Source organism: Capricornis sumatraensis, chromosome 4 (genome assembly GCF_032405125.1).
Source record: "Capricornis sumatraensis isolate serow.1 chromosome 4, serow.2, whole genome shotgun sequence".
NCBI lineage: Eukaryota > Metazoa > Chordata > Mammalia > Artiodactyla > Bovidae > Capricornis > Capricornis sumatraensis.
In genome coordinates, this window is record NC_091072.1 from 72,418,870 (window position 1) to 72,488,647 (window position 69,778).

The 69,778-nt window shown below is 49.4% G+C and overlaps 4 protein-coding genes across 4 annotated transcripts; 1 reads left to right on the top strand and 3 right to left on the bottom strand.

The window, feature by feature from the left end:
- Positions 1–4,946: 4,946 nt before the first annotated feature.
- LOC138078593 (keratin, type II cuticular Hb1-like) lies at positions 4,947–9,095 on the bottom strand. The gene is made up of 4 exons (XM_068971419.1): positions 8,898–9,095; positions 6,708–6,928; positions 5,671–5,698; positions 4,947–5,162 (listed from the first exon to the last, which is right to left on the bottom strand). The coding sequence occupies exons 1-4, from the start codon at positions 9,093–9,095 to the stop codon at positions 4,947–4,949; spliced, it is 663 nt and encodes a 220-aa protein (XP_068827520.1).
- Positions 9,096–19,218: 10,123 nt separating this feature from the next.
- LOC138078935 (keratin, type II cuticular Hb1-like) lies at positions 19,219–43,751 on the bottom strand. The gene is made up of 10 exons (XM_068971707.1): positions 43,665–43,751; positions 24,080–24,511; positions 23,107–23,315; positions 22,442–22,502; positions 21,967–22,062; positions 21,571–21,735; positions 21,177–21,302; positions 20,704–20,924; positions 19,860–19,891; positions 19,219–19,331 (listed from the first exon to the last, which is right to left on the bottom strand). The coding sequence occupies exons 2-10, from the start codon at positions 24,497–24,499 to the stop codon at positions 19,219–19,221; spliced, it is 1,443 nt and encodes a 480-aa protein (XP_068827808.1). The 5' UTR covers positions 24,500–24,511; positions 43,665–43,751.
- On the top strand, positions 30,632–39,829 carry LOC138078594 (keratin, type II cuticular Hb3-like). The gene is made up of 9 exons (XM_068971420.1): positions 30,632–31,015; positions 34,938–35,146; positions 35,749–35,809; positions 36,600–36,695; positions 37,197–37,361; positions 37,570–37,695; positions 38,697–38,917; positions 39,088–39,119; positions 39,654–39,829. The coding sequence occupies exons 1-9, from the start codon at positions 30,632–30,634 to the stop codon at positions 39,827–39,829; spliced, it is 1,470 nt and encodes a 489-aa protein (XP_068827521.1).
- Positions 41,564–55,051, bottom strand: KRT7 (keratin 7). Its single transcript, XM_068971706.1, has 9 exons — positions 54,691–55,051; positions 53,134–53,345; positions 50,735–50,795; positions 49,506–49,601; positions 47,979–48,143; positions 46,750–46,875; positions 43,665–43,885; positions 42,229–42,263; positions 41,564–41,859 (listed from the first exon to the last, which is right to left on the bottom strand). Exons 1-9 carry the CDS (start codon positions 55,015–55,017, stop codon positions 41,702–41,704), a joined length of 1,401 nt encoding a protein of 466 aa, XP_068827807.1. The 5' UTR covers positions 55,018–55,051; the 3' UTR covers positions 41,564–41,701.
- Positions 55,052–69,778: the final 14,727 nt, after the last annotated feature.

The following is a 69,778-nucleotide window of genomic DNA, read 5'->3' on the forward strand; positions in this document are numbered from 1 at the left end:
ACCGAACTGAATACCTGAATATACACGTATACAGCACAGTGAATCTCAAAACTTTTGGATCCAGGCCCAGGAAGCTAACAGAAATGGGAGTCCCCATTCCATCACTAAGGGCAATAGAAATAATTGAGACCAGAAGTGAGAGGTCTGGAAAGACACAGGCTCTTTTAAAGCACAGGATTAATCCTAGGTCTTCTGACCACCAATGTGTCCCCTCCACCCTTCAATGGAATTCTGAGGACAGAGCCCTTGGAGAGTTCCAGAATCCACAACTGTTCTAACCAGCCCTCTGTGCTGTGACAACATACAGCTCAGAAGTAGACCTTATCTGGAGTCCAGATCCAAGGCCCCAGTATCAGCTTCATCTCCCACGCCCAGTTCAGGAGCCACCGGTCCTGAGAGACAGCTCCTTCAACTGACTCCTCCCTCTGCATCTCACTAGACTCATCAGCCCAGCTGGACCTTGATGACCTGTCATATTTCACTCTCTCACCCTCTCTCTGGCTCTGACCTCTTACCTACCCCAGCTCCACAATCCTCACCTCCCTATAGGTTCCCAGTCCTAGACAGGCTCAGGCAGAGGCACGAGAGTGAATGAATCACATACATATTGCCCATGATGCAGGATGGTAAAGAAAATGAAACATCTTGCTGTGTGACATTCAGCAAGGCACTTCTTCTTTCTGGGCTTCAGTGTATTCACTAGTGGAAAAAAAAAAATGCTTGGACCAGATAGATGCTAAGGTCCCTTAGCCATTTAAAGTTCTATTTTTTTTAATTGAAATATAGTTGATTTACAATGTTGTGTTAGTTTCAGGTATACAGCAAAGTGATTCAGTATATATATAGATAGATATTATTTTTCAGATTCTTTTACATTTGGGGTTATTACAGGTTATCTAATATAGTTCCCTGTGCTATACAGTAAGACCTGTTGTTTATTTTATATATAGTAGTTTGAATCTCTTAAACCCGAGCTCCTAACTTATCCCTCCCCCTGATCTTTCCCCTTTGGCTAACTGCAAGTTTGTTTCTAACTCTGTGAGTCTAATTCTACTTTGTAAATAAGTTCATTCAGTTCAATTCAGTCACTCAGTCGTGTCCGACTCTTTGCGACCCCATGAATCACAGCACGCCAGGCCTCCCTGTCCATCGCCATCTCCCGGAGTTCACTCAAACTCTTGTCCATCGAGTCCGTGATGCCATCCAGCCATCTCATCCTCGGTCGTCCCCTTCTCCTCCAGCCCTCAATCCCTCCCAGCATCAGGGTCTTTTCCAATGAGTCAACTCTTCGCATGAGGTGGCCAAAGTACTGGAGTTTCAGCTTTAGCATCATTCCTTCCAAAGAAATCCCAGGGCTGATCTCCTTTAGAATGGACTGGTTGGATCTCCTTGCAGTCCAAGGGACTCTCAAGAGTCTTCTCCAACACCACAGTTCAAAAGCATCAATTCTTCGGTGCTCAGGTTCTTCACAGTCCAACTCTCACATCCATACATGACCACAGGAAAAACCAGAGCCTTGACTAGACAGCCCTTAGGATCACTTTCTTAGACTTCACATATAAGTGGTATCATATTTGTCTTTCTCTGTCTTCCTTTGCTTAGTGTGATGATCTCTGGGTCCATCCGTGTTGCTGCAAATGGCGTCACTTCATTCTTTATGGCTGAGGAATATTCTAGCATATATATACCACATCCTCTTCCATCCATCCGTCTGTCGATGGACATTTAGGTTGCTTCCTTGTCCTGGCTCCTGTAATCAGTGAAAGCTCTATTACTCTTTAGTAGACATGGGATGGCACGAGGAGCTGGAGGGAAGTAGGGAGCCACGGTGCCACGCACTGTGCTTCATCCCTCACAGCTCACTGTCTGTAGCTTTCTGTCTGTGAGTGGAACAGAATGATCGCATCCAGGTGCACGTACATGTCTGGGCATCTGTGTGGAAACACGTATGTGTGTGAATATGTGTATACCTCTGTATGACTGCAGTGTGAGTGCACAAGTGGACTGGTTTGGGTGAGACGGGGTCACGTGTGAAGAACTGGACTCCGCACTGTGGTGCGAGTGGTGATAGGCAGGTGCTGCTGGGGGTCATGCTGGGGAGCTACCCTCTGACTGGGGAACCCTAGCTCTAACTTGGGCTCCTCTGCCTACCCCTCTTGCCCTGCAATTACTGCAGCTCCAGCCAGGACAGAGGGAGACCAGCTGGCCTTCTTGAAGTTGGACAGCCTTCTTCAAAGATACTCACAACTTTTCCCAAGAACTCCAGTAAGTGAAATATTGATTATATTCATAGAATTCCTACTATGTTTTCAGCTCCTTATATATAGTAATATATTTAATTCTGAAACCTCCCTGTGTTAGGTACTATTCTTTTACAAATCAACAGTAGAGAGATTAATTAGGGAGGAAAAATGCAAGGGATAAATGAACCTTCATTAGGTGTAGAGAGAGCAGGAAGGAGGCCCAGAAACAGTAAAAGCAAGACTGGGAATAGAATCTGGGCCCTTTCTTCTTATTCCAAGCTTGACTGGTTGATATACTGTAGCTAGAATCACAGGAAGGGCTGCATTTAGATGCATCAGGAGACTCCCAAGGAGGTCCCTAGGGTTAATAGTGGAAGAGCAGGGCCCCAATTCATCCAAGGACAGAGTGGACCACACAGGACCACAGGGCTTCAGCCATTCATATCTACTACATGGCAGACTCCGGAGATGGATGGATGAGGTAGGTCACGGTCCTCAAGGGATGCTATGAAGTTGCATCCAACACTCCAAATGCTGCTATCAAGTGTGAGGCAGGTGTGGGCGCATATGGGGCTGACCCTCAGGATCTCTTTCAATGAGAAGCAACTGGTGACACCTCTCCTCCCTTCAGAAGTCATTCGACTCACAAAGCTTTGTAAATAGTCGAGGACTGACTCTCCATAAATGCCCCAGGCTGGAATGTGGCCCTTGGCCAGGAAAGCCACTCAGAAAATTGATCCCCAGACCACAAGCATTGGCCTGGGCCCAACAAGCGACTAAAATCTGACCCCATGGCCCTTGGCGTCTCTAGCCTGACATCAGGCTTGGGATTTGGAAAGAAAACCTGTGGTCTCCAACCAGTCCTCAGCGATACTGGTTGCAGCATGCTCACCATCAATCCTGCCTGCAGCTCCTGGGGTGCATGGGGCGGGGGGTGGGGGCAGGGAGGGGCATAGCTCTTCCTTCTGCACTTCCTATAATCTTCCTTCATTGACATGATCAGCATGGCAGAAGGGGGAGAAACCTGACTTTGAATATCAGAAAATCTCATCACTTCCTAGCAAAATGCAGGGAACATAAAATCCACCTGAAAAAGTGTGCGGAGGAGCGGCTCTGCTTTCAGGCAGCTGCTTTGCATTGGGTGTGTTGGTCAGAATGTTTATACCATTGGTGTCGGTCAGAAAGGATTAAGGGGGCTGATCGTGAGTCCAGTGGGGCCCTGTTCCCTGTTCCTCAGGTGGATGGCAGGCTGCCAGCCAAGTTCTGGTCCCATTCCTCTTGCATGAGACTGCTCTGTTTATCCAGGAGGTAGCCCTTTTGGGTACCTGTTCTCTGGGCAGGAACTCAGAAAACACAGCAGACCTTCTGGTACTAGCAAACCTTAAAAGGTAAACCTGGGCCTCTGACCAATGACTCACGTTAGCCCCACCCAGGGACATAGAAAGCAGGGACCACTGTCCGCCAGATAGGTCAGTGATGTAATCCTTTGTGCAATAGAAAAGAATGTGAGCTCCTTGAATGGAGGGTTCTCTCAGGCCTGTATGGCAAGGAAAGAACCCAGAAACCCAGCCTTTCTCAGGCCACCCCCACTGCCACAAACTGGCTACCTTCTGCACCCTCTCCCAAAGGTGCCTTGTGAAAATGCAGACCAACTGCACCAGAGACCTGGAAGTAGCCAAACTGGAATTTCTGATTCCAAAGCTCATGTTTTCCTCCTCTGTGGTATGTTGTTCCCAGCCCACGGTCAGATGATTTGTTCATTTAAAGCCTGGACCACCCAACTGTGTCCATGTCCTCCAGCCCTAATCTGCCAGGGTCATTTTCCCCTGTGCCTGTCCTCAAGTGCTCTCACCACGGCGGTAGAGTGGGGCTCACCTTCAACCCCATCACTGTATTTCTTTCTGCTCCATTTCCTGGTTTAAGGCCTGCCCCCACCCACCACCACCAGACCACTGCCCAGGACTAGAGTGCCTTGCCCACCAAGCACTATGCCTGACCCTCAGTGGCCATTTGGCACTTATAGACTGAGCAGATCAATGAATGCAGTTCTCAGCAACTCTGGCAAGATTAGCTGCCTGCGGACCCCAGGATGGGAATCAGTCCACCATCATGCATGAATCAACCCCTTCTTTCCCTTTCACTGGGTTTTCCTGGTAGCTCCAGGGGCCCTCACACACACATGCACACACACACACTCACACACACGCACACACACACCACACAGAACATCCCCAACCCTCAAGATCCTGGTCCTCTGATATCACCATCAACTGAAGTCATATGGACCCACACACCCAAAGTGGGGTTGCTTCCTGGTAATGTCTCCCCTTTTCTTTTCCCTCCCCCAAATCCAGCCAGCTTTGTCTTTGCTCTGGGGATAGAGAGCCTGAAGAATCTAGGCACAAACAGCAGGAAGGCTCCAACTGCCACATAACTTTTTATTGCAGAGGAGGAGTCCCAGGAAAAGAAGGGGATGGGGCAGTTCAGAGGAGAGGGGTGCTGGATCCAGGGAAGACAAATACCATGCTTCCCAGTGGCACAGCGTCCAGCCTATGCCCACACTGGGGACGGCTCTACCGTGGTGCAGTAAACCACGTTCAAAGACTATACCCTAGGGTGGGGGACCAGAGGGAGAGATAAGACGAGGGTCGGAACCGTGGGAGCGGGCATCTGAGACACAGGTCCAAGTCACTGAGGAGGAAGCTAGGGTTCCTTGACTTCTCCGGAGTAGCGCAGGAAGGATTCAGCATCCGCGTGAGCCGCTGCAGCGTAAACCCTCGACACAGCCGGGGGAGCCGCAGAGCGCACAGCCGCCGCCAGGGGCGCTCGTCTCCACGCCGCTGGGACCCGCTCTGAGCGGCAGCAGTGCCTCAGGGCCCGAGGCTGAGCCCGGCAGGCCGGTGGGAGCGCTTCCGAGGGCTGAGCGGAGAGCGGCTGTTGGAGGAAAAAACTCCAAGTCTCCCCTGCCCTTTCCGCCCCAGAAGACAGACATACAGATATAGAGATGCGCAGACACCTCCCCCTACCAGGAGACAGACGTGGCAGACTCCTCAAAGTGACAGATACACAGACCCCATCCCCTAAGAAACAAACTCCGGAATGTCTCCCCCCTGGAGTTAGCCCCAGATTCTCCCCGATGTGAGAATGAAACAGTCTCTTCCACTGGGATAATCCACAGACCTTCCTCCCACACCCCAGGACACATCAACAGATCCCCCGCCAAGGAACAGACCACAGAACCCCTTTTCCCAATACACACAAACCCCAAAAAACCACCCCCAAGAGGAAAAACAGCCCTCACAAATGGGAGACACACAGAGGAAGAGGCTCCCTACTTCCTTCCCAGAGAGGATACATACCCAGGGTGGGGAGGGGATAACATGTGGCCCCTCTCACCCCCAAGTTACTCTCTTATTTACTTACTGACATTTCCTGCCCCAAATCCCAGACCAAGCCTGCAGGGAGAAGGAGGGAGCAGGTGAGTGAATCCATCTACCAGGCAGAATACTCACCATTCTTCAAAACAAAGCACTTCTGGCCCTCTCCAGACAGGCAGAAATCCTTCCATTCTGATAGCTACTTGGGTTTCTCAGATCCCCTCAGCGCTTTCGGGTAAAGACTCCTGGACCTTTACACTCAACCCTTCCTGTCTTGCTGCTGCTGCTAAGTCTTAAATTCAAATAATTCTTTTACTGAAGAATTCTTAGAGAAGGGAGAAGGCGGAAGATCTACACTGTCTTCAGCCTAAACTTATCTTGAAATTAGACCCCATGATGGGGGCATTTTGAAGGCAGATCCCAGAGGAGATAGGTCAGTTGTCTGGAGAATATTGTTCAAGCCTCACCCAGTCAGTTTCTACCTGTGGGTCCTTAAGGTGGTCTTTTACTCTCTGAGACTCAGTTTCCTCATCTGTAAAATGGGGATAATAGAACCCCCTTCCCAAGAGTTTAAAGGAGACAATACATGCAGCTTGTCTGCTGCATGATGGGTTCCCTTTCCTTCCCCTCAGCCTAGTGGGCCCAGCTGGAGCTGGAAGCCCTTGGGTCTCTACCTGCCTAATGTTAAAAGCCAGGCCCTATCTGTTGCCATAAACCCTTCCTCCCCCAGCCTGGAGGAGAGAGGAGCAGAGTTGAAGGCACCCACACCAGGGATCTTACTCCCCCTGGCTGGGCCTTGGTCCTTGCAGTTGTCTCAATAAACAAACTGGATCCTGCTTTCTGATCCTGGGAGTGAAAGAGTCACTCATCACTGGTGTTAAGGTTACTTGTTAGCTGGAACCCTTGGTCCAAAGGTCTGTGAGATGGAGGGAAAAAAACTGACTCCAGGAGAACAGATCCCTGGATACCCAGCTCACCTCTCCTCACCTTATCCCCCACCCCAGCTGGCGAGGACCCAGGCAGTATCCTCCCTTAACCTTCTCTACTCCTCGCCTTGACCACATCTGAAGCACCGCCTAGCCCTCACCTGCTCTCCTCGCCCTCCAGCAGCTTCCTGTAGACTGCGATCTCAAACTCCAGGCCCAGCTTGACGATCATGAGCTCCTGGTACTCACGCAGCTGCAGCACCATGTCCTGCTTGGCCTTCTGCAGGGCAGCTTCCAGCCAGACCAGCTTGCCCTTGGCACTTCCTGAGGCACTTTCCTCCTGCAGAGCGGCTGGGTCCTTGCCTCTCTCTGGTTCACAGACCTGGGGGCAAAGGGAAGACCACAGACAGGAGGACATCCTCAGCCCCTCCCCACTCAAGGATCCAGACCTTTCTCCATAGCCGGAGGGCCAAAGAGAAGTTAGAGATCGTTAAGAGGAATGAGTGCGCCTGCTCTGAAATCTGTGTTTGTGTGTCTGCCCCACTCCCAGGGTGGAGGTTGGGGACCAGCCATCTTAAGTGACTGAGAGCCTTTTGCATCTAGTATATGTGTGTGTATGCTAAGTCGCTTCAGTCACGTCCAACTCTTTGCAACCCTATGGACTGTAGCCCACCAGGCTCCTCTGTCCATGGGATTCTCCAGGCAAGAATACTGGAGTGGGTTGCCCTGCCCTCCTCCAGGGGGTCTTCCCAACCCAGGAGTTGAACCTGTGTCTTCTGCAGCTCCCACCTTGGCAGACTGGTTCTTTACCGCTAGCCCACCTGGAAAGCCCACATCTAGTATAGTGACACTTCCAAAATGAGCTAGGGTCTGGGACGCATCAAATGCACTTTAGCATGTCATCCTGGGGTTATTGTTTCATCAGGGAAATGAACAGGAAGAGTATCCTTTCCTGATAAGAGACTGGAATTTGTAGTCTCTAGGGAAAAAAATATTGATAATAAAGGCCTGCCTTGGTGAGGCATACTTGCTGCTTAGGGACCCAGTCAGGGAATCAGAGCAACTGAGGCTGCTGGGAGACTGCCAACAATGGGACCACCCAGCCACCACTCTGTCACCCCTGGAACCTGAACAGTTTGTCCCTCCTCAAAGTCAGGGGTTCCTGCAGAAGGGAGAACCCCCACGAATATCCTGCAGAGCCTGAGACACTTGTCTCTGCAGAAAATGAGAACTGACTGGAAGCAGAACCTCTTCCCTTTGCAGGGTGGAGCATGGGCCAGGGTAGGAGCTTGACCAAGAGGGCGGCTGAGAAGAAAGAGGAGCAGGTGAGAGGGAGAGAGGTGGGGAGAAAGAGGGCATTCATGTGGGAACCTTCTCTTTCTGGAGCCTAAAGCCTAATAAACACAAGTGCCTACAGAGCCTGGCTGGAGACATCAAAAAGTATAGGCCAGGGACTTTCCTGGTGGTTCAGGGGTTAAGATTGCACTCCCAATGCCCAGGGCCTGGTTCCATCCCTGATCAGGGAACTAGGAATGCTGTAACTAAGACTGGGCATAGCGGGGGTGGGGGGGAGAGAGGGGAGAGGGAATAAAGGCCAAATGTAAAGTGTATATGGATAGTACCCAGTTCCACAAAGAAATATACACACTCTTATTTTCCTGAAATCACAAGGATGTCTTTCCTGTTTTCAGTCTTTCATTTCTTCACCTTAGATAGAGAGCTAGAGCCAGAGCCTAGTTGCATCTCTTTGACAAGGATGACAAGAGTACCAGCCAAGGTGAGGATAAATGGCAAAGATCCCTCTTCCCCAGTGTCAAAGGATGCAGTCTGGAGTGTGGAGTCTGCAGCATGCGGCAGGAGCATGACCCCCATGTGAAGATGAAAGAGAAGACAGAGGCCTCTCTTCTCTCACCGGATGTTACTGTGTGAGACCAGTTTAACATTGCCAGATCTACATGTTTTTAGAGGGAATCCACGATACTGAATTTCTAGGTAAGAGAATCTTGCCATTTCTGAAGATGGGCTCAAATTTCACACTGTAGGACAATCACAAAACATACAGACTTAAAAATATATATATACATAAAAAATGATATGCAAACAAGCATCCATATGCATACGTTTTTACCTGCATGTTAATTATTTATCCACATTAAAAAAAAAACTCAAAGTCCTGGGCAAATGAAGGCATGGTATATACACACATAACCACACTCCTGTTTGCTCAGACAGTCACAAAGAGAAACTCTATCCAAAGGATTGGGGAGGGGAGTCTAGTGTAGGATGCCTCACCAGCATCACCACTCAGCTACCCCCACGCCGCCCCTCACCTGGCTCTCACTGCCGTCCACCTCCACTGTCAGCCGCTGGATGGCCTGGTTCAGCCTGTTTAGCTCCTCCTTGCTGTGCCGCAGGTTCTGCGTGTGTTTCTGCACTGTTGCCTTTATCTCCTCGCACTGCGAGGTGGGGGCAGCCAAGCGGGGTGCGGGGGGGTTGATCAAGAAGATGAGGAACCAGCAGGTGCACTCACTGGAGACCAGCAAGACCATTCCAGCACCCACCCACCCACTTGCTATCATGGGTGGCTCATTTGGCTCCTCTGAGCCTCTGCTGCTCCATCTATAAGGTGGGAATGGTCATCCTTTCTATCCCCAGCGGTGGTTGAGAGAAGGAAGTGCACTTGGCTGGCACCATGGCACGTGGGCCACCAGGTCTGTGGATGCCAAAGGTAGTGTGAACTCAGCCACAAAGGGTAACAGTGCCGCAGCCTGTTGAGTCTTTGGACTGACCACACAGAGCTGACCCCAAGAATCAGGGTAGCTAAACCTAGGAAATCTATTCTCGTCCTTCACTACATAGGCTCATCTAAATGAATACAAAAGGCAGTTTCAAAAAATTCAACATTCCCAAATTTTAAAAATACTTTTTCAAATCTAAGAATATGAAGAAACTTTCCTAATTTGATGAAGGTTATTAATCAGTGACAAAAGATCCAGTTTCCAGCTACCTCCCCAAACCCAAGGCCACTCTGGGACAACATTATGGGATGACAAGGGGCAAAATCAGTGGGCCTTTACCCTTCCTGCATCCAGTCTGTACATGCCAACATCTAACCAATTGGGTACAGTGACCGATGCTTTCACAGTGCCTTACACTCTTCAGTATTTTCCCTCCACCATCTCTCTGGGGCTCAGGACCACCTGTGAAGTAGGCCAGGGGGATGTTCCTGTCTCTGTTATCTTCCCTCAGGCAAGCTGATGCTCAGCCACCGTGCAAGAAGTAGGGACCCTGAGGGATATGAGCAACCCTGCCAGTCAATGACTGAGCCTGGCTGCATCTTAAGTCCACACACTTTCCCCAAGGAACAGATAAAGTCACACAGGCCCTCCAAAACAGAGAATAGGAACTGTCCACTCCAGCCCAGTGCAAATTTCCTTCCAAGGTATTGATAGATAGGGTGTGGGGAATGGATGAAAAGAGACGGTAAAACTTCATCTCCCACCAATCTCTGCCCTATTCTTACTGCCCACACCTGCTCTCATCCCCAAAAGCTGAAGACACAGCATGCAAGCTTGTGCCTGGCTGGGTCCAACAGATCTGGGTGGAGTTCGAGACTCCTCCTCCTGTGTGAACTGATGAGCCGTATAGACAAGTCTCACCATGATGAGCAGAGCTGTTGTCTCCTCCAAGCCTCCTGTGGGCCCTGAAGCTCAGCTCTAGCCCAGAGAGCTCCTAGAATGCTCAGCTCTGAGGGACAAAGCCTCTTCTTCCTGGGGGCTCTGTGACCTCATCTTGTTGCATTTGCAGAGTTCTGATTGGGGGAGTGGTGGAAGGGGCCGTCCTGTGAGCCCAGAGGGGAACATGATAGTCTCTGAGCTGGAAAGGACCTGCAAAGAACAGGAGGAGGAGGAAGCGGGGTAGGGGAAGGAAAAGGACTTCAGTGGGGGGAAATGTGTGGAGCTGGGGAGTCTGGGCTTTGGGAGTGGGCAACAGTGAGCCACAGAAGGTGCTTGAAGAGGCCAGCAGCCTGGTGTACGTACAATGCAGTGTGGGAAGGCCTGTCTGGTAGCAATGCAGAAGACAGATAGCAGGGAGAGAGACTTCGCCTGGGAGTCCATTTCCACTAGTAGGTAGGAAATCTGGGGAAAGACAGGACTCCAAACTGAAGGAGTAACAGGGACCAGAGACCACAAGTTGATCAGCCTTTTCTTTTGTTTGATAAATTTCTCATACATGCAAGACTATATATAACATGGATTTAATGATTTAAATGGTGATATAATAAAACAAGCCCTTGTGTGCCCACCAGTACCTCCAAAGCCCATTGTGGGACGGACCCTTCCTGCTTACAGCATCCTCTCCCTCTGACCCCATCCAGTCTCCAAGGTGACCACTATCGGGTTTCTGCGTTGAGCACCCCCTTGCGTTTTCTTTATTGTTGTATCATATGTGTATGAATCCCTAAGCAGCTGTTTTAGTTTCGCCTTCCTTTAAGACTTCTATAAATGGAATTACACGCAGGCTTCTATGACTTGCTTCTCCCTCCTCAACATTCTAATTGTGAGATGCAACCATTCTGAGGCATGTAGCTTAGTTTGTGTTGCCATGCTGTAGAGTATCCCAGTGTGATTATTGCTCCTAGGGATATACACATGTGTGCTTTTTTTTTTTTTTTGGTCATAGCAAACAATGCTGCTATGAACTTTGGGGTTTGTATTTGCTAGTGTACTTTGGCAAGAGTTTCTTTAGGGTACTGGCTGTCAAATTTTTTTTGTAGCCATAGCTCAAGTTATAAGAAATACATTTTAGGGACTTCCTTGGTGGTCCAGTGGTTAAAAATCTGTGTTGCAATGCAAGGAAGACAGATTCTATCCCTAGTCAGGGAGCTAAGATCTCACATGCCACGGGAGCAACTAAACCCAAGTGCTGCAATTACTGAGCCCACAGGCTCTGGAGCCCACGCACCACAATCAAAGACCCCGCATGACTCAGTGATGATCCCATGTGCTGTAACTAAAACCCAACACAGCCAGTTAAATAAGCAAAGTTAAATAAATTTAAAGTATATCTAATTTATATCATGAATCGGTACCTATATACATATCCAACACATAAACTGAAATAAATTTTATGAAAAATTACTTCTACTGTAAAGTGCCCTCTGATCCTCTAATCGATCACTTTAATGTTTCACTTTCAATTTATGGACCTAGGTTTTCAGTCAGGGCTCATGTTCAGGTTTTCATATGTTTTAGTTTTTTCACCAAGCCTTATGTTTAGGTTTCATTTCTTATACTGCTAAGTCACTGCAGTCGTGTCCGACTCTGTGTGACCCCATAGATGGCAGCCCACCAGGCTCCCCCGTCCCTGGGATTCTCCAGGCAAGAACACTGGAGTGGGTTGCCATTTCCTTCTCCAATAAGTGAAAGTGAAAAGCAAAAGTGAAGTCACTCAGTCATGTCTGACTCTTAGCAACCCCCTGGACTGCAGCCAACCAGGCTCCTCCATCCATAGGATTTTCCAGGCAAGAGTACTGGAGTGGGGTGCCATTGCCTTCTCCGTCATTTCTTATAAATAGCATATTAATCTCATTATTTGTTAAATAATGTAATGAAATATCCATGAACTAACTTACTGACACAAGAACCCATTCTGTCCTCTCCCCCTCACTCTGGAGGTAACCACTTCCTTGTGTATCAACGTCACCTTGCCTTTTTTTTTTTTTTTTTAAGTTTTATCACATACATTACATATATCTAAAAATATATCTGTAAGGTTTTCTTGTTTGTTTTTTAATAAAAAGGATATCAGTTACACAGGGCTTTCTTTTTTTTTTTTTTTGTCTTTTAACATTGTTTAGCTAGGATTCCTCCCCTAGCATTCATAGTATTCTATTGAGCAAATATACTACACTTCTATGTTATTCTGTTTTTATTCTGTTTTATTTTTTCATTCTACAAAGTTGATTCTACAGCAATTTTTCTAAATGACCCCTGATGCACATATGTGAGAATTTCTCTTTGATACACATCTAAGATCTAGGAGTGGAACTTGGGGACCTTAGGATGGTCAATGTTCAATATGACAAAACAAAAATTATCTGCCAAAGTTGGTGTAGTAACAATTTACACTTTGGTCAGCACTGTATGACTTCCCAGGTGGAGCTAGTGGTAAAGAATCTGCCTTCCGATGCAGGAGAATCAAGAGACACAGATTCAATCCCTGAGTTGGGAAAGATCGCCTGGAGTGGAAACCCACTCCAGTATTCTTGCCTGGAGAATCCCATGGACAGAGGAGCCTGGTGGGCTACAGTCCATGGGGTCGCAAAGAGTCAGACACAGCTGAGTAACAGGCATGACGTGGCATGACAGCACTGTGTGAAAGATTCATGCATTCTCCACATATCTTACTTTTCAACAATTTAATGGGGACTTCCCTGGTGGTCCAGTGACTAAGACTCCACGCTCCCGATGCCAGGGGACTGAGTTCAATCCCTGGTCAGGGAACTAGATCCCACATACTGCAACTAAGAGTTTTCATGCAGCAACTAAAGATCCCGTTTGCTGCAACTAAGACCCAGAACAGTCAATTACATAAATGAATATCTTAAAAAAAAACAATTAAATAGTATAATCAATCTTATTTTTGACCCTGCTTTGAATTTTCATGATTACTGTTAAGGTTGAATAGCTCTATAAATGTTTATTATCCATATGGATTTGCTTTCTTTTGACCATTTTTTCTATTGGATTGTTTGCCTTATTCCTATTGGATTACAGGTGTTCTTTATATTTCTAGATATTACTATTTTATCACTTATATGTGTCACAAATAGCACTTTCAAATTTATAGCTCATCTTTTTACTTTCTTTATGGCATATTTTTATTAATAAAAGTTCTTAATTTTAATGTAGTCTAACTTATCTTGCTTTTATATTAAGCACTCTGTGTGACTTGCTTAAAAGTCCTTTTCTATACCAAGATCAGAAAGGTGTTCTCCATTTTTTTTCTTCTTAGAGTTTTAAAGTTTTGCATTTGACATGTATAATTTTAATTTGCTTGAAATTGGTTTCGTGTATCACAGAAGTCAGGGATCCAATTTCATTCTTTCCCATGTGGATAACCAATGTATAGTTCTTTCTCTGTTATTGATCTATGGATCAAAGATATATATAGATATAGATATAAGGTATATTTAACTTTATATATTATATATAATTTTATTTATGTCATATTTATTTAATATATTTATATCATATATACACACAAGAATAATTGACCAATGTAACAAAACAGAGAGCCCCCAAATTGATATGTATTTTATATATATATGTCATATATACATATATGATGCAATATATTATACAGTATGTCATAAGCATAAATAATGCAATACATATGTTTTATATATGTATGTATACAATACACATCAGTTTAAGGGCTCTCTATTTTGCCTCATTGGTCAATTTGTCTAATCTTGTATAGATACTGCACTGAATTTCTGTAGCATTCTGAAAGGGCAAATATTCATTCTTTCTTTTACATCAGTGCCTTGACTCTTCTCAAACTTTTCTCTTCACCATAAATTTTAGAAACAGCTTATTAAGTTTTATGTAAACCCTTGTTTGGGATTCAATTGTAGTGGCACTGATACTGTAAATCAATTTAAGGAGAATTAATGTCTTCTTTCAACAATGCTATATCTCTTCATTTAGTTAGGTCTGCATTTTAACTTTCATTTCCTATAACATTTCATAAAATGTTTGTATTTCTCTAGGCATAGTTCTCTCACATATTTGTTAGGTTTATTTCTAAGTATCTTATGAGTTTTAAAGTCATTAGTTTATCCATCTTATTGGGAGATAATTTACATACAGTAAAATACACACATTTCAAGTGTACAGTTCAACAAGTTTTGATAGATGTTTGCCCTCATTCAACCATCACTGAATGAAGATAAACGACATTCCAGCAAGCATCTCAGTAGTTTCCTTCATACCCTTTTGCAGCAATCTTCCCAGCTCATCTGAGACAACTATTGATCTGATTTTTAGCAATGGAAATTAGTATTGCCAGCTGGAGAACTTCCTATGAATAGAAGCACACAGTATATACTCTGATTATTTTCACTTGGCATAATGGTTTTGAATCATCCATGTTGTTTCATGAATCAGTAGTTCATTCTTTTCTCTTGCTGAGTGATAATCATCACATGAATATATCTCTGCTTATCCATTCACCTATTAATAAAATGTTTTTATTGTTTCTACTTTGGGACTATTATGATTCAAGCTCCTAAGTAATTCATGTACAAGTCTCTGTGTGGACCTGTTTTCATTTCTTGTAGATAAATACCCAAGAGAGGAATTGCTGTGCCATTTGGCAAGTGTATGTTTAAATTTATAAGAAATCGGCAAACTGTTTTCAGAGGTGACTATATCATTTTATCCTCCATGAAAGTTCCAGCTACTCCAGCTACTTGATGGTCAGTCTTTTAAATGGTTAGTCTTTTAAATGGTTAGTCTAGTGGGTAAGTTTTTTTCTCATTGTGGTTTAATTTAGGTTTCTCTGATGACTAATAATGATGAACAGCTTCTCACATACTTCAGTTCAGTTCAGTCATTCAGTCGTGCCCAACTCTTTGCAACCCCATGAATTGCAGCAGGCCAGCCTTCCCTGTCCATTACCAACTCCTGGACCCTGCTCATCATGTCAGTGAAGCCATCCAACCATCTCATCCTCTGTCGTCCCCTTCTCCTCCCGCCTCCAATCTTTCCCATAATCAGGGTCTTTTCCAATGAGTCAGTTCTTTGCATGAGGTGGCCAAAGTATTGGACATTTAGCTTCAGCATCAGTCCTTTCAATGAATATTCAGAACTGATTTCCTTTAGGATTGGCTGGTTGGATCTCCTTGCAGTCCAAGGGACTCTCAAGAGTCTTCTCCAACACCACAGTTCAAAAGCATCAATTCTTCAGCATTCAGCTTTCTTTATAGTCCAACTCTCACATCCATTCATGACTACTGGAAAAACCATAGCTTTGACAGGATGGACCTTTGTTAGCAAAGTAATGTCTCTGCTTTTTAATACGCTGTCTAGGTTGGTCATAGCTTTTCTTCCAAGGAGCAAGTGTCTTTTAATTTCATGGCTGCAGTTACTACCTGCAGTGATTTTGGACCCCCCAAAAATAGTCTCTCACCGTTTCCATTGTTTCCTCATCTGTTTGCCATGAAGTGATGGGGCCGGATGCCATGATCTTAGTTTTCTGAATGTTGAGTTTTAGCCAACTCTTTCACTCTCCTTTCATTTTCATCAAGAGGCTCTTTAGTTCTTCTTCACTTTCTGCCATAAGGGTGGTGTCATCTGTGTATCTGAGGTTATTGATATTTCTCCCAGCAATCTTGATTCTCACATACTTACTGAACCTTAATACATCTTTGTATTAGGTTTGTAAAGTGTCAATTGAAGTCTTTTACCCATTTTGATTGAGTTGTTTGTCTTCTTGTTACCAAATCCAAGTCTAACTACTCAATGCTCAAAAAGTATTAAAGAGGCCAGGCTGGTGGAAAGAAACTTTGCTTTATTTTGCATGCCAGCAAGCAAGGATGCAGGATAGGGGTGGGGGAGGTGGACACCTGTCCAAAAGCTGACTCCCCCCACCATTGACAGGGGGCAAGAGCTTTTATAGACAGAAGGAGAGGGTTACATGCAGAAATAGCACGGTCAGCTCTGACAGTCATCTTGAGGTTGGTCATCAGTGGTCTGACCAGTGTCAACTTGACTGTTTTAGGTATAGTTTACCTTCAGTTCCATGTCAGTTTGTTCTCATTTCCTTGAGGCCAATTCTTGGAATTACAGCAGCTTATGTCATGGCTACCGGAGAAGGCAATGGCACCCCACTCCAGTACTCTTGCCTGGAAAATCCCATGGACAGAGGAGCCTTGTAGGCTGCAGTCCATGGGGTCGTTACGAGTCGGACACAACTGAGTGACTTCACTTTCACTTTTCACTTTCATGCATTGGAGAAGAAAATGGCAACCCACTCCAGTGTTCTTGCCTGGAGAATCCCAGGGATGGGGGAGCCTGGTGGGCTGCTGTCTATGGGGTCGCACAGAGTCGGACACGACTGAAGCGACTTAGCAGCAGCAGCATGTCATGGCTACAGTCTGGTCATCATATAGTTAACTTCTTCCACCTGGTGAGGGTTTCAGTATCTGTAAGATGGTTCATAGGATATGGCTCAGCATATTATCCACAGTCCTTGAGAGGGAACTAAATGTCCCTGATTATGCTTAATGACTACATTATTATTATGTTGTCTCCTTTGATTGTTTTCCTTTGTTTCTGCATTTTCTGACTTCTCTGATTAAACTTATTCTTTGGCTAAAGTTTTTCCATGGACAAAATGCAGGCAGAGGACACAAGGGGGCAAGGACTATGGGGTCTTGTTCCATTTCATTCTTATTGAGAGCTGAGTTCTTTACATTTACATTTAATGTAATCGTTGATATGATTGCTTTTAAGTCAATAATTTTGTTGTCTGTTTCACATTTGTCTGGTGTGGTTTTTTTTTGTTGTTGTTGTTCTCTAAAGTTTGTTTCCTGCCTTCTTTTGATTTAATCAAACATTTTTTAAATATTTCAAGATTATTTATTCTGTTGGCTTTTTAGCACTGGCTTTTTTAAAAACAATAAACACTGATTTTAGTGATTGCCCTAGAGCTAAAACTGACTGTGCATCCTTGGGTCTTCCCTGGTGGTTCAGTGGTTGGGATTCTGATTCCACCAGCGGGGCTGAGGTTCAGTCCCTGGTCGGGGAACCAAGATACTACCAGCCATGCAACGTGATGAAAAATAAAAAAGCATCCTTAATTTATCAAAGTCAATTAAGATCCCCTGGAGGAGGACATGGCAATCCTCTCTCCAGTACTCTTGCCTGGAGAATCCCATGGACAGAGAAGCCTAGCGGGCTGCAGTCCCTAGGGTCACAAAGAGTTGGACACAACTGAAGAATCTGAACACACACACTAGTCATCTTCCTGGGCATTAGGCTGATGTGAGATGCTTCTGTTCACCCCTCTTATGATAGCATCTTGGTTCACATTTCATGATTTTTGATTACTTGTGAGCTTCCATTTGTTGTAACACTCTGGAAGAATTCCTAGAAGCCTGGGTTTGAATGGCATTCTTCTAGAAAGGATTTGTATTTGCTCTTGCCAGATTCAGAGGAAAACCACCAACCTGGGCTCATTTTAAACAATGTTCTCATGTATGGTACTGTGGGTATTTGCCACCAAAAGAAAAAAAAAGTGAACTCCAGCCTAGAGCTGGATGAGAGCAAACTTGTGGTTTTAAATTATCAGGAAAAACTTTTCTTTACCAAAGCCAAGGTCAAGACATATATGTTTCTTTCCTCTCTTTTTGCGGATTCTTTTCCTGCTTCCCTCTTCACTGAGGGTCATCCAGGGCCTATTATGGACCTTGGATCCAATTCTCCCTTTTATGGGCCTAGGGTTTGTGTCCTGTCCCCTAACCATAGTGGGCTTCCATCCATTGAATGCCAATGACCAACAGATGCCCCTTCCATGCCAACAGACTTCATCATTCACATACTTCCCTGGAGCCATGCTCACTGTTATTGTTATCCAACTCTGATCATCTCTCATGTGTTCTTGCTAGCTCATGATGCATTAAAATATTTTTGAAGTATATTATCTATAATTTTAATGACAAAAAGTTTATTCAGAGTTCCCAGTCTGACTTACTGCAAGAAAAGAAGTTGCTGGTGGCATTCTTCAGAGAAAACAATTCACAAAGTTTGGTGACTCATTAGATAAGGAAAATAGGTGTCAAAGAGTTTTAAGCTGGAGATATTAGAAAGAACTAATAGAAAGAAGGAAAGTTGATGAATGGGCCATCTGTAGATGGGAAAAATGATGAGATGTTTTTAAGCCTGCTTGAATTTCAATTATCAGTGCAACATTCATGTGGAGGTGCCCATGGTCAATCAGAAACCTCAGAGATGAACTCATTCATTCTCTCAACATTGCTCAGTGCCTGCTATAAGCCAGCACTGTGTCAGACACTTCCTAGCACTAGAGAATTACCTCAGAGAGCCCTGAGCCATCAGAGCACCCCTCCTCAAGGTCCCCAGCCCTGAGCACACAGTAGCAAGGCCCAGCAGCAGGCCCGCCTCTCTGTCCCCCACCCCACCCCCTCCGTTTCCTGGAGATCCCACCCACCTGTTCCAGGCCTGGAATAATGAACAGAAAAATGCACACATATGATGGAAACTAGATTACTTTATTCTAAGCACAGTTAGCAAGGAGGAAAGAAGATTTGGGAAAGGGAGTGACGAACATTCAAGAATGCAAGGGAAAGAAAGGTGGGAGGGGGACTTAGGTGTCGTCCTCTTCGTGGGATCAGAGTGCCCAGAATCCTCAAATAGACTTCATCCACGGATCACTCCTCCCAGCAGCCTTTCTCAGCCAGAGGCAAGCAGGAGACAAGGAGGGGAGGAAGGGATTCCCACACAAGAATTGAAAGGTGGATAGTAGAGAAGGTGCGTCAGAATGATGGGTTGCACATGGTAGGGTTGGGCAGACAGGCCAGCTGGGAGGCTCGGAGAGGGTGAGATTGGCTTGGGCTTGGGTGCCTCCTCAAGTCTTGCCAACTCAACACTTCTTACAGCTGCTGCCGCAGGCTCCCACCCCGTAGGAACTGATGCCGCAGGTACGGGTGCCTGAGAGATCACCACATACAACTCCACCCCGGGAGCTGCTCACACCTGCACGGAGACAATAACAGTAAGTCAGAACCTTCGGGGGTGGTGGGGAGCCGGCCCCAAGTACAACTCCCTCCCTAACACCCAGTAGGATGTCTCCGGATCATCCACATCTCCAGGGAGAAAGACAATCTGAACTCCCGTGTGGTCTCAGGACTCCCATCCTCGCTGGACGAGAATGACCTCAGTCTTCCTTAATCTATTCTTCTGTAGCTGATTCCAGGAAGACCTCCATGGGGACAACCACGCTGATAAAATACCTGTCTTGATCCGGAGCAAGACAACTGGAGTATGGACAAGTGTTTGGACAAGGAAAAAGTCAGAGCTTCCTGTGATGGGGAAAATAAGACTGGCACTCTAACAGGCGTGGGGTGAAGTATTATTCCACTCGTAACCTGTCAACCAGCTCCCCCTTTGTAACTGTGTGGTTGGAAATGAATGGAACTCTTCTCCCTGGGTCTTTTCACCCTCAGAGCTAAGACTCCCACTGTCTCACTTCAGTGTCTCCCCTTCAGGGCCCGAATTACTCACTGACATTCACAGCACTGATGCCTTCACACAGCCTGATGTGGGAGAGAAAAGAGCATAAGGACTGGGTATTAGTTTCTGACAGCGATCCCAGAAGTGACATGGTCACCCACCTTGAACCCAGTCACCTAAGGAGCCACCCAAGTCCCTCCCCAGAAGGTCAGAGAAGGTCTGGGGTCCAGCACCCCTTGAGGCTCAGCATCTCCCCAGCTCTGTTTCAAGAGAACACAAGGGGCAGGATCTCTCAGGTCCCGCTAGGAAGAGGGTCCTACTCAAACGCAGTGGGACTGCCCTCAGGACTCTAGCTTCAGACTGCCGACCCCACTCCTACTGACTGGCTCTACCATGCTGAACAATCCAGTCTCCCTGGGCCACAAGCTTTTCATCTCTCTAATCGAAATGTATTTTTCTATTTGCCCTTTCAGTTTGAGGCCATTTTTATCCTGTCCCTTAAGCAAGGGTGTCCTGGCACCAGCGCCTACCAGTTAGTTCACAGGTACTGTTCTGTACATTTCTAGCCAACTCTGCACGAATTCACAGCGGTAGCTTGAGCCCAGCCATGATAGAAGTATTTATACCACTAAAATATGCAAATGTTATACATCATAGACTTTTTATTCCCTCAGAGAACCAGCAAACTATTGTCCCCAACCAAATGATGTAGGAGCCCATTGGAAATCAGACAGTGGGCTCAACTGAGACTGTTCTCAGCCTCTCCTCGGAGCAGAGAGGGAGCCAGAAAGGGTTCCAAGATGTGAGCAGAAGAAGGAATGGGGAAGTAGTAGAGGAAAAAAAAAATGGGCCAGGTCTCTGCAATTGAGGCCCCAGCTGTGCAGACTGTGCCCACCTCTGCTCCTCGCCCTCCAGCAGGCGCCTGTAGGTGGCGATCTCGATGTCCAGGCCCAGCTTGGAGCTCATCACCTCCTGGTACTGCTTGAGCAGGCTGGCCATGTCCTGCTTGGCCTTCTGCAGGGCTTTCTCCAGCCCCGCCAGCTTGCCCCGGGCATCATTAAGGGCCGCCTCACCCTGCTGCTCCGCCTGGGTCACTGCGGCCTCCAGCTTGGAGTTCTAAGGGCCCAGGAGAGAACAAGGTGGGTTATGGCCTCTGAGTCTCTGTGTCCATTTCCTGGATGTGTCTAGTCTCTCTACCCAGATGAGATCACCCCAGAAACAGACCTCTCCCCTTCATCAACTGGGGCTCCCAGAAGGGCCATAACCTAGGACTCAAGTCAAACAAATGGGTTGGAGAGTGAATGGTGAGATCCAACTGGGCACACACACTGCCAGTGGGATGCTGGGTGGGCCTCAAAAAAATCCTACCTGGCTCTTAGCATTTTCAATCTCAGCTGTCAGCCTCTGGATCAGGCGGTTGAGCTCATTGATCTCCTCCTTGGTGCGGCGCAGAGTCTCCCCATGCCGAATCACTGTGGCCTTGATCTCTTCATACTGGGAGAGGAAGCAGAGAGGCTCATGAAACTCAGGATGGGACCTCCCACACATTCAGGACAACATAGATGATTTGCAGGTTGTCCAGGGCTCAGCCTGTGCAACCACACATGGCAGCCCTGCCTTTCTACCCCAACCTGAGAGATGTCAATACTTTATCTACCGTCCCTAAGGATCAGAATCCCCAGACAAAAGTAGCCTTTTTTAATAAATGCCTTGAATCCCTCCCAGCACCATGTCTAGGAGGCAGGTGTCCTGGAGCACTCACCTTGCTGCGGTACCAGCTCTCAGCCTCGGCCCGGCTGCGGCTGGCGATTTCATCATAGTGAGCCTTGATCTCGGCGACAATGCTATCCATGTTCAGGTACCTGCTATTGTCCATCTTGACGATGACCGAGGTGTCTGAGATGTGGGCTTGCATGACTCTCAACTCCTGAGGGGCCAAGAGTCATTCACATTACATACATCATCCAGAGCCAAGTAGAACAGAGTTCACATTCCACCTTTACGCACACACACACACACACACACACACACACACACACACACAAGCCCACAATTTCCAAAACCCTCATGCCTACAGGTACTCCCGTCTATTTCCTCTGTATACAGGCCGGCCTGGGAATCAGGAGGGCTGAGTAATGTCCTCTCTGCTGGTGCTCACCTCTTCATACAGGGTCTTCAGGAAGCCCACCTCCTCTACCAGGCTGTGTGCGTTGGCCTCCAGATCTCCCTTGTGCACATAGGCATGGTTAACCTCCTGGAGATACAAACACACAGCAGTCCCTGGTCATTGCAGAGGCTTTCCAGGGGGGCTCCACTTCCCCCAACCCCATCCCCAGCCCTGCAAAGCAAGTCTTAGGCATAGATCAGTAAGTCAAGAATAAGGGAATTAAGGTCTCCCACCAATTCTAGCAAAATGTCCTGTGTGACTTTAGAAAGTCCTTCCATCTCTCTGGGCCACCCTATAAAGGAAGAGCCAGAGAATTCCTGCCCTGTAGATCTCCCAGAGTGTGAGAAGGGAAATGCCCTTCTATCGGTTGGAATAAAATATAAGTTTATTAACTGAACAAGGGCAAACCGATGCCCTGAGGACTACCAGACTCCCAGGCAACTATCCCACAAGCAGACCGACTCACCTGCTTGATTTTGACAAACTCATTCTCTGCCGTGGTCTTCAGGGCGACCTCCTCTTCATACCTCCACAAGGGAAGGTAATTTGAAACAAGAGATTTAGCTAGTGATGGAAAGGAGGGCCCAACCTGACCCATCACACCCACCCCCAAGGATATCTGAAACATCCCTCTCACCCATATCCCTAATTACACATTTCTCTAACTTAGACATGATTCACTTTAAAGATATTGGTTTTGTTATTACTCAAGTATAATAAACTGCCTGGAAAGGTGGATGGAACTAGTAACTGGAACCAGTGATTGTGAGCAGTGGAGAAGACATATTGACATTTCTTTGTACCTCCAGTACCTAGCACAGTAAGGCCAAAGAGTGAGTGTTCAGAACAGGTTTATGGGATGGGTCAGTGGATGGATGGATGGATGGATGGATGAAGAGGGATATGGTCCCTATCCTAAGAAGTTCATAACGTGATAGAAAAAGATTCTTTGCTGACATTTCAGCTTCTCTTCTTTTCATGTGTCTTCCTGTCACTGCCTTTAAAGCTGACAAAAGCAAAAAGCGGGTTAATGAAGAAAGAAGTTTCTAAGGCCAGTGTGCTCAGCGGTTCCCCGATTGTCGTATCATGTCAGCCCTTCTGAGAGAAGTGGACCTTCCCGAATGCACTCACTTCTTCTTGTAGCCCTCCAGCACCTCCTGCACGTGGTTGAGCTCTGAGGCCAGCCTCCCGGTGTCGGCCTCCACGTGCTCAGCCTCCCGCCTCAGCGTCTCGATGTAGCCATTGAACAGGGGCTCCAGGTTGCTCTCGCAGCAGCGCTGGTTCTGGTAGAACTGCCACTTGGTCTCCAGCAGCTTGTTCTGCTGCTCCAGGAAGCGCACCTGCCACCCAGAGGAATAGTCACCCAGACAGCCGTAATTCCACCGTCCTGCAGGATCCATCCCCCAAAACCTCCACCCATTCCTTTCCCCATCCCACCACAACACATACATGAGGATCTCTGTCACTGAGATGGCTGCAGATCTGAGTCCAAGTATCCATGATCAAGCGGGAAAGTCCTTTTTCATCCCTGGCTTCACTGTGCCAAGGATCAGAATCCCCTCCCAAATGACCAAGCCTTCCCCTGAGAAACCTTCCCCAGTGAGGTCTCCTGCTGGCCCACTCCTGTCTGAAGTGAACATTGCTGGGGAAGCCTCAGCTGGCCCTAGAGTTCAGTGTGAGAGTGTGAGTGAGTGAGTGTGGGGCGGGGGTGCGGAGAGAGAGATTGGCGGGGGACAACTAAGCATTCCAGGCATCCGCGAGGATGACCCTATAGTCCTATTTCTATTTCTTTTTTTCTTCTGTTTCTATTTCTGATGTAAATTTCATATGTGTCCCATGGGGGACAGGGGTCTGTGTCCGCCTCCCTCTGACATGCAGTTCCAAGCCTGTTCTTGTCTCTCTTGTACACTGTAACAGTGCTATCATACCAGGAGCCCCTGCTCTGTGCTCACTTCTCTTTAGTCTGTCTGTGCCCTGGAAATGTGTCCATCTCCTCCATCAGACTCGGGGTTCATCTGGTCCACATCTCTCCTGCCCCCTGACTAACCCTTCAGTGCCTACCCAGGAAAGAAGGTTCAGGAAGGGTGTGATCAAGGACACCCACCTTGTCAATGAAGGCAGCAAACTTGCTGTTGAGGCTCTTGATCTGCTCCTTCTCCTGGTTCTTTATGCGCTGTGCATTGGGGTCGATCTCCAGGTTGAGGGGCTTGAGGAGGCTCTGGTTGACTGACACGGAGGTGATGCAGGGAGGGCTGGGGCCGCCAGAGCGGTACCCAAAGCTGCAGCTGCTGGAACCAGCACGGGAGCCCCCGCAGACACTGCGACTGCTGAAGCCCCCAGTGAGACCACGGTAGCAGGAGACACCGCGGTAAGGAGCAGCCGTGACGCAGCAGCGGCTGGGCCTGGGTCCGCCGGCCGAGACACAGCTGAAGGTGCGACCAGGACAGTACCTTTGAGTGGTCACACAGGAGCTGGAATTGCGGACTCCACTGCGGGAGCTAAAGCAAGCCGATCCACAGGTCATAGTGAGTCAAGGCTGGAGGAGATGAAGCCAGAGGAAGAGGAGAAGGGTTCTGAGCTCTCCCTCACTGTCTGTGCCTTTTATAAAGCCAGACACCCGGCGCTGTCTATGTCACCACATGGAGCAAATTTCTTGTCACCTTTATGGGCTTGGGGGATTTCTCAGTCATTTCTCCTCTCCTGGGATAATATCATCAAGATGATATTATATTGGCTTTGGAAAATCCTACACTCAGGCAACTCTGAAGCCTTGGCAGAATTTTTTCCATAGTTCAGGGCCTGAGGGTGCCAAGGAGCCTAGGTCAACCAAGGTCTGGGGACTCTGCATTTTGCAAGATAATTGAGGAGAGAAAGGGAAGCCAGGTTGGGATGATGGTTTTCAGGTCAGCTGGACTCATAACCTCTGACTTTTAGTTTGGGCCACAAGATTAATTAAGACCAGGGACAAAGGCTGGGCCAGCCTAGGGTGGGAAGGTGGGGGTGGACCCTGACAGCTTTGAGAGCAAGAGCCTTCCAGGGGCTTCACAGGTAGGGTCTTGGGGGCCAACTCCTCAGGGCAACCTATGACACTTGACCCTTGGCATGCCCAGAAGGAAATTGTATTTACTCCCACCGAGACATAGAAAAGCCAGTCACACTACCAAAAAAGTATTTGTTCAGCCACTTCATGCTGGGGGATCCATGAAGTGGGTAGGTATGTGTGAGCAGTGTGGTGTGAGAGTTTAGTATCTGAATCCCTAAAACCCATTCTGTCCACCCACCTCCATCCCTCTTTGTGTGCCTTCAAGATTCCTCACCCACATCTAACACAGAATGTCTCCCTCAACTAGACCTTAAGTGCAAGGCCACACTCCCCAGACAGTCTCTTTCAAAGGCCTCCCTGTTTTCTGGGGCATTTTCAGAAGAGCTTCTCCAATAAGCTCTGAGCCTGGACTGAGTGGTGGGACCTGGGATCCATTCCAAGAAACTTCAATGGGCAGGAGGCCCCAGCTCCCAGACCTGGAAGACAAGGCAGGCCCAGGGTGGGGGTGAGGGGAGTGGGGAGGCCGGGATGGTTGGAAGGGAAGGTACCTGGGGCAACCAATGGGCCATAGAGGGGAAAAAATAATAACAACAATAGTGATAACAGCTGATATTTATTGACCACTTACTACAGACCAGGCATTGTATTAATGCTTTACATATACACTCACTTTATCCATGTCACATCCCCAGATAAGTTTTATTATCTTCATTCTAGATACAAAGGAAACTGAGGCTCAGGGAGGTTATGGAATTTTCATCCAGATTGCAAGGTGCAGAGCCCAGGCTTGAACCCAGGTATGTCTGATTCCAGAGTCACTTTGACCATTATTCCATGGAGAAAAAAGAAGTGTGTCTCTGAAGTGGGCATGCTGATGCTCAAGATGTTTCATAAGGATGCCTTGGGTTGCCAAAAGTAGACACACACACACACACACCCTCCATGTACTATCCCCACATCCCATTTGCTCACACACGGTGAATATGGCCTTCTCCCGGTCAACTACCTCTCACACTCAGCTTGACAGTCTAAGCCCACCTTATCCACCCACCATATTCACCATCCCCTTGCCTCCTTTCCCCCTAACCTCATCCATCCCCCGTTTTCCAACCAAAGTGGACTCGCTGCCAGCTCTTCCTCCCACATCCTCTGGCCTCCCTCGCTTTGTGTCTTTGCTTACACGGTTCCCTCTGCCTGAACCCTCCTCTCCTCTCTCTTCTCTGTACATCCAGCTCTTCTCAGTGTTCTTCATCCCCAACCAAGCTGTCATTTCCTGTAAGACCATGCCCTGACCTCTGGCCCCAAGGCGCTGGAGGCTGACTCTCCCACCGAGTACCCTGGCATTAAAGTCAGACCCCCTGCAGCCTTGTATTAAAGTCCTTTGTGTGTGCCTGCCCTCCGTGGGGACTGCAGACTCCTTCCAACTCTGAGCCTGGCTCCCGTTGGGTATCTATTTGCTCCCCGCCTTGTATCGGCTCCAGGGGCCTATGGTGGGGGTAAAGAAGAGACATGACACCAAGATAGAGAGTTAGCTTTCCATCAGTTGACTGGTGGGTTGGAGATAAAGGGGGCAAGGGATGAATTTCTAGAAGATCTGGCTGAAAATGGAGCAGTCCCCCTCTTCCCCATCACTGTGACTGCCAACTGTCTTTATGGGGAAGTCTGTCCTTGAATGTATCAGAAATTGGAGCTGGGTCAGGGATTGGTACTGACACCTGGGGGACCACTGTGCTTTAGCTGTCAAACCTGTCATTTCCATCCTTCCAGTCATGTTAGAGAGCACAACTCAGCCTGCAGCCCTCTGGTCTCTTGGGACTTTAAATGCTCTTAATTATCAGTGTAAAAAAAAAAGCTGATTATTAACCTCCTCATTGATTGTGATAGCATGGAAAATCTGCTCCATCCATCCACCAAAATGCAGAAGGAGATCCAAGCAAGCATCATGAAAGTGCTTCTGTAAGTCTAATTTAAATCTTTAAATTAAGGAAATTAAATACTTTGGGGTAAGTCCATTTCCTCTTGTGAGGGAGATACCAAGGGAAGACTTCTTCAATACCAATTTATTCCCTAAAGAAAATTGGAGTAGAGGGCTTCCCAGGTGGCTCAGTGGTAAAGAACCCACCTGCCAATGCAGGAGACACAAGTTCAGTCCCTGGTCCGGAAAGATCCCACATGCAGAGCAACTAAGCCCGTGTGCCACAAACTACTGAGCCCACTTGCTGCAATTAAAGAGTAGCCCCTCTCTCCACAACTAGACAAGAATCCGCACAGTGACGAAGAGCCAGCGGAGCCAAAAATAAATAAATTTTTAAAGAAGAAAACTGGAGTAGAAATCCATAATCCTGAAGCCATTAGTCACACAGCTGGAGCTGGAAGCAGAAGCACAGACACTGGAGGTGGGCTCCGTCTTCTACAGAGGATGGCACTAAGGTTACACTGAAATCCCTGCAAAATCAAAGCTGGACCAAAGGGATTCAGGCCCACAAGAGAACTGGGAAAGACAGCAAAGAGGGCAGTGAGGCACTCCCTAGAAATGGGACGCCAGGCATGGCTGGCCAGGGTGACCTCTGCTGTTCCAGAATTTAATTACCCCCTTGCATAATAACAAGTCATATTTAAAAGCAAAGGAAGCCAAAGATGATTTGCGTATTTCTCTTTAATGCAAGCTGCTGAGTTCACACTCTGGTTTCCTCTGTCCATAATTGGACACATAATTAACTACCATTATGATGGCTTGTAGCCTTCTAGGGTTGGTGGCCATGAGCAGGCATCAGTTGAGGAGAAGGCTTTGGATCAGACTTTGGATCTGATTTCTCTAAGACCCCAAAGCCTAGCAGTCTGGGCTCCTGCTTCCATGAGGAACTTAACTCTCATTCAGTCCTGAAGACTCAGACCTTTGATTCTTGGCAGAGGGCTGGGAGCCTCCTTCCAGATTCTGACTTTGCCCCTTGATGGACCCTTCTGTGCTTTACCTTATTTTTTTTTTTAATCATTATTTTTATTTATTTGTCTCTGACTGTGCTGGGTCCTTGTTGCCGTGAGGGCCTTTCTCTAGTTGTGGAGGGCGGGGGCTACTCTCTAGTTGCAGCAAGTAAGCTCAGTAGTTGTGGCTCTCAGGCTCTAGAGCACAGATTCAACAGTTGTGGCGCGCAGGCTTAGTTGCCTCACAGCATGTGGGATCTTCCCAGACCAGAGATCAAGCCCGTGTCTCCTGCGTTGGCAGGCGGATTCTTTACCATTGAGCCACCAGGGAAGCCCCCGTGCTTGATTGTAAATAAGCCATTGGTTCACTCTGAGTTCACCTTCCTAATCAAGTAAATGGGCACAGTAATTCTGACCTCAGAAGAATGCCCTGGGGGTTAGATGAAATAATGCAGGTAAATTCCTCACACATTGTATGTGAGTGTATACACAGTCACTTCAGTCCTCTCCTGCTCTTTCCGACCTCACGGACTGTACCCCACCAGGCTCCTCTGTTCATGGGATTCTCCAAGCAAGAACACTGGAGTGGGTTGCCATGCCCTCCTCCAGGAGATCTTCCCAACCCAGGGATCGAACCCGGGTCTCCCGCATCGTAGACAGCCGCTTTACCGTCTGAGCCACCCAGGAAGCCCACACATTGTAGGTACTCCATAAATGTAAATTCCCTTTCTCCTCGCCAGTAGAGTGAAGAGAGGTATGAGGGGTAGGGGTGGAGGATCCAACCTTACTGGGTGAGGAGCTATGAGCTGAGTTCTGACAAAGAGAGGAGAGAGAGTTTTCGTCCCATGGGAAACAGGATGAATGGCAAATTAATAATAGAATAAACAGAACAAACTAACATTTATGGAGCTCTTATTAAAAGCTAAGTACGGCCCTAAATGGAAAAAGCAAGAGAGTTCCAGAAAAACATCTATTTCTGCTTTATTAACTATGCCAAAGCCTTTGACTGTGTGGATCACAACAAACTGTGGAAAATTCTGAGAGAGATGGGAATACCAGACCACCTGACCTGCCTCTTGAGAAATCTGTATGCAGGTCAGGAAGCAACAGTTAGAACTGGACATGGAACAACAGAATGGTTCCAAATAGGAAAAGGAGTACATCAACGCTGTATATTGTCACCCTGCTTATTTAACTTATATGCAGAGTACATCATGAGAAACGCTGGGCTGGAAGAAACACAAGCTGGAATCAAGATTGTCGGGAGAAATATCAATGACCTCAGATATGCAGATGATACCACCCTTATGGCAGAAAGTGAAGAGGAACTAAAAAGCCTCTTGATGAAAGTGAAAGAGGAGAGGGAAAAAGTTAGCTTAAAGCTCAACATTCAGAAAACGAAGATCATGGCATCTGGTCCCATCACTTCATGGGAAATAGATGGGGAAACAGTGGAAACAGTGTCAGACTTTATTTTGGGGGGCTCCAAAATCACTGCAGATGGTGACTGCAGCCATGAAATTAAAAGACGCTTACTCCTTGGAAGAAAAGTTATGACCAACCTAGACAGCATATTCAAAAGCAGAGACATTACTTTGCCGACTAAGGTCCGTCTAGTCAAGGCTATGATTTTTCCTGTGGTCATGTATGCATGTGAGAGTTGGACTGTGAAGAAGGCTGAGCGCCGAAGAATTGATGCTTTTGAAATGTGGTGTTGGAGAAGACTCTTGAGAGTCCCTTGGACTGCAAGGGGATCCAACCAGTCCATTCTGAAGGAGATCAGCCCTCGAATTTCTTTGGAAGGAATGATGCTGAAGCTGAAACTCCAGTACTTTGGCCACCTCATGCGAAGAGTTGACTCATTGGAAAAGACTCTGATGCTGGGAGGAATTGGGGGCAGGAGGAGAAGGGGATGACAGAGGATGAGATGGCTGGATGGCATCACGGACTCGATGGACGTGAGTCTGAGTGAACTCTGGGAGGTGACGATGGACAGGGAGGCCTGGAGTGCTGCGATTCATGGGATCGCAAAGAGTCGGACACGACTGAGCGACTGAACTGAACTGAACTGAGGGCCCTAAATGTTACCCGGTCCATTGCGCCCCCGCAGGTGCTGTTAGGATCCCTATTTTGCACATGAGGAAACAGGTTATTCACCTGTCCCAGATCGTGACAAGGATTTCCAGAACTGACCTCTAAGATGCCTCCCCTTCAACACACACACAGACACACAACACACACACACACTCACACAGAGACCTCGCAGAGCCGCACAGGCAACTAAGACCAAAGCTGCCCAGCCCGCAGGGCGGTGGCCCAGGCTGGTGGGGCCGGGGGTGCCTAGCTGCCCAGTTTGGGACTAGAACAAATGCTGCGCTTCCCGGCCCAGTCCCGGCCTAGGGCCGCGGGCGGCCGGCCCCAAGCCCGCAGCGCACGGCCGGCGAAGCTGAGCCGGCGCTACCCGGTCCCATAAAGCGCGCGCGGGCGGGAGGCGAACGCCGTTTTATGGAGGCATCTGGGAGGCCCGGTTCACTTTAATTCCGGCTCGCAGAGGCTCGCAGCCCGACCTCCAAGCTCATAAACAAGTGGGCCGCGCGCTCCCCCTTCCGGCCCGCGGGCCGCGATATAAGGCACATGGTGGGCTTCTGGGTCGAGCTGCCCTCTGCCACCGCCGCTCACCGCCAACGCACCATGTCCTGCCTCTCATCGCGCGTCTGCATCCCCCGCGGGGTCCGAGCCTTCAGCTGCGTCTCCGCCTGCGGACCCCGGCCCGGCCGCTGCTGCATCACGGCCGCCCCCTACCGCGGCATCTCCTGCTACCGCGGCCTCACCGGGGGCTTCGGCAGCCGCAGCATCTGCGGGCGCTTCCGTGCCGGCTCCTGCGACCACAGCTTCGGGTACCGCTCCCGTGGCGTGGGCGGCCTCAGCCCTTCCTGCATCACCACCGTGTCAGTCAATGAGAGCCTCCTCACGCCCCTCAACCTGGAGATCGACCCCAATGCGCAGTGCGTGAAGCAAGAGGAGAAGGAGCAGATCAAGTGTCTCAACAACAGGTTCGCTGCCTTCATCGACAAGGTGAGTCTCCTTGATCACACCCTCCCTGAACCTTCCCTTCCTGGGTGGGCACTCAAGGGTTAGTCAGGGTGCAGGAGATATGTGGTCCAAGTGAGACCCCAGGCTGATGGAGGAGATGGACACACATCCAGGGCACAGACAGACCAGAGAGATGAGTCCAGAGCAGGGGCTCCTGATTAGAGCACTGTTACTATATACAACCTCTGTCCAGACAGGCAGGGTCCCCATAGACAAGATCCCACCCTTCCTGAGCCTGGACATCCTGGCAGGACCTGAGAATTTACAGGCTAGTCTCCCCTGGAAGTTCATTCCTGGCGGCTCAGTGGTGAAGAATTTGTCTGCAATGCAGAAGACCCTGGTTCAATCCCTGGGTGGGCAAGATCCCCTGGAGAAGGAAATGGCAACCCACTCCAGTATTCTTGCTTGGAGAGCAAGAATACACAGAAGAACTATACAAAATATATCTTAATGACCCAGATAACCACGATGGTGTGATCACTCACCTAGAGCCAGATATCGTGGAGTCTGAAGTCAAGTGGGCCTTAGGAAGCATCACTAAGAACAAAGTTAGTGGAGGTGATAGAATTCCAGCTGAGCTATTTCAAACCCTAAAAGATGATGCTGTGAAAGTCATGCACGCAATATGCCAACAAATTTGGAAAACTCAGCAGTGGCCACAGGACTGGAAGAGTTCAGTTTTCATTCCAATCCAGAAGAAAGGCAATGCCAAAGAATCTTCAAACTACCATACAATTGCACTCATCTCACACACTAGTGAAGTAATGCTCAAAATTCTCCAAGTGAGGTTTCAACAGTACTTGAAACGAGAACTTCCAGATGTTCAAGCTGGATTTAGAAAAGGCAGAGGAACCAGAGATCAAATTGCCAAATCTTTTGGATCATTGAAAAAGCAAGAGAATTCCAGAAAAACATCTACTTCTGCTTTATTGACTACATCAAAGCCTTTGACTGTGTGGATCACAACAAACTGTGGAAAATTCTTCAAGAGATGGGAGTATCAGACTACTTTGCCTGTCTTCTGAAAAACTTGTATGCAGATCAAGAAGCAACAGTTAGAACTGGACATGGAACAACAGACTGGTTCCAAATTGGGAAAGGACTGTGTCAAGGCTGTATACTGTCACATGCTTATTTAACTTATATGCAAAGTACATCATGCATAATGCCAGGCTGGATGAAGCACAAGCTGGAATCAAGATTGCTGGGAGAAATATCAATAACCTGAGATATGCAGATGACACCACCCTTATGGCAGAAAGCAAAGAAATGAAGAGCCTCTTGATGAAAATGAAAGAGGAGAGTGAAAAAGTTTGCTTAAAACTCAACATTCAGAAAACAAAGATCTTGGAACCCGGTCCCATCACTTCATGGCAAAAAGATGGGGAAACAATGGAAACAGTGACAGACTTTATTTTGGGGGGCTCCAAAATCACTGCAGATGATGACTGCAGCCATGAAATTAAAAGATACTTGCTCCTTGCAAGAAAAGCTATGACCAACCTAGACGGCATATTAAAAAGCAGAGACATTACTTTGCCAACAAAGGTCCATCTAGTCAAAGCTATGGTTTTTCCAGTAGTCACGTATGGATGTGAGAGTTGGACTATAAAGAAAGTTGAGCACTGAAGAACGGATGCTTTTGAACTGTGGTGTTGGAGAAGACTCTTGCGAGTCCCTTGGACTGCAAGGAGATCCAACCAGTCCATCCTAAAGCAAATCAGTCCTGAACATTCATTGGAAGGACTGATGCTGAAACTGAAGCTCCAATACTTTGGCCACCTGATGTGAAGAACTAACTCACTGGAAAAGACCCTGCTGGGAAAGATTGAAGGCAGAAGGAGAAGGGGACAACAGAGGATGAGATGGTTGGATAGCATCACCAACTCAATGGACATGAGTTTAAGCAAGCTCTGGGAGTTGGTGATGGACAGGGAGGCCTGGTGTGCTGCAGTCCATGGGGTTGCAAAGAGTCAGACACGACTGAGTGATTGAACTGAACTCTCCTGGAAATGGGGAATGAGGACTGTTGATATTTTATGTGATAGTTTCAGATGTTCCATTGAATCATTAAATAACATTGAAACACCTGATGAGAAATTTCATCTCTTTAATTTATTAATTTAATTTATTTAATTTGATCCTTAAAATCAAATGGAGGAAATCTCATTTAGGTATTAATATGTCTTTAATATCCCTCTAATACTTGCTACTCTCATGCTTTTAATGAAAGAGAGCAAGCCTCAGCTTCAAAGCTGTCTGGGGCAACAGTTTCAGCTAGAATTTCATGCTTTCTGTTTTCCTCTTATGTATGCCTAGTGATACTGGTTTTATAGTTATGATGCTAATATAAAGTTACCCCTTTAAGCCCCATTTAAGTGTTTAGTGAAATGCTAAACAAATCCATTTGCAGATAAATCATGAGTAAAACAGGCAAAATCCTGAAGTTGGCCTGTGAAGGGCTCATATTTGAGACTCACTGCCACCAGAGTAGCCCTCTGAGTGCTCACAGAGGAGAAAGGAGACAGAGAGTCACAGCAGGACTGGCCCCAGCCCCCACCCACAATCCCTGAGAGTGGGTGGCAGAGCAGGAGTCCAAGCCTGGCTCTTCCAGGCTCTCCAGGTCCCTGAGGCCAGAGGGTTCAAAGCTTGGGGGCCCAGCTCCCCAACTCCTCTCGAGCGAGAGCTGGCCCACTTCAGCAGGCACTCTATCCTGAGTGTGCTGGAGCTCACACTCGGGAAAGGTGGCCACAGAGTGGAGCAGAAAGGGTCCTGGCCCAGGAGCAGGCAGCATGGGCTCTGTGTCCAGTTTCTCCACTGATTCTCTGTGTGATGCTGGCCGGTGGCTTCCCCTCTCAGCCCCAAAGCTGCGCTAGGTGCAGTGTGTGTGCTGGCCACAACTCTGAAAGGAAATGTAGGGATCAGGACAGGCAAGCAACTCACCACCATGGCTCGAGGCCTGCCAGCTAAGACCCCCTAAAATGATCCCGCGTAATATCAGCAGTCCCCTTTCTCCATTTCTGGGAGCTCCACAGGGATTGCCTAGCTGGTTGGATGAAAGGATACCAGGCCTATGAAAGGCAAGACAGTGTCCCAAATCCAGCTAAAAAAAAATCTGAGAAGGGGAAAACTGGAGACCAGGGGGCCTGGTCCTGTTTGCTGATTCCTTTCTGGCGGCACAGTGATTGCTGCCGTCACATCTTTCCAGTTTGAATGATTTCCAGCAGAGGTTTGCATGCTTTACTTCCCTAAGCCCCCACCCTCCCTATTTTTAAAAATCATCCCCCCTTCACATTACCTGCCTGGCTTCCAGACACACAAGAGTGTGTGTTTCCTCACACAGGAGTGTGTGTCATCCTCCACCAGGCCTCTTCAGACCCCAGCCATCCTACTTGGTGAGAAACTGCCCTCTCCAACCTCCCTCCCCAGCTGGGAAGCCCTGCCCAGGCTGCCCATTCATTCAAGCCCCAGGCTGGCCACTGAGGACAGAGCTCCGCTGCACTGGTGAGGGTCACACTGAAAGGCTTTCCTCTACTCTAACCCTCTCAACCCTCCTCTACACTCCTTTCCTCCAGGAGACCTTCGCTGATTGCCACTACTGTCAACCCCTATCTCTCTCCACCCCAACCCAACCCAGCACGACCCATATGCCCGTCAGTGTCTCACTTACCCCAGCCAGGCCCAACTGGACAGACCCTCACTCAGATTCGAGCAAGCAATCAGGAGACAAGGAGTCTCCAGCTGCCTCCTAAGGCCAGGAGAGCCCAGCAAGGACAATGCCATCCACCCACCCTCTGCCTCTGCACAACTTGCTGTGAGCTCCAGTTCTGTGGAGCTCTGCCTGCTCTTGCAGGAGGGCTGGGCTTATTGGCTCCTCTCACTGTTTCTCCCACCTCCCCACCAGGTTCGCTTCCTGGAGCAGCAGAACAAGCTGCTGGAGACCAAGCTGCAGTTCCACCAGGACCGCGAGTGCTGCGAGAGCAACCTGGAGGCCCTTTACGAGGGTTACATCCAAACGCTGAAGCGGGAGGCTGAGCATGTGGAGGCTGACGGCAGGAGGCTGGCCTCAGAGTCCAACCACATACAGGAGGCACTGGAGGGCTACAAGAAGAAGTAAGTGCATCGGGGAGGAGGCTGCGGAGAAAGGAAATGGGGTGAGATCAACGCAGGATAGATTTGGGTTAGACCCCTAGAAGAACTTTCCATAGGAAGTAGAGAGTGACAGAAAGCCTGTGGGGAAATTTTTTTCTTTTCTGAGATGGGAGAGGAAACATTGGCGAGTCTGTGCTTCTCCAGCCACCTCATCATTCTGTGTTTATTTTATTTTGATTTATCAAGCATTTGTCTATGTTCCAGGTGCTGTGTTGGGCCCTGAAGAGGGGTAAGGATAAGAAGTCAAGAGGACAGGAAAGGGGGCACCTGAGCTAGATGAGGGTGCCGCCGCCACCCCCAGGGAATTAGCTTCAGGGACAGAAAGGAGGCCTACAAAAATGTGCATGGCACCCACCCTACCTCTAAAACAGGAAGAACAGTGGGTGACATGGCTGGTTTGGGTACCCATAGGAGAAGGATGGACACTTTTTGATCCCATGACCACGTCCAAAAGATCCAGTTCCTGGAATGTGTTTGTCTGAGCCTTCCTTCTCTTTGCTTCTCTTCAAATCCCAGCCTATTGAAACTCTAGCCACTGAAACTTGTGCCCTTTTTGTCCCCAGGTATGAAGAGGAGGTGGCCTTAAGGGCCACTGCTGAGAATGAACTTTTGGCCCTGAAGAAGGTGAGTGGCCCCAGAATACACATCCCACAACTCAGAACCGTGGACAGAGGTGGAGGGGGGCACTCTGTGATTCAGTGAAGCTGTGACTTCCCCAGAATCACACAGCCCACCTCTCCCCTATTTCTTTCTCCAAATGTCCCAGTGCTCCCTGAGTGGCTCTGGCCATCAGAGCGCAGTGCTTCAAACAGGGCAGTCTTCCACCAGCCAAGCTAACTCCCATCTGCCCAATGGCCTCCCACCTCCTCCTGCTCTAAGCCTGGCAGAAAACAGGCACTGCATAGATTTTTGTGAACAGAAGAGCACCTGAATGCTTGGGGACAGCTCCATCCTTGGCCAGCAACAGTTGGGAAATGCTGGCATGAATAGAACTGTTGCTTCTCACCTCTTAGGACTTGACTCAGCAACACCGAGGGCGGTGAGTCACATTGGTTTGGGAGCAGAGTTGATCCCTAGGATGACTTCTAACCACACATCTCTAGATTTCTTTCCATAACATTCCAGAGCGGGGAGAGGTGGATCAGCATTAGAACTGAGCTATTTTACATCAGATCCTACATTTCATGATAGTGCCTTCTAGAGGGACCATCCTAGTACCAAGGGGAATGCCTGGAAACACCAGGACACCCAGACCCGCTCTTGACCCCTCAAAATGAGTAAAGGACTTCACTAACACCATGACACCAGGCACCGGAACGAGCACCTAAGGAGGGTCCAGGGAGTGCGCCCTCCCTGCTGGGGAGAGCTCTGTGCTGTCTCCCCACTGAGACTCTTGCTCCTCCCTCTCCTGTAGGATGTGGATGGCACCTACCTCCATAAGTCACAGCTGGAGGCCAACGTGGAAGCCCTGACCCAAGAGACTGACTTCCTGCGGCAGATGTATGAGGAGGTGCAGGGCCACAAAGCAGCTGGGCACCAAGGAACATGGCAGTTAGACACTGGAAAGTACTTGCCAACATTTGGCTCCTGAAACTCTTGGTTTGGGGACACAGGGCAGAGTTGAGGCAGGTTTACTGTCAGAAGGTGAAAGGCATAGCTTCGTGTCTTATCTGCCAAGCCCAGACAAGCTGGTGCTCCCAGTTAGTGTAGTGACAATTATCACAAATTTCAAGTTCTAGTCCTAGATCCAAAGGATCAAGACAGGAGGCCCTGACTGAAGTCAGGTAAGCAGGCCTCAGAGCTGGACTCCTCTCAGCCTCAGGACTCCGGTCCTGAGGAGCACTGAGAGCTTCCAGGGTTGAAGGGGAGATGTCACTTTTGATTTGGGGTTTCAGACAGTGAGGCTGTGGAAGAAGCAGGGGCAGGGCACAGGAAAGGAGGTGAGAAAGCGGGCTGCCTGGAGGGGGGCTATGGTCCAAGGGGCTCTTAACACTCCCCCACTTCCCCTCAGGAGCTCCAAGTTCTCCACGCCCACATCTCAGACACCTCAGTCATTGTCAAGATGGACAACAGCCGGGACCTGAACATGCACAGCACTGTGGCTGAGATCCAGGCTCAGTATGACGACACTGCCAGTCGCAGCCGGGCCAAGGCTGAGTCCTGGTACCACAGCAAGGTGAGTGGTCCGGCACTCCCTTCCCAGAACAGGGATGCTAAATCTGAAAGCATTAGCGGGGTGGGGAGGGATACTGAAAAAGCGTTGACCTTTGTCTGGGTGGGCAAGGGAAGGGCAGGCAGCTCTCGGGATGGGGTGCAGATGTGCAAGCTGTGGAGTTCAGTCGGATGGCATATCCTGTGTTTCATGAGCATGTGCTTCCCCCCAGTGTGAGGAGATCAAGGCCATGGTGATCCAGCATGGGGAGACCCTGCGCCGCACCAAGGAGGAGATCAATGAGCTGAACCGCGTGATCCAGAGGCTGACGGCCGAGGTCGAGAATGCCAAGTGCCAGGTACAGGGTCCTGGCCCACCCTCCGGTGTAGAAAGAGAACAGGGTTGGCCTGAGGCAGGGAGATTGAAGTCAGACACCTTGCCAAAGTGTGGGAAAAGGAGCAACTTGAAACTTCAGGCAGGTCCCCCTCCATAGACAATATTCTCCATTCCCCCAGAATGTGGGTTGTGGGGGGAGGGCTACGGAGGAGAATGGAATGACCTGGTCTTTCATGGTCTCTGAGCCAAAATGAGGCAGGGGAAATAGCGCAGTCGGAGGGGCCGGAAACCTATGCTTTCTAACCAGCCCTGCCACTAGCTCATCACGTGATTTGGGGGGCCCATTTCACCTCTCTGGCCCATTGTTTTAGGTCAGTGATCACACACTGAGATGTCCCCAGAGATTAGTGAATGAGCGAAGCAGGCTGTACCAAAGGCACTGCTGCTGCTACTGCTGCTAAGTTGCTTCAGTCATGTCCGACTCTGTGCAACCCCATAGACAGCAGTCCACCAGGCTCCCCTGTTCTTGGGATTCTCAAGGCAAGAACACTGGAGTGGGTTGCCATTTCCTTCTCCAATGCGTGAAAGTGAAGTCGCTCAGTCGTGTCCGACTCTTCGCAACCCCATGGACTGCAGCCCACCAGGCTCCTCCATCCATGGGATTTTCCAGGCAAGAGTACTGGAGTGGGGTGCCATTGCCTTCTCCGACCAAAGGCACTAGGGTTTGGTAAACTGGAAAGCACAATGGGCAGAGCTCACCAGATCAAACTGCGACAGGCCCCATGGAAAAGCAGGCCCAGTGTGGCCAGATCCTCTGATTTTTCAAGAGAGGCCAGGAATGTGGGTTTATACTTTAAATTTCAAAAAGTTAAGGACGCTGTGCCAACATTCCCCAAGAGCACTAATTTGCAACCCCTGAGCTAACAAACCAGTAAGGCCTCTTCTTCCCCTGACAGTCAATGTATACCTGGTCTCTGACCCTAAGTCCAAAAGGAGACTTAATAACCTTACCCTCCTCCCCAGAACTCCAAGCTGGAGGCTGCAGTCACCCAGGCTGAGCAGCAGGGTGAGGCAGCCCTTAACGATGCCAGCTGCAAGCTAGCAGGGCTGGAGGAGGCCCTGCAGAAGGCCAAGCAGGACATGGCCTGCCTGCTCAAGGAGTACCAGGAGGTGATGAACTCCAAGCTGGGCCTGGACATCGAGATCGCCACCTACAGGCGCCTGCTGGAGGGCGAGGAGCAGAGGTGAGGCCCACATGTGAGCAGAGGATGTCTCTTCACCCTCCAACCTGTGTTCAGCCAGGAACGTGTCTGCATCTTATTTACATCTAATTTGCATCAAGATTATTTGGAGGAGGAAATTTGCTGGTTCTGCTCTCCCCAACTAATTTTTGTCTCTTTCTTCTCCCCACAAGGTTGTGTGAAGGCATCCGTGCTCTGAATGTCTGTAAGTAATCTGTACTGTGGGTCCTGAAATAAGAGCCTGGGGTTCCTGGTGGGCAAACTTTTTGCCAAATGGCCAAATAGTAAATATTTTAGACTTGCTGGGTCACGCGGTCTCTGCTCAACTGCTCTGTTTGTTGTAATGTGAAAGCAGCCACAGCCCTAGCAATACTTAACAGATGTGATTAGGTTTCAATAAAGCCTTATTTACAAAGACAGGAGGCCCTCAAGGGGCCGCAGCTTAAGACCCTGAAAGGAAGGAGGGGGATGTGGCAGTGAATGATTGTATTCACTTAAATAGCTGTTCCTGCCTATAGGGAGGGCCTGGTCTAACAGTTTTTCTAGGATGCTTGAGGTTGGACTACAGGAAGGAGTGTCCGGGTATGATGGTGTTTGAGGGGGAAGAGGAATAGAATGGAGGGAAGGGGCTCTGAGCAAGAGAATGGCGGGGGTGGGGGGCGGGGACTCTGGCTAGCAGGCGGGAGCCGCTGACCACAGCCTTGCACGAGGACTGAGCCACATCCTTTTCGCGCCGCAGGTGTCAGCAGCTCCCGCGGCGGGGTCGTCTGCGGGGACCTCTGCATGTCTGGCTCCCGGCCGGTGACGGGCAGCGTCTGCAGTGCCCCCTGCAGCAGAAACCTGGCGGTGAGCACCGGCCTGTGCGCGCCCTGCGGCCGGAGCAGTGGCAACGGCCGCCTGGTGAGCTTTGCATAGCGCCTTCCGCTTTGTAAATTCACCGCTCCGCAAGCCAATCGTACCTGCCTCGGGCGGCGGCGGGTCTTGGAGCTGCTGGAACTAGCCGGTTTGACCTGCCCCAACGGCTGCTTTCTCCTCCTGCATCTGTCCTCCGGCTTGTCTCTTCATTTCTCTCAGGGAGAGGGGCGGGCTAATCGCCCGCAGAATTCCGCAGGGCTACTTGCCCCGACCCCCCACAGTCCGAATGACCGGTTTCCTCCAGCCCTGGGCAAAGAGCCCATCGTGACTCGGGCTGCTCTGGGAGCTTGGACTCCCGTGGCTTCTAAGGGACAGACTGGCCCCAGGGCGCCTCCGGCGCTTCCTAAACCCTCCCATGGTGCCTGAGTTTGCGTCCCCGGGGTGGGGGGAACAACTTTATGCCCCCGCCTCCCTCCCACTCTCTCCCTGGTGCTTGGCCTCCAAGTTTCCCGTTAAGCTCAGGACTCAAATACAACGCTCTCTGAGACTCCCTACACATGTGGACTGCCAGCTCCGCTTCTGCCCTCTTCCAAGGGAACAGAGGAACTGTTCTAAGCAAAGAGGGAGAGAGGGCTGTCTCTAAGGTACCCTGCCCTAGGATCACACTGTACATCCTGAAGGGTGCCTGGGGGTGTCCTGCAGCCCCCAGAACCCAGACACACGGAGGCATAAGGGGGAGCTGGGAGGGAAGTGAGAGCGGCTGCAGGGAGGGGTGGTGGGCAGCAGGGGACGGGGCTCATCACATGTGGCCGCTGAAACATCAGTGCTCCATGCCCTCTACTCCCTTGCTGCACTCCCACCTCAGTATATGAAAATTCCTGGCCATGGGATCACAGCCTTCCCTCTTCCCACAAACCAACACTCCCTAGACGACCCCCTCCAACCCTGCCCCCACACCCACCACCACCATCACCTCCCGGGAATCCCAGTCAGAGACCTCCTACCTCCCCTCCAGTACCCAAGCTATGAGCTGCTGTCCATCAGAGATGGATACCCCCAAGCACAGACCCCCAAACACCCCACACACTCACAGACACATACAGATGTCCCATCAAGCAGAGCCTTAACATCCCGATGTCCTCCCCGCTCCCCCCCCCCCCCAGGGACCCAGATCCACAGCCCATCCCTGGGTGAGGGGGGAGAGACAGCCCCCTACCAGGGATCCAGGCTCTGGGACCCCCTCACCCTAAAGTCCTCCCACACGCACACAGACTTCCTCCCACTGCCATCACTCCCGCAGAATCCCAGAACCCCTCCAGGACCTCTGACATACACCATCCAGGGCCCAGGGCCTGGCCAACTCAGCACCAGGAAGAGCTGATTTGCCAGTTGGCTGGTCCACCCGAAACCCAGGCCTGCGGCAGCTAAATGTTTGTGGTCTTCTCACCACTGAGGAATGTTCTCTGACAACACAGGGCATTGGCAGGGGGAGGGGGTGTGCAAACAGCCCTCCCACTCCCTCAGTAGGAGGAGTCCAGTGCCCATTTCCTGGCAGAACCAGAACTTGCAGGGCTTTCTGGCTTGTTCAGGAGAGGAGCTGGAATCAGCCCCAGCCTTGAGAGGGGCCACGGCCTCACTCTAGGTAAGAGCCAGTTTCCCTTGAGCAGCGCCCCCATGTCACCAGTGTGCTCTCCCAGTGCTCTCTAGGGCCCTTTCCTCGCCACACCTTCCCCTCTGGGCCTAATGAAGCCAGGATACCAGGTGCCAGGCAGGGGCTCATCCAGGCCTCAGAAAGCAGCTGCTTTATTGGAAGCTATTCTGGTATCTTTTTTCAAACTGTCTTGCAGTTCTTGGGATGAGGGGTAGGACCAGGGTTGGGGGTCTCCTTGTGACTATGGGAGGAGGGGGTATGTATCTCCCCACATCCAGGGCTCAATTGCGGGGGCTCCTGCTGGTGGCGGATGTGGTCCTCATGGAGTAGGCCTTGAGGGTCCCAGGCCCTCCACCGCTGGAGAATCTCAGGGCATTGTTGCCCATGGTTCCCCCAAAAGTCAGCCGGCTACCAGAGCCACCCGTGGAACTGACCACAGCTGAGAGAGAAGAGAAGAGGTCTCCATCAGTGTGAGGCCCACTACCTGAGCCCCCAGCCTCCTGCCATAGCTGCCTGTTTCCCTCCCTCTACGCACCACCCTTCCCCTACCAACAGGCAGGGGCCAACCCAGAAGTAGCCTCAGAGGTGAGCGCTGCTCCACACTGCCCCCTGCCCCACCCTGCCCTCATGCATGGCTTTGCTGGGCTGTTGAGCCCGTCTGGATGGAATCTCCAGGCACCTGCTGAAAGCTGTTTAAGGGAAGGAGTCTCCGGGCCTCCATGAGGCCAGGTCTTCAGGCCAATGTGCCATCTAATAGACCCAGCCTAGTCTGGACAGCACAGGTGATGGGCCGCAGCCAAGGACTTACAGATGTTCACGGCTCCTACTCCATCTCCGGTCAACCTGGGGGCAGAGGAGAGACCTGTGAGGGCTGCTCTCTCCTCAGCACTGGAGGAGGCACTCCTGCACCCCTCCATCCAGGCCGCAAGCAGGACTCATGTTCATTCCTGTGTCCCCACACATCCAGCCTTCCTGCAGCCTTTCACTTCTGGCTACAACAATCTTGGGAATGTCTCAGAGCCTCCGTTTCCTCACTTGTAAATGCGGTCTTAGCCTGTCCCAAACTCACAGGGTTGTTTGTGAGGGTTAAACTCATAACTTACCTAAAGCCCTGGGCACACAGGATTCTACAAATGGTAGCTGCTCTTATTGTTTATGTAGATGGCTGCCTCCCTTAACCAGATCATAAAATCCTCAAAGGCGGCTGTGGCTTATTGATTCCTGCATCTCCAGTCACCAGCATGAGGTCTGGCACATGCTAATTACTTAATATGGGTTGAAATGGTTAATGAAATGTTAAGGTTGACTGAGTGAATTCAGCTACAGTGGGAACTGCAAGGGGAAGGAGGAGGCAGCAGTGGCTTTAAGCAGCCTGGGGAGCTGAAACAGGTCTTGTACTGGAAATTAAAAATCTATCCGAGACAGGTATGTTTGTTCTGTGACTCATAGCCCCATTGCCACCAAGCCCTTGGCCGTGAGGATGAATTTATGCTGCAGGGAGGAGGGACGGCCTCAATTTAGTGGAGCAAGCAAAGGAAGCCCAGCTGACCTCAGCAACCCCAAGTCCTGGAAGGGGATAGAGCAAAGGGCAGGGGTAAGAGAGGTAGACACTAGGAAGCTTCCAGGCCTCTTATCTGTTGACAAAATGAGTCAAGCAAGCCATCAAGGTATGAATGAAGACCCAACTTTATGGACATAGGTTTTGAGTCTTTTGTGAAGAATTTCCTGTAAGACTAACCCAGCCCAGCTTCATCACAGGCTGCAGGTAAGCATGCAAATATCTCTGGGGACAGGGGGAATTTACCTCCTCACCATGCTCAGTCAACACCACATGACTTAGCCCTCAATTATGTCGTGAGAAGCAGACTGTTGCCAAGGAAGATGGTTGAACCAGGAATCAGCAGAGCTCATACTGGCTCTGTCCCCTCAGTTAATAAAACTAACCAGTTTCCCCTCTGTACACTCAGAAGTCAATAATACCTGTCTTGCTTACCCGATGTGTTCTGAGAATCAAATAAGATGACCTTGTTAACACACAAAAATGCTGTTATCAACTTTCCCACTGAGCTTATACTACAAGGTCTTTCCCTCCAGAAAGCCATCAAGAGCAAAGAAGCAAGCATTATCTGTACCCTCCCTGCACTTCCCATCCTCAGTGCCCTGCAGAAGGAGGGATACAGGAAATGCTCGCAGGCGGATGGGTGTCAAGCTGCAAGCCCCACCGACCAGCTTGTATGTCCTTACCGGCTCTCCTCGCCCTCCAGCAGCTTGCGGTAGGTGGCAATCTCGATGTCCAGGGCCAGCTTGATGTTCATGAGCTCCTGGTACTCCCGGAGCTGCCGGGTCATGTCCTGCTTGGCCTTCTGCAGGGCGGCCTCCAGATCCTCCTGCTTGGCCCGTGCATCCTTGACAGCCAGTTCCCCACGCTGTTCAGCATCGGCAATGGCGGCTTCCAACTTGGCACGCTGTGGGGAGTAGCAGGGCTCTGAACCGGGGTCGCAGGCCTCATCAGTCACTGCCTTCCTGCCTCCCCATCCTGCAGTGAGCACCTGGGCAACGTGCTTACTGTGGCTTCACTGGCACCAGTCTCCTTCCCCAAGCACCAGGGAATCCCAAGGGTTTAAAACATGGGCTTTGAGGGACTTCCCAGGTGGTCCAGTGGTTAAGAATCCACCTGTCAGTGCAGAGGACACAGGCTCCCTCCCTGGTCTGGGACGGTCCCACACAACAAGGGGTAACTAAGCCAGTGTGCCACAGCTACTGAACCCGTGCGCCCTAGAGCCTGTGCTCTAGAACAAGAGAAGCCACGCAATGAGAAGCCTGCACCTCACCAGTCGAGAGTAGCCCTTGCTTGTTGCAACTAGAGAAAGCTTGCATGCAGCAATTAAGACCCAGTGCAGCCACTAATTAATTAATTTTAAAAAACATGGGCTTGGATACCCAATGCCTAGCTTTCAGTTCTGGCTCTGCCTCTTACAAGCCATGTGATCTTAATGAATCAACCCTTCTAAGCCAAAAGTCTCCTCTTTTCTAAAATAACAGTAATCACGGTATATAACTATAGATGGGAATAGCTCAAGTAATGAAATGAAATGATACACAAGTCCTTGGCACAGTGTCTAGTATTCAGTAAGTACTTAATAAATGCTATTATGAGTAAATGTGATTATGATTTATAAATGCTCACATACCCGACCCCTAGTTGGAGGAGCTCCAAGGCCGTGGGATTCTAGTGTAGTACTCAAATTTCAGGCAGCTGACCAGGCACCTTTCAGGTACCTTGGAAACAGGAGCCATTTTACAACAGGCCCAGAACGGGGAGACTCGGAGCACAGAAATGCTTCCTGGAACCCCTAGATTCCAAGTCAACAGCCCGCCAGGTGCAGGTAGGGGTGGTGTGACTCAGAGGGACCTGAGCAACAGCTGTCACTTCCTGCTGGCCTTAGTGTTCCCTCTCTTGTGGCCCATCCCCCACTAGAGGAGCCTATATAGTGGGGGGGGGGGGGTGTGTATGTGTGCTCAGCTGTGTCTGACTCTTTGCGACCCCATGGACTGTAGCCTGCCAGGCTCCTCTGTCCATGGGATTCTCCAGGCAAGAATACTGGAGTGGGTTGCCATTTCCTTCTCAAGGGGATCTTCCCAACCCAGGGATGGAACCTGCATCTCCTGCATTGACAGGTGGACCCTTTACTGTTGCACCACCTGAGAAGCCTGAGCCGCCCCTTATTCATTTCCAAGGGCCACCATCCCATCCCCTAGCCCAGGGCTCCTCCTCCTTCATTCTCACAACCACCTTCTGCCCTCAGATCCTCTCCCCTCAGTGCATGCACTCTGCCTCTCTGCCTGATCCTCCCAATCCTGCCCTGGAGGCTGGCTGACGCCCTTGCCCCCATCCACCGGTCAGCATCCTCCCCTGTCACACTGGTGCCCCCTTGGCAGGGTCATTCCACTGCCTCTGAGTCACAGCTTCAGGACCTGAGCCTGCCCTGCTGTGTGAGAAGAGAACCAGACGTGGGAGAAGCTGTGGGGTTCAGGAAACTGCCATTCATTGCTCTGTGCCTCCCCTCCTGGCCTGGATGCTGGCTCACTGCACTAGTGACTCATGGCTCCGAATCTGTGCCAGGAGGAAGCTTCCATTCTCACCCACATGTAAACAGGCCTGCAGGGCTCCAAGGGGAGGACATTTCTGGGTAGATCACCCTCACATCCCATCCCCCAGCTGTCATCCACCAGCTTCTTTCCCTTCCCACTGCAGATGCCTGCTGAAGCTTAGCTGCCTCCCCCACTTCCATGCCTTCATCAGATCTTAGGGGACCCTTTCTCATCAGTGCTCCCCGCCCCAGCTTCACAGGATCTCCTCCTATCAGTCTGTCTTCTGACACTTGTGCCCTACTATGTGTCAGGTGCTGGGAAGGGAGGAGCAGCAAACCAGATGGACGGGGGGGCCCAGCTCTTACAGCATTTTTTAATATCCCAGGGGAGGTGAGGGACAATATTTACTTACACTTAATTAATAAGACTTACCTAGTAAGTCAATGGACTTCCCTGGTGGCTTAGACAGAAAGAATCTGCCTGCAATGAGGGAGACCTGGGTTTGATTACTGGGTCAGGAAGATCTGCTGAAGAAGAGAATGGCTACCCACTCCAGTATAAGACAGGACATTTCAGAGTGTGTTAAGTGTTTCAGGGATCTTCCCACAGACTGCTGAGAGAGTGGCTAGGTGGCTGAGGAAGCTATCTCTGAGAAGAGGTCTTTTGTCCTCAACAAAAGACGATGAGAAAGGGGCACGATGTGCAGAGCTGGGAGAACCACATTCCAGGTGGAGGGAACACCGAGCGCAAAGGCCCTGAAGCATGAAGATGCTTGGCAAGCATCATCTCCAGCAAGCGGCAAGAGCATGGCCAGAGAGGGAGTGGTGGGGAGTGAGGTCAGCGGATGTGGTGGGGTCTCGGGAGTCACAGCGAGTTGGCCCCAGACCCCATGGCCCCCATTCGCAGGTATACATTGCACCCAGAGCTAGGTGCAAGAAGAGGGCTCAGGACCAAGGTGGTAATGAATGGTGGTTCTCGTCTGGCCGGCAGCCTGAGGCTCCCTCCACAAGCGCTATGCCCTGCTAGGACTCCTGTTCTCCCTTGGCCAGACCAGCACCTGGCCAACCACATTTCATCCTGGAGAGCCCACAGGTGGGTCTGAGAGGCTAGAGCTGCCCCAGCCTCGTCCCCAGGGCAGCAGGGGCAGGACTGATGCCCCTGCCTCCTGCTTCTCGTCCTGAGCATGGTCCCAGCTGGCTGCCCTTCACCTGCCCCAAGGACAAGCACTGGTGCCCACCTGGTTCTTGATGTTGTCGATCTCAGCCTGCAGCCTCTGGACAGCCCGGTTCATGTCCGCAATCTCATTCCGGGTATTCCGGAGGTCGTCCCCGTGCTTCCCAGCCTGGGCCTGGAGGGTCTCAAACTGGAGGGACCACACAGAAGGGTATGGCAGGGGTGGGCTATGATTACAGGGGGCTCGTCTTCTCCCCACCCAAAGAAGGCCCCAGGTTCTGAGTGACAAGGCCTCCCAGCTTATCGTGCCAGGGACGGACAGTCTGACTCCCAGCAGACTTTGCCCGATGCCAGAGATCAGACTCCTGGACAGTGGGGTGGGGCAGGGTTCAGCTTCCTCCAGCCAGGACAGGGAGGACAACGATGGCTCCCTGGACCCGTCCCCACTGATACCAGTGCTCTTCCCATTTCCATCATGTCCTAACGCTGGAGAACCACAGGAAGTCTGAGATCCTCACCTGTTAACCCCTTCATCAGCATCATCCATCTCACAGATGAAGAGCATGAGTCCCAGAGAGTGGAAGGGACTGCCTGAGAGTCACACAGCAAGTCCTTACTGACATACCTGTGTTCTCATGTGCACCATGGTTGACCCCCTGTATCTGCAGAGACAGCACTCTACGCCACGTTTAAACCCTCAGGCTCCCTCCCTCAGTTACCCCAGCACCCCCCACCCCACCCCAGCCCCACGCAGTCCCTCAGCACCTGCCCTGTCAGCTGCCCTGCCCTCGCCCAGTGCATATAATGATTAAACATAATCTGGAGCCCTTGGATCCAGAATCTGGTCTCTACCCTTCCATTCACTACCTGTGTGGAGCTAGAAAAATCACTTAACTTCTCCATGCTTCAGTTTCCCCACCTGTGAAAAACGGATACTATTGCGTACCTAACAGGCTGTTCTGTGGGTTATATATGAGTCAATACAGGTAAAACATTTGAAATGTTGCCCAGCACTGTGCTTACTCGCCAAAGTTCAGCTATAATAATTATTACTCTATGTCCATTTCTTCTGCCTTGCCCCTTACATCAGGCTGGAATCTCTCCCTGGGCAGGTGCCTGGCCTTCTCTTCCTCTTCTTCCCAGGACACTGGAGACCCCCATAGACTTAATCCCTGGCGCCTGTCAGCACAGTGAGACACAGGCCCCAAAGGCTCAAGACAGGGTGAGGAGTAAGGGAAGCCACCACCCAGGACTCTGCCAGGGAGAGAAAACATGCCTCCAGTGACCACACACCTTGGTCTGGTAACAGGCCTCGGCCTCGGCCCGGCTGCGGTTGGCGATCTCCTCGTACTGGGCCTTGACCTCAGCAATGATGCTCTCCAAGTCCAGGGAGCGGTTGTTGTCCATGGACAGGACCACGGACATGTCTGAGACCTCAGACTGCAGCTCTTTCAGTTCCTGTAGGGACCAGATGGAGCATCAGGGCTTGGGCGATACATTCCTGTCCCCACGCCCAACCCGGGGTCCCTCGCACTAGGGAAAGATAAAGGAAGAAGAGGCCAGAGTGAGAGCGAGTAACCAGGCAGCCAGAGGGCACAACAGACCCTGCACCTCCTAAACGGCTCTGCCAGTCCTGGCTCCCAGAGGAGCCCATCAGCAGCTCGTCAAATCAAAGAGTCTGGTGGGATCACAGAGGAAAAAACAAGAGACAGAGCGTGCTGAACTGCGGTGGTCCTGGCTGTGAGTTGCTCTGCGGGTTGAGCTCTATGACGATACAGCCATATTTATGGACAGGGAACTACATCCATGATATACAGTTATGTAAAAAAGGCATGATTCTATTTTATTGAATATGTATACTTTTGTATCTTTATGTATATATATACATACAGAAAGAGCCTGAAAAGGTAGCTATCAAGATGATAAGAGACGGTATAGGAAGCTTTTTTTTCAGTTTTATCCTTTACTTAATTTTCTAGATTTTTTGCAATGAGTATGTACTTCATAACGAGAGGAAAATAATTACATATACGTGTATACACACACACACACATATATAACATGTGATAGACATATAAAGACCCACAATGAGACTAGGAGGGCCCAAAATCAGCTTCAAGGATCCAGCCCCCGAAATTCACACACGTGGAAATCCTCTCGGAGATGCAAATGGAAGCTGGGTGTTCAGGTGAAAGCGAGACTGAAGAGGAGTAAGAACTGGTCTGTAGTTCGCCTCTGGTGTAACTATGTCCCAGACCAGCCTGATGACCAACCATACTGTCTTCTGCCTAAGGCCAGAGCCTCACACTAACGGGATGAAGTGGTTTTTGACCCCCTTCAGGGAAAGGATCTGGAAGCTCAGGGCAGGGCAGGAAGGGAGATGGGAGGGGCAGGCAGAGAGAGAGGCTGGGTGGTGGGCGTACATCCTCAGGCACTCCAGCCTCTCCTGACCTGGTTCCCCTGCCAGCCCACCCAGCGCACCCATGAACCCTGTCACAGCCCAGATCCCTCAACATCCTCCTGGTTTCTTCCAGCCCCTCCCAATCCCCCTTCCTTACAAATGGTCATCCCACGTCTCTAGAAGGCCAATTTTGACTGACACACACCCCACCCCCCATTCTCACCCCCCTGCTACACTGCCTCAGCTCTTCCTGAGCTCCTCGCCCACCTCCGATTCCTGAATCTAGAAAAGAGCAGGGTCATCTCCGCTACATGCACCCAACACACACCCAGACTGACCCAGAGGCAGAGGGTGGACCAGACGGCCCCCTGGCTAGGACATGTAGGGTGTGGCATATTTCCCACCCCTGAGGTCTCCACCTGCTCATAGAGGGTCCTGAGGAAGTTGATCTCGTCGTTCAGGCCATCCACCTTGGCCTCCAACTCCACCTTGTTCATGTAGGCAACATCCACGTCCTGGGAGGGGTGTTGGCAGAAGGGGTAGATGGATAGCATGTTCTCAGTACATGAAACATTTGGCAGCCAGTACTGTCCAACCCCAGGACCAAACCCCACTGCCCTACCAAGAAACATGCAGCAGCTCCATGCTGCCTGACACATCCACAGCGGGAAGTTCCCTCCAGTGGACCCGCCCAGGCTTTGAGATGGACATTATCTCCACTCATCCCCAGGACTGGAGGTGCCTTCTCAGCACTGACAGCCCAGAGCATTCTGAAGCCGCAAACTGAGCGCTTCACCAGTTCCTAAAGGCTTCAGTGGTTTAGACACACCGCCGGCTCTGCCCCCTAGTGGCTATGTCACCTTGAACAAATCATTACAACTCCATGAGCCTCAGCTTTTCGTTAGTCAAATAGGAGAGCATGAAATCATGCAGACTCCAGGATACCACACCCAGAGATGAGAAATCTCCAGCCCAAATGTGTAACTGGCAACTTGGGTGATGCTGAAGCAGGCAGGCCACAGATAACACCACAAGTCCAGATGATGTCTGGGCACCATCCTCTGCTGTGGGTTCCTCCTGTGGGGAGCGCTCACTTCCACTCATCCCTGAGTCTCCAAGGGCACAGCACTCCAGAGCAGGTTACATTTCTGTGGATGGGCCTGGGACACTGAGTAAGTGTACTTTAAAGCATAGTCTTAAGTCAAGTCCTTATTCCTAAGGTCTTCCAAACTCAACTTGCACACCTCCAGGTATAGGAAGGCTCACTCTGCCTCAAGGCAGCCCATTCATTCACTATTTCAGGCCGGCCATGTGCCACCCTCATCCGTAACTGAATGTTCTAACTGATAGAACACTTACTTATTGTGGGGTTGCAATTGCCCTCTCTAACCTCCAACTTGTCATCTTAATTCTAATCTTTCCAAGCCCAGAAACAAGTCTACTGACTTGCCACACACACACGCACACACACATACATGTACACGTTATAGCCTTATAAAATCTTTCCTTCTCCAAGCCCATCATTTCCCTCTTATAGACCCACCAGACTCTGACCACAGGTCCCTATTGGTTGCTTTGGTGAGAGGCATGTGGTCCCCGGGCCCCTGTTTCTACAGTGTCCCCTACCCTCCCTGTATGCCCCCCTCACCTTCTTCAACACCACAAACTCATTCTCAGCAGCTGTGCGACGGTTAATTTCATCTTCATACCTGCAGCAAAGAAGGGAAGCATGGTGTTGGTGCAACTCTGCCTCTGTCCCCTCATATCCAAGTGCGAAGGTCTGCCGTGCATCACCTTCACTCCCTCCTTAATGACACGGTAGCTCAGTTGGTAAAGAGTCTCCGCAGGGCAGGAGACCCTGGTTCGATTCCTGGGTCAGGAAGATCCAGTGGAGAAGGGACAGACTACCCACTCCTGTATTCTTGGGCTTCCCTGGTGGCTCAGCTGGTAACGAATCCACCTGCAGTGTGGGAGACCTGGGTTCAATCCCTGGGTTGGGAAGATCCCCTGGAGAAGGAAACGGCTACCCAATCCAGTGTTCTGGCCTGGAGAATTCCATGGACTGTATAGTCCATGGGGTGGCAAAGAGTTGGACACAACTGAGCGACTTTCACTTTCACTTATGACGCAAAATGTCCCTGACTCATCCATATGGCTATTCCTAGGACTTTGAGTCTTGGCAGGGGGTGGGGGTGGGGGAGCAGGGAACATATGTGAATTAAAGGACAGAGGCTGCATATCCTGGGAGTGAGAAGGCAGAGAACAGCCATGCTTATGGACCGCTTCATATGGCCCTGCCCCGTTACATGCTTCCTGCTCATTCGCTAATTTAATGTCCACAACAATCCTGTTAACAATTGCTGTGACTCACAGGAAGAGGAACAGAGGTGCTGAGAGGCAAAGTACTCTGTGCAGTCATCAAGCTGCTTAGTGCAAAGCCCAGACTTGAAGCCTGGTCATCTGACACTTGAGCTTAACCTGCTTAATCCCATTGGCTGAGGGTGAAGAAGGGGCCTGAAGAGGAGGAACCTTGTGGACTCGGGAAGAAGAACCAGGTCCCAAGTAGGTGGGGAGCCCCCATCCCTACTCTCACAGCCCCCCTCCCATCCTTCTTTCTCTCAAGGAGCCAGCCCCTTGTCCATAGAAGGACACCAGCAAAGCCGGACACAGAGCAAGAGGGCAGCTGGGCCTGGCCCAGTGTTTACTGGAGGATTCAAAATAGGTGTCGGAAACTGAGAACAACAGAAGCAATGTGGGGCAGCTTCAGTGGGGAGCAGGATGCTCGGGCAGGCAGAGGCCCTCCAGGAACCCAGACCCCCAAAGTCCACTCCCCCTACCCCATCCTCTAGAAGAGTTAGAAAAATATCTACAAGGCTGTCTGCCCATTCCTGCTGTGCCGCTGGGCCCAGAGGGCACACAGATGAGGACTCCCTGGGCAGCCGCATCAGGACCCCTCCCCACATCCCCTTCCAGCTCCTCCTTCTTGGTCCGGAGCTCAACCTGGGGCCCCAGGAAAGCGCTCTGGGGCTTTGGCTGGGGGGAGCATGTGTGCACACATGCAGGGCAGGGGAGGCCTGGACAACAGGGGCTCACAGGCTGTCCCAGGCCTCCCCGGCCCTGCACCTGTCTGGTTCCACCTGCTGTGGGATTAATCCTGTTGCCCTAGGGAAGTTGGGGGAGGGGGGAAGGGCGCTCCCTTCAGAGGCCTTTGTTTGTTCTACCTCCAGTCAGAGGAAGTGGCCCTGCTCCGGCTTAGTCATACACCCCCAGGCAGAGCACAGAACTCACTCATTACCCACCCCCACCCCGTGCCCACAGGCCAGGGATCCCCACTCAGCCTCTGGCTTTGGTTTCTATTCAGTGAGAACAGCGGGCACCTCAAAGGCCTGCCCTCAAAACCAGCCTCCACACTCCCTGCCCCTCCTCAGAGCCTCCTTTCTGGTTCCTGCTCTGGCCAGAAACCCCCATCCCCACCCCAACCCCAGCCTCTGCAACCTCGCCCATCGCTCACAGTAATCGCCCTCTCTGCTTCTTTCCTCCTCAAGTTGGCTCCATGTATGGAGTCGGGGCCCCAAAGCAAGACCCAGTATTCCCAATGATCTACTCTGCAATCTCAATCAAGCCCCTGCAACTAGCTGGACTCTAATCCTCTCAGGAACAAAATGGAGTTGTTCTGGAATAATCTGAGGGTCATACAAGTTCTGGCGCACACTGTCGCAGGATGCTTCCTGCCCTGCTGTCTCCTGGGCCCTGGTCAGGCTCCCAAAGGGAACGGTGCGGATCAGGAAAGCGTTGAGAGAGTTCTTTGGGAATGAGTCGGGAGAAAGGACCAGAATGACTTGGAAACGGCCCCCAGAGACAAAGAGAAGAAAGGGGAGGAGAGGCAGGGAACCTGTGAATCAAGACCTTCCTTCCCTTGAGGGAGTTATTGTACTGAGCAGCAGCACCCCCTGACCTCTGACCCCAGAAGGATTATGAGGGGGTGAGCTGAGAGGGGCACATTAGCCCAGGGCACGAATCCCCACAGGTTGCACTGGGGGACCATACTTATTCTTGAAGTCTTCCACGACATCCTGCATGTTCCGAAGCTCCACCTCCAGACGACCCCCATCCAGCTGCAGGGCCTCTAGCTGCTTCCGCAGGCCAGCAATCTGGGCCTCAAAGATGCCCGGGAGGCGGCTGCTCTTGGCAGACTTCTGCTCCTGCAGCAGCGTCCACTTGGTCTCCAGCAGCTTGTTCTGCTGCTCCAGAAACCGCACCTAGAAGGAGCAGGAGGAGGGAACTCACGGAGGGCAGACTGTGCCACTCAGCGCGGTCGGGAGGGTCTCCCAATGCGCACCTGGCAGAAGCCGCATCCCCACTGGCTCTTCCCCCAAGCTGGGCCCCTAGCCCTTGGCCCTCTTCTCCAGGAAGCCCACCCTGAACTAGCCTCTCCTCCAGGACTCTCTGTCTCCAGTGTGTCCAGGGCTCAGACCACTGACATGTCCCAGTGCTTACGCTTTAGGGTCTCCTCCTTCCTCTGCTCCCCATCACACCACAGGTGATGGTCTCCACTGCCCTCTCGGAAGGGCTGCCTCCCGCCTGTCTTCATCCTGAGCCTGACTGGGGCCCCCTCCCTTCAGACTGGGACCTTATCTCTTCCTCTCTCAATATCCTCCCTTCCCCTCTTCCCTCTTTGTCCAACAAGGCCTCAGGACAGGATGCTAGAATCAAGCCAGTGTAAAGGAGCCCTAAGAAGCACCAGTATGACAGGTGGTGGGAAGCCAGCCTCCTCAAGACCAGCCACTCAGGCAGCAGGACCCGGGGGCTGCAGCTAAGTAGCAGGGGGAGGAAGCCTGGGCCTGGGGCTTCCTGTGGAGGCTGCCCCAGAACCTGAAGGATGTGTGTGGTCTGAAGGGTGAAGGAGAGGAGGAGATGGGGCAGAGGAGCAGAGAGTCACACCAGGGAGGAGGCCCTGGCCCTGCTCCAGGGCACTAGCCCTGAGTTCCTGGGTCCAGCCCCACAAGTTTGCACCCCCATCTCCATCCCCCACTCTTTTGGGGCCTGAACAACCGAGAAAAACACCTCCTAAATGGCCGTTCCCGGGGGCACTCAGTACCCCCAATGGAAGGGAGAGCCTCACTTCCCACCACCAAACAGAGGGTTGGAAGACCAGGTAGGTGGGGCAGCCAGGGCTGGGAGCCTCCCTCTCTCCAGCGCTTTCTTTCCAGCAACTGCTGGAGAGGACAGGTGGAAGTGTTCTCAACCTACCCCATCTCCGACTCCACACAGCCCCCTCTCGGAGAAAAGGGCCCAGGAAAAGAAGTCCAGGCCCCCAGAGTTTGGAGCTCGAAAACTGGCTGCTAAAAGCGGCCCAAAGACTCCAGGTCACAGGACAGCCCCCGGCACACGTTCTGGGAGGAAAAAGCAGGTTGATTTGGGTAGCTTGCCGGAAGAGAGAGGCTGAGGTTGGCAAAACAGCCACAGGATTCATGGGGAGGGTTCAGTCCCCGATATCGGAGGAAAGAGAGCCGGTACCAGCCCTGCCAGCGCCCGGCTCACGTGTGGCACCGCGGGGCGGCTGCTGGGGCCTGGAGCCTGGCTCCTGGCAGTGAGGGAGCTCACCTTGTCGATGAAGGAGGCAAACTTGTTGTTGAGGGTCTTGATCTGCTCGCGCTCCTCCTGGCGCACCTGTTGGATGGAGGGGTCGATGTCCACCTGAAGCGGGGTCAGCAGGCTTTGATTGATGGTGACCGCGCGGATGCCGGTGCCCACAGGGCCCCCGTAGGATGAGCGCGCGGCCACTCGAGGCCGAGAGGCGCCCAAGCCATAGAGACTGCTGCTGCTGCCGAAGCCGCCGGGGCGCACCGAGCTCAGGCGCGCCGGAGCGCCACGGCCCGGGAAGGCGGCGGAGCGCGAGCTGAAGACCTGGGAGCCGAAGTGGAGAGACATGCTGAGCTGGGTCTGGATGGAACGAGCGGCTAGAGACAGGGGGCTGAACTCGCTGACCTCCGGGCAACAGGGCCGCTTTTATCCGCTACGCGCGAGCAGATCGGCTTACACAGGTAGGGGCGGGGCTGGCTGCGCGCCACCTTTCTCTGCCCTCTGGCCCCTCCCGGGACCGCGCTTCCGCCCTCCGCGCGGTCCACCTGGCCGAGGCTTTCGGTCCCAGCCAGGGCCAGTCCAGACTGGGGAGGAGGGCTGTAGAACCCCAGATCCCTTGATGCAGGCGAATGTAAAAAGCTGTGGTAGACAGCGGACCCAATCCATCTGAGTGTCAGGGGAGGCTTCCTGGAGGAGGCATAGGGAAGAGGAGAAGAATAAAGATCAAGCGATAAAAGATTGAGCTAAGAGGTGAACAAAATGTTCTAGGGCAGGAATCAGCCTCCCCTCTCCGGTCCCTTCCCCCGGATACTGAAAACCAGAAAATCATTCCCACCCAAGTTCATCTCTAACTTGAGAGATGAAGCAGCTCAGTTCTTGAGTCAGCTAACCCCAAGGTGGGCCCCCCAGAGCTGGTTTCCCTGGCCACAGGCCCCCACACCTTGTTTCTATACAGAGACTAGGCCAAGTGGAGCGGGACCCCAGTTCTTGCCCGTCTCCTCCGCACCCAGGAGACATCTGAAGCCCAGAGGCCCCTGAAAATAGTTACCCTGGGCCTGCCCTTCCCCCAACTCCCAAATCACATTCCCATCTACTTACTTCATTTGTCTCAGGAGAAGAAGGGGACACCTGTGTGTATTTGAGACACTTAGTGCTAGTGTTTTGTGCGTACATGCCTGCACGTTCCTGGGCTTGGCTGTATACACATTCTAGGCATTTGTGTTTACATATGTGTTTGCATGATTGGGAATGAACTTATACAAATGGGAGTCTATTTTGGGGGAGCAGGTGGATAGGTGCGTCTGTGGATACACACTTGCACACTTTTGTAAGCACGTCTGTGCAATATGCTTATATTTGCACTCAGACACTCCTGCCTATTCCACACGCCTGCCACTTTCCTGTTTAAAGGTCCCACAGCTGAAGCCACCACCAAACAACCCCCAGCAGTTTCAAACCCAGGATGAAGATGGGGATAAATGTGCTGGAACAAGGAACGCTGGACCAAGGGGCTAAGCACTGGCCTCACTTCCTAGTCTCCAGCCACACGTGCCACACCCTCTGCATGGCTCTGCTAGAGAGGCAGCCAGAGAAGCTTTTCGAAAAGACAACTGACAGGACTGTTGTCATCTTTAGGCCACTTCTAGCCTCACAGGCCAAGTTGTCACTTCAGACCAAGCGCTTGGGGGCATCCTGGGTGGAGGAGGGTGGGCATGGAATGCCTTTCCTGGTTTTCATTTCAATTAGACAACGAGGACAGCAGCAACCCTTTCTCGGTGATCTCAGTGGAGACCCAGGCCCCTTCCCCTCCTTCTCCTCCATAGCGGTGTTGGGACAGCTCAGGCCAAGGGATTCCCAAGGAGACCTTCAGTGTGTCTGCTGCAGGGTGTGTGTGTGTGTGTGTGAGAGAGAGAGACACACTCACACACATACACACTCACATACACAAATGCATATATATATACACGCACATACACATTCATACAAACCTTCACCTACATGCACACCATGTCGCAGACACACACACACACACACACACCATATCACTCACATGAGCACATGCACATCACACACTCACACGCACACACACACACACACCATATCACTCACATGAGCACATGCACACCACACACTCACACCACACACTCACACACACACACTCTAAGGTCCGTATCCCTCAGTGTTCATCCTCAACTCTTTTCCCCACTATCTCCCACCCCAGCCCTCTAGCCCTCCACCTCCTAAACCCACCCAAGTTCCACAGCTGGCCCATCCGCTCCCCCAGACGCAGCTCCCGCCTCCCAGGATCTGCCCTCTGGAGTCTATGCCCCACCCATGCCAGGAATTCCTCCCCCTATACCCCACACCCCCACTTCTTTCCTGGCCTGGGAAATCTCTGGCTGGGCAATGCTGGTGACCCTGAACAAGTCACTGCCCCGCCCTGGGCCACAGCGTCTTCACCAGAGGGGAAACCTGCAGGTTAATGGGGAGAAGGAGCTGGGAGCACACAACAAAGGAGGAAAAGGCCCGTGGGCTTTTCAGGCGCAGGACGCAGCCTGACTTCTGGCCACATTTCCCCATTCCAGACCTGCCCTGGACCCGCCCCTCAGCTCCCCGTCTCCTCCCTCACGTGTTCTGGCTGCTCCAGCCCTCCCCAGCCTCCTCCTGTCCCTCCATTCCCAGGCCAGCACCCTGAGCCCACTGGGTGCCCGGCTGCCCACACAGACACCTTCTGGAGGGCTTCACACAGAGCTATGAACACTGAGAGGCCAAGGGTCAAATTCCTGCCCTGCAAGAGTGCCCCATCCAGGGATTCCCACCAGCCGATCTGGTCTCCCATCAGCCCATCCGGTCTCCCATCAGCCGATGTGTCTGCTGGCCTCACAGAGACCCCCTTGGGAGATTCTGGGTAGAATCTTGAGCTGAATAAATTTCCAAAACCTTTACCAGTTGTTCCTCCCCACCCCAGAGGCTCGCTTCATCTCTGTAGTGTTCTGTCACACACACACTCACACACACACACACACACAGGCGCACACCATGCACATTGCTTGTCCTCCCGCTGCCCACCTGACCTCCCCTGCACCTCCGGACCCAGCTGTGAACAAGCAAGCTGCCCCAGGTCCACAGTCCTGCTTGGCTTCACCAAACCTGCCCAGAAACCACAGTCCCACAGCCCTCAAAGCTGGAACAGACTGGATCTCTGTGGGAAGTGGAGTAGACATTCTTTCTGGCTCCATCACTCATTGTCCATCCCCTCCAAATACCTCCTTAGATTCCTAAAGAAAACAAATGTTTAAGGCATAATTTGTTTTCATTATCTTGGAATTCCAATTATTGCAGTCATAACAAAAGCCATTTAACATTTCCACATGCAATGTAATACTTTAAAAATAAAGCCAAAACAATTTTTTTAAATAAAGTCAATTGACAAAACGCATATATGGCAGCCAACTTTCCAAAAGAGACAAATCCATAAGGAAAAGAAAAGTGGGCAACGAACACGTATCGTATCAGAAGGTGCTTACCTCGTACTTACTTTATCTGCGCCCAACTCTGTTCTAAACACTTTGCATGCTGCTGCTGCTGCTGCTAAGTCGCCTCAGTCGTGTCCGACTCTGTGTGACCCCAGAGACGGCAGCCCACCAGGCTCCCCTGTCCCTGGGATTCTCCAGGGAAGAACACTGGAGTGGGTTGCCATTTCCTTCTCCAATAAGCACTTTGCATAGTGTACATTATTATCTCATTTTAAGAGAGGTAAAGCAAATGAATTCGAATAAATGGCCCATGGTCACACAGCTAGTATGCAGAAAAGCCAGGATTTGAACCTTGGCAGTTTGAACTGCTGGATTGCTTCTAAAAAAAGAAGAGAAAGAAACAAAATCAAATACTAAACAAGAAAAAAAAAGTTCAACTTCACTCAAATTAAGGAAACACAACTAGAATAGCAATAAAAAGCCATTTGTACCTGTCGGGTTATCAAATGACTAAATCATTTGCTAACAGTGTTAGGGAGTGTGTGGGTAACAAAGTTTTGTCCTTTATTGGCACATCCTCTTTAGGTGTCATCTATTGGTGCATCCTCTTTAGAGGGTAAGTTGCCAACAGCTATCAAAGTTAAAGGCATTTCCTTTACCTCCATAACCAAAACTAATGAAATGCATATGCTTGTCCTTGGCCAAGCACATTCACTGCCAGGAACTTACCCTACAGATGTTCTCACCAAAAGTGCATATACACACACACACACACACACACACACACACACACGATCTCTGTTTCCATTATTTTATATCAGCGAGACACAGGGAACAATATAAATGCCCATCAGTTGGATCTGATTCAATGCATTGACCTGCACACATTCAGAGAAACACTATCTATTGAAAAGAATAAAAGCCTTTGTACACGGATTGAAATTTTACCTTTATATATTGATCATACAAATCACTGTGATTTTTTTAAAAAAACTCTCAGGAGGCGCATACCATCAGCTATACCACATCTACCCTCTACCCTGTGGCTGGTCCCAGCAGGCCCCACAGTCACTTCCTGATCCCCTGGCCACTCCCTCACATGCATCAGCAACTCTGGATCCTGGTACTGGGTGCTCCTCTCCCCTCCCCGCCCCAAACCTCATCTCCAGGCATATGACCCACTCAGCGTCTTAGCCTGATCCAGGCTCCCCAGTTCCAGTGCCTTCTGTGTCCATCCTTTTTCTCTTGCTCTGCCTGTGTCCGCTCTCAAGACCCCAGACTGCTCTGTCTCTGAAACCTCACACTCTGACCTCACACACAGGGCCCTTCAGAACTCTGCCACTGTCAGCAGGTGGGCTCTTCAGCCACAGCACCACTTCCAGTCCTGAATCCAATTATTCCATTTTCTCCCTCTAACCTCCTTCAGTGGAGAAGGCAGTGGCACCCCACTCCAGTACTCTTGCCTGGAGAATCCCATGGATGGAGGAGCCTGGTGGGCTGCAGTCCATGGGGTCGCTAAGAGTCGGACACGACTGAGTGACTTCACTTTCACTTTTCACTTTCATGAATTGGAAAGGGAAATGGCAACCCACTCCAGTGTTCTTGCCTGGAGAATCCTAGGGACGGGGGAGCCTGGTGGGCTGCCGTCTCTGGGGTCCCACAGAGTCGGACACGACTGAAGCGACTTAGCAGCAGCAGCAGCAACCTCCGTTAGGGGCTTCCCTGGTGGCTCAGATGGTACCAAATCTGCCTGCAATGTGGAAGACCCAGGTTCCATCCCTGGGTCAGAAAGATCCCCTGGAGAAAGGGAATGGCTACCCACTCCAGTACTCTTGCCTGGAGAATTCCATGGACAGGGGAGCCTGGTGGGCTATAGTCCATGGGGTTGAAAAGAGTCGGACACGACTTAGCCACTAACTCTGTCACTTTCTCCATCTCTGGGTCAGTCTGTACCTTGGATGTATGCCCACCTCTCCCTGGCTGGAAACTCTTCTTCTTTGCAAAGCTTTCCCCAGTTCCCAAAATGGGACTGCAAGTGTTGAAAGCCGAGACAAGATGGAGCAGAATGATAAAGCAGAATCATCTTGGTAGGTAACGCTGTCAAACCACCGGTGACCAATTCCAAGGTGACTGAGCTGACTGTACTGTTTCTGCATGTAACCCCCTCACTCTGTCAATAAAAGCTCTTGCCCCATAATTGTGGGAGAGCAAGGGGGAAGTCAGCCTTCAGATGGGCATCTGCCCTCCCCAACCCCAGGTTGCAGGCATCCAAAATAAAGCAAACTTTTGTTTCCACCCACCTGACTTCTTTATTGGCTTTTGAGTGATGAGAAGCTGGACCCCCACTTTCAGTAACAGGAGAGATCATCTTCACTGTGTGCGCGGCCTGTAGAGCATGGGACCGCACAGACACCTGTGGGCTTTAGGCACGGCTCCCATGGGCCTTGGGCAAGTCACTACTCTCATTCCTTTATTTGCTGATATAGACATTTAGAGAATGTTGACTCTGTGTAGCAATGTAGTATTTACAGGGTGAGAAATGAGTCTCAGAGAGGGTAAAGTGACTCACACAAAGATAGATAGCTCACAAAAATGGCAAAGATGCAACAAAAATCCAGGCACCCTAACTTCTAGGTTAAGAAGATCTGGGCTAGAGATCTCCCTAGCAAGCCACCCCTCTAGCAGCTTCCAATCTGGGGTCACCTAAGTCTCATCAGAGTCCGATTTTCCGGCCTTGAGAACACTGAATCCCCCAGAGGGCTACCAGGTCATCTCCTTCTGCAACAAGCGAGAACATGTAAGCACACAGGTAGCCACCTACATTTATAGCATACAGTCTGCACTTTTCACCCTGGGGCCTCAAGAGCTATCTACATACCATTCCCTAGCCCTTTCCTTGAGCAAAATTCCTTAGTCATTTGTAGAAAATGAACAGTTATGCTGAGAAAGAAACGGCGAATCAAGGGGACTTCCCCGGTGGTCCAGTGGCTAAGATTCAGAGCTCCCAGTGCAGGGGCCTGCGTGCCATGATGAAGTGTGCCACAACTAAGACCTGGCACAGCCTAATTAGTTAATTAGTAATAAATAAAAATCAGTATTAAAAAACGGTGAATCAGGACAGAACAGTTTTCTCCAAAAACATTGCAGATGGTGTCTGCTTGCACCTTTGATCACTGTTAACTTTTCAGAGTTTCTTACTTCATTGTCTTTAATTATAAAGGCTGCTAATCAATACATCCTACTTGTTAAAAACAACTCAAAAACTCAAGGAGCACATAGTGAGAAAGACGAACATCCTCTCTTCACGTCCCTGAATCTCACTCCCTGACCTGTCCGTGTAGGTCACTACAGTCGTGGCTGTCCTTCCTGTTTTTTTCTTTTTTAAATTCATTTTTCTCCTCCCTGGTGTTTGGAATTTTTTCCTATGTATCTCAAGTTTATTCGTAATTAGATTTCGATTTATATTTTAGTATCTCTTTATTTTTAAATTAATTAATTGATTGTATTTGGTTTTGGCTGTACTGAGTCTTCGTTGCTGCATGTAGGCTTTCTTTAGGTGCAGTCTGCAGGCTTCTAATTGAGGTGGCTTCTCTTCTTGCAGAGCATGGGCCCTAGGGCACGCAGGCTTCAGTATTTGTGGCTCATGGTCTCTAGAGCACAGGCTCAGTAGTTGTGGCATAGGGGCTTAGATGCCCCAAGGCATGTGGAATCTTCCTGGACCAGGGATCCAACCCACGTCCCCCACATTGGCAGGTGGACCGCCAACCATTGGACCACCAGGGAAGTCCAAGGTTTCAATTTACATTTGAACCCATGCTTCCCTATCAACATACCGAAATTATATCATTATATGATACCCTCCTCTCAGTGCACACTGTTGTGCTTTCTATCTCCTCATCTTTATCCCCTCTTTCCTCTCAACTCCATCAGTCTCTCCATCCCATATCCTGGGCTTGGTTAAAAATAATCTGACATTTTAATTTCAACCTACTAGGAAGGATTTTCCCTCTGTCTTCTATTTCAAAGATCTTTTCTGGTTTATAACATAGTTAAAAGTCAGTTTATCATCATCCATTTATTTGCTATAGATTTTACTAGATTCATTACTCTCTGCTGCTTGACATGCTCTTTGTCTTCTCTTGAGGTATCTCTGTTTTCATTCAAATTTAACTTTCTTTTGTCTTAACTACCTTCTTGATTAGGTTCCTGAGAAATGGATCATGGATCTTGCAGATCTGAAAATATCTGCCTTCTGTTCTCACACTTAAACACCATTTTGGCTAAGATTCCTTTCCCTTGGAAGCCGGGAGACTTTTCCAAGGCCCTGGGGCTTGCCAAGTTGCAGGTGATAACTTCAGTGCCAGTACAATACTCTTGGCTTTGCAGATTACCTGCTTTTGTTGTGAATTGTTGGATTGTTTTTATGTCTGGAGAGTTTCAGGATTTTCATTCTTTTTTTTAAGTTCTGAAATTTCACCAGGGTCTAGGGTTCTAACAACTCAGAGAATTCAAATCTTCTGACATATCTCCTCTGGGATCCAACAAGAAACCAAACTTCCCCCAACCACTCTCATTAGATGGTCCACTTTTTATCCTCTTGGTTGAGTCTCCCAGAAGGACAATGGGAAAAAGAAAATCACCCTTCTCCAGCCACTGATTTCCCAGTAGGCCCCAGGTATAGATAAATTGAAGAATGAATGGATCTCTTATGTTCTCGCTTGCACTTGAATCCCTGTTTCCTGCATTCTGTCTCTTCCTCTTAAGTTTACCTCTTTATTCCTTTTTAAACTATTTATTTATTATTTATGTATTTGGCTGTGCCAATTCTTAGCTTTGCCACATGGGATCTTTGATCTTTGTGGCAGTATGTGGGATCTTTAGTTGTGGCATGCGAATTGTTAGTTGCGGCACATGGGATCTAGCTCCGTGACCAGGGATGGAATCTGGGCTCCCTGCGTTGGGAGCAGGGACTCTTAGCCACTGGACCACCAGGGAAGTCCCCTGCCCCTTAGTTTTCTCTCTTTTTTCCTTTTTAAGTATTCAAATATAGTTGATTTACAATGCTGTGTTAATTTCTGCTGTACAGCAAAATGACTCAGTTATACATATATATGTTTTCTTTTTCATATTCTTTTCCATTTTGGTTTGTCACAGGATATTGAATGTAGCTTCCAGTGCTATACAGTCCTACCCCTTAGTTTCGATAGAGCATATCCTCCAGTAGCTTTCTGAGAAAGGTGAGGTAAATGTGTTGATAGGAATGTATGTCTGCATATTCCCTGTGCTCAAGAGTAACTCATGGTTTGTAAAGCTATAGAATTCTGAGTTGGAAAATGTTTTCCCTCAAAATTTTGAAGGTTTTAATTGTCTTCTAGCTGCTAATAGTACTGCTGACAAGTTTGAAGTCATTCTGATTCTAGATTCTTTATATGAAAGTTTTTTTCTCCACTTTATAAGTTTGTAGAGTCTGTTCTGTCCCCACTTTGATATCTGTTGGAGATTTCGTGGTCCATTTCAATCTGCAAACTCACATCCTTCAGTTCTGAAAGTTTTTCTGGGAATATTTCTTCTTTTGTTTCCCCTTACACTTTCCCTGTTCTCTCTTTCTGGGACTCTTCTTATTTAAACACTGGACCTCTTGAATTGGTCCTCTAATTTTCTTATCTTTGATCTCCTATTTCTCATTTTTTTATCCTTTTTCTCTACTTTCTATATTTCCTTCATATTCTCTTCAAAATTATTTACTCAAGTTTTCATTTCTGTTATCATAGTTTTTATTTCCAAGAGCTGGCTTCTTTTCTGAATATGCATTTTTTATTGTATCCTGTTCTTGTTTCAGGAATAAAGTATCTTCTCTTTCTTTTTGAAAATACTAATAAAATCAATGTTAATATTTTGATCTCCCTAGTCTCTGCTTCCTCCACAGTTTTCTTTCATGTTTGCTATCTGAGCTCCAGTTTTTATGTGGAGGCTCTTCTCAAATGACTGACTGCTCCATGGCTGACAACTCACATTTCCAGGGGCAGCACCAGCAACTCCATGAGTGTGGATGAAGCATGTCAGTGGTAGGCTCTCTGTACAGTGTTGGCTAAGCTATTCACATGGAGAGATTCTAATATCAGTATTTAGGGTCTTTCCTTTGCAGTTAGTTAGAACAATCTTCCAGATTCCCTAAGAGGCCACAAGCCTGACTTCTAGCATTCTGGAAACCAAATGAGAAAAGAGGGCTGGGGATCTTAGCCCTTGGTTGTAAACTTTCCTTCATTCACCATTTTTTCAGTAAGGCATCTGTGCCCTACTGTGCCTTGTTACAGAGACCCTCTGTTTAACCCTCTGGAGAGTACACCTGAAGTCCTCCGTGGGGATGGGGAGGAACAGTGTCTGGCCATTCTGAGCAGAAGAGGGGATTCCAAAGTCCAGTGGCTCATGGAATAGATTTCGACCAATCTTCCAGATTTTTCAAATCGATTTTATTGAAGTAAAATAAAATGCATCCACTTGAAGTGTAAGTTGAATCTGTTTTGATAAAAGTTACTTGTGTAACCACCACCAAAATTAAGAACAGACCCATGACCCCCAAAGAATTTCCTTCTATCTCTTTATAATCAACCGCCACAACCCTAGGCCCTGAGTAAACACTTATCTCTTTCCTGTCACTATAGAATAGATGAGTCTCTTCTAGGATTTCATATAAATGGAATCCCACAGTGGGTACTTTTTAGTACCTAGCCCTTTTGCTCAACATAAATTTTTTGAGATTCATCCATGCTGTTGCATGGATAAATTTTCATTTCTTTTTATTGCTGAGTAGCATTACATCATGGCACAGTGGTGAGGAATCCACTTGCCAGTGCAGGAGATACAGGAGACACAGGTTTGATCCCTGGGTTGGGAAGATCCCCTGGTGGAAGAAATGGCAACCCACTCCAGTATTCTTGCCTGGAAAATCCCATGGACAGAGAAGCCTGGTGGGCTACAGTCCATAGGGTCGCAGAGTCTGACACGACTAAGCATGCGCACACACAGCATTATATCATATGAATATAGCACAATCCATGATTTTTATGGACATATGAGTTCTTCCTAATTTGGGGCTATTTTGAATACCTGATATGAACACTTGTATATACATTTTTATGGACATACATTTTCATTTCTGTTGGGTGAATAAACACCTGCTGCTGATGCTGCTGCTGCTATGTCACTTCAGTCGTGTCCGACTCTGTGCGACCCCATAGACGGCAGCCCACCAGGCTCCCCCGTCCCTAGGATTCTCCAGGCAAGAACACTGGAGTGGGTTGCCATTTCCTTCTCCAATTCATGAAAGTGAAAAGTGAAAGTGAAGTCACTCAGTCGTGTCTGACTCTTAGCGACCCCATGGACTGCAGCCTACCAGGCTTCTCCATCCATGGGATTTTCCAGGCAAGAGTACTGGAGTGGGGTGCTGTTGCCTTCTCCAGAATAAATACCTAGAAGTCGAATTACTGGATCATAAGTAAATTGATGTTTAACTTTATAAGAAACTGCAATGTGGTTTTCCAAAGTGGTTATGCAATTTTACTTTTCTACCAGGAACACATGAACATTCTAGTTGCTCCACATATTCACTAATACTTGATAGTATCACTAATTCTAGTGAAACTGGGGTTTGGTGAGTCTAATGGTGGTTTTAACTTGATTTCCCTAATAATTGATAACACAAAACATATTTTCATGTGCTTATTGGCCATTCATGCAGCTTATTCTGTGATGTGTATGATCAAATATTTTACCCATTCTTAAATTGAGCTACTTGTTTTCAGCAGGTAAAGAATCTGCTTGCAATGCAAGAAACACTGGAGACACAGTTTCAATCCCTGGGTTGGGAAGACTGCGTGGAGGAGGAAATGGCAACCCACTCCAATAGTCCTGCCTGGGAAATCCCATGGACAGAGGTGCCTAGAGGGCTACAGTCCATGGGGTGGCAAAGAGTAGGACACGACTGAGCGACTAAGCACACACACACGTTTGTCTTCTTATTGAATTGTACTAATAAGTGTTCTTTCTGTATTTTACATTCAAGCCCACTGTCAAATATGTGGATTATGAATAGTTTATATTTGCAAGGATGACCTGACTTTTAATTTTTTTAATGCATCTTTTTAAAAACGGAAAGTTTTATTTTTAGGAAGTCTAATTTATCAAATGTTTTCCTTTATGATTCATGCTTCTTGTGTATTACCAAAGAATTCTCTCTCTACTCCAAGACTGTAAAGAGTTTCTCTTATGTTTTCTTTAGAAGTTACATAGTTTAGCTTTTATGATAATGTTTATGATCCATTTATACTTCATTCTTGTGTAATGCATTGAGCTCCTTTTTCTCTAACAGATACCCAGTTCTTTTAGGACCATTTGTTGAAAAGACTGTCCTTTCTCCAATGAATCGCCTTCTTGTCTTTGTCAAATATCAATTGACCATACATGTATGGGCCTGTTTTTAGATTCTCTTCCATTCCATTGGTCTGTGTGTCTATCCTTTGGCCAATATCATACTGTCTTAATTACTGTGGCTTTATATTAAGTCTTGGAATTTGGTAACACAAGTCCCCCAGTATTAAGCTCAGTATTCAGGGTAAGTTTAGGGTAGTCTTTACTGTAGACCGACTAGCTTATGCTTTCCAGTAGTGTGTGATGCTCCTGGGGTCTCCACTGAGTGCCCAGGGTGCTTATTAAGGATACTCCTCTCTGACTGGTTCTAACTTGAATGGGTTCTGAAAATTGTTCAGCTTACAACTCCCCAGTCATTCTTTGCCTAATCTCATGATCATCACTCTACACATACAAGACTGGTTACTCAACCATGTACTCAAGGAGAATTCCTGCAGATTTCTGAGGCTCTCTCTCTGTAGATCCCTTCTGCTTTCTCCCAGCTGCCTTAACAGTCAACTTTCTTGGGTCTAAGATAGTGTATTTGAAAAACCTAGAGTTCCCCTGCTGTGTGTCTCCTTTGCTACTCACACAGACACTTCATTATTGATCATCCTGGTGGCCAAATGTGTGGGAAATTTTCCCCACACCAAGTAGTTCTGCAACACCGTCCGGGTCCTACAGTCTAACTCAGTTCTGAAACTTAATCTACCTAGAGACAGGATCAGGTCTTAAAAAATTGCCCCCTCCTTTCAGTCCAGGTTGTCAGGTATGCTTCTGATCGATTGGCTATAAATCTGAGGTTCCCACAACTCTATCCTCAGGTTCCATCAGTTTACTAGAGTGACACACAGAACCAGGGAAACACTTATTTATACTAACCTGTTTATTAAAGGATGTGATTTTTTTTTTCCAAAAAAGTAGACAGCCAGATGAAGAAACACTTGGGGTGAAGTGTGGGTAGGTCCCAAGAGCAGAAACTTCTGTCCCCATGAAGTTAGATTGCGTCACCTTCCCCAGCCCCATTCATGGATGTTTTCTGCAATTTGGAAGCTTCCCAAACACCCTTCTCTTGGGATCTTATGCAGACTTCTTCACATCAGTTCAGTCCAGTTCAGTCACTCAGGCATGTCCAACTCTTTGTGACCCTATGGGCCGCAGCACGCCAGGCCTCCCTTGTCCATCACCAATTCCCGGAGCTTGCTCAAACTCATGTCCATCAAGTTGGTGATGCCATCCAACCATCTCATCCTCTGTCGTCCCCTTCTCCTCCTGCCTCAATCTTTCCCAGCATCACGGTCTTTTCCAATGAGTCGGTTCTTTGCATCAGGTGGCCAAAGTATTGGACTTCACACAGGCATGATCAATTATTAACTCCATTTCCAGCCCTTCTTCCCTTTCTGGAAAATGAGGGGTGGAAACAAAAATGTCAAGCTTCTAATCATGGCTTGACATCCAGGAGCTCACCCAGAGTCTCCTCAAAAGAACAAAAGATGCTTCTGCTGCTCTTATCACTTGGGAATTTACAAGGGCTTTAGGAGCCCTGGGTCAGAGACAGAGCCAAAGACCAGACTTTACAACAAAAGATGCTCCCTAGGCTCCTATCACTTAGGGAATTACGAGGGTTTTAGGAGCTCTGTGCTGGGAATGGGCGGTTAAGGGCAGAGACCTATATATATACATACATTTTCAAACCAACCAACTGTGTTTGTATTCAAAGAAACAAACTTCACTGCAGTTTTTGTGGGTTTCAGAGGGAAACAGAGGTAAAGACATGTGTTCAATCTGCCATATTTGTTTCTTTACATGATGACTTCCCAAGTGGACAGCGGGACCTGCCAGGGTAAGGACTAGTAACTCTGTATCCATTTTCCCAATCTCTAGCCCAGGATCTGACTCTCACTGCTGTGGTTGAGTTGCTCAGTTTTTTGCCGCCCCATGGACTGTAGCCAGCCATGCTCCTCTCTCCATGGGACTTCCCAGGCAAAAGTACTGGAGTGGGTTGCCACTTCCTTCTCCAAGGGATCTTCCAAACCCAGGGATCGAGCCTGTGTCTCTTGTACCTCCTCCACAGGCAGGTGGATTCTTTACCACTGAGCCACCAGGGAAGGCCCCCAACCCTCATTAGGTGCTCACTAATGTTAGTTGAATAGAGTTCAAATGAAAGTTGTTCTTTGGCCATTTAATACATCAAACAGATGAAATATTTGTGTGAATTTATGAAGACAGTTTAAAATAGATTCTCATCTCCAGGAAATGCCTTAACTCCATGGAACATACAGCAGCCAAACATTCTAACTGGAATTTCTCCAGCCAGCAATTCCTCAATGCAGCTAGACACTTCTTATTTGAAACTTGTCAAGAGAGAGCAAGAATGTTCCAGAAGGGGCCACTTTCTTTCAGCCAACACTCTAGCTCCCACAGTCCCACTGGCCAGAGAGCTCTCTCTTCCTCATACCTCTGTGTACACAGACTTTAAAAGAAATCACGTAGGCACAGCAAGGGCCTCTGAACTTCAGGAGCTCAAGACCTGCCGTTTGTCAGTCAGGTTCCAATAGGGAGAAAAGGGTCACACTAGTTTTTTGAATAGAAAGAATTCTGAAAGAAATCTGAAAACCTATACAGAAAGAATTTAATGTGAAGAATTGTTAACTAAATGTAGAGTTGTTAACTGGGAGATTGAAAGCGTGCCCTAAGATATCACGGAACTGGCACTGACAGACGTAGAAGGTGTAACTAGGGTTGAAGGAACAAAGGAATGAGGTTAGAGATGTTAAAACTCAGAACCTTAGAAGAGGGGCCCCTGGAACAAAGAACTCTGGGGAGGAGGCGCTGCTTGGCTGGCACTGGTGCCTCTAGTAGGAGGCACAGTGAAGCTTATTGATTCTTCAAGTGTTGGGAAAACTGCCAACTAGATTCAGCTACGACTACAGAGGAGAGAGCTGCTGTCAGCGTGAAGGCACGTTACTGGGGCACTGCGTGCGGACCGGAAACCCACAGAATGCACCGTGTAGGTTCCCTCTGGCGCCCCCTACTGGCAGGTCCTAACAAGCGAGCTTGAAAACCCAGGTCTTAACTACACATTGGAGCTAAGGCACAAATAGATGAGAAAAGAGAAGCTAAAGGCAAAGGAGAAAAGGAAAGATATACCCATTTGAATGCGGAGTTCCAAAGAATAGTAAGGAGAGATAAGAAAGCCTTCCTCAGCGATGGATGCAAAGAAATAG

Excerpts from the sequence above, each read along its gene's own strand:
- LOC138078593 (XM_068971419.1), bottom strand. The coding sequence starts at position 9,095 with ATGGTCTTGCTGGTCTCCAGTGAGTGCACCTGCTGGTTCCTCATCTTC. Across the intron at positions 6,929-8,897 it reads TCCAGCGGCTGACAGTGGAG|GTCTGTGAACCAGAGAGAGG; the intron begins GTGGACGGCAGT and ends CTTTGCCCCCAG. Across the intron at positions 5,699-6,707 it reads CTGGAGGGCGAGGAGAGCAG|GCTTGGTCTGGGATTTGGGG; the intron begins GTGAGGGCTAGG and ends TTCTCCCTGCAG.
- LOC138078935 (XM_068971707.1), bottom strand. The coding sequence starts at position 24,499 with ATGACCTGTGGATCGGCTTGCTTTAGCTCCCGCAGTGGAGTCCGCAAT. Across the intron at positions 21,736-21,966 it reads TGAAGACCCTGTATGAAGAG|GAGTTGAGAGTCATGCAAGC; the intron begins GTGAGCACCAGC and ends TTGGCCCCTCAG. Across the intron at positions 19,332-19,859 it reads CATCAGTGCTGTGAATGTCA|GTGTGAGCAGCTCCCGGGGT; the intron begins GTGAGTAATTCG and ends GTCTCCGTGCAG.
- LOC138078594 (XM_068971420.1), top strand. The coding sequence starts at position 30,632 with ATGTCCTGCCTCTCATCGCGCGTCTGCATCCCCCGCGGGGTCCGAGCC. Across the intron at positions 31,016-34,937 it reads TCGCTGCCTTCATCGACAAG|GTTCGCTTCCTGGAGCAGCA; the intron begins GTGAGTCTCCTT and ends CCTCCCCACCAG. Across the intron at positions 39,120-39,653 it reads CATCCGTGCTCTGAATGTCT|GTGTCAGCAGCTCCCGCGGC; the intron begins GTAAGTAATCTG and ends TTCGCGCCGCAG.
- KRT7 (XM_068971706.1), bottom strand. The coding sequence starts at position 55,017 with ATGTCTCTCCACTTCGGCTCCCAGGTCTTCAGCTCGCGCTCCGCCGCC. Across the intron at positions 53,346-54,690 it reads TTGCCTCCTTCATCGACAAG|GTGCGGTTTCTGGAGCAGCA; the intron begins GTGAGCTCCCTC and ends TGCTCCTTCTAG. Across the intron at positions 42,264-43,664 it reads CTGGAGGGCGAGGAGAGCCG|GTTGACCGGAGATGGAGTAG; the intron begins GTAAGGACATAC and ends CTCTGCCCCCAG.